The 72,089-nt window shown below is 34.2% G+C and overlaps 1 protein-coding gene across 1 annotated transcript; it reads right to left on the bottom strand.

Annotated features, from left to right (window-relative positions):
- Nucleotides 1–1,219: 1,219 nt before the first annotated feature.
- On the bottom strand, nt 1,220–60,080 carry LOC120628435. Its single transcript, XM_039896807.1, has 25 exons — nt 59,983–60,080; nt 50,419–50,560; nt 49,884–50,081; nt 41,364–41,471; nt 40,739–40,879; nt 36,543–36,695; nt 34,194–34,324; nt 14,378–14,531; nt 12,778–12,939; nt 12,368–12,467; nt 11,575–11,713; nt 9,475–9,653; nt 9,099–9,178; nt 8,863–9,009; nt 8,632–8,739; nt 6,626–8,531; nt 6,427–6,526; nt 6,091–6,325; nt 5,585–5,982; nt 4,720–4,910; nt 4,463–4,598; nt 4,155–4,282; nt 3,932–4,062; nt 3,224–3,397; nt 1,220–2,855 (listed from the first exon to the last, which is right to left on the bottom strand). The coding sequence occupies exons 2-25, from the start codon at nt 50,536–50,538 to the stop codon at nt 2,709–2,711; spliced, it is 5,466 nt and encodes a 1,821-aa protein (XP_039752741.1). The 5' UTR covers nt 50,539–50,560; nt 59,983–60,080; the 3' UTR covers nt 1,220–2,708.
- Between the last annotated feature and the right edge of the window lie 12,009 nt (nt 60,081–72,089).

Here is a 72,089-nt window from a genome sequence, read left to right on the forward strand (position 1 = left end):
TAATTTTTCGAATGTTTAGGTAATACTGTAGCTTTGAGTAATAATTCACTATGTAAACCTACTAGCGGTTAACAACTTCTTTAGTGTCCGAGCAATTTTTTTCTATATAGGTACTTAAACTTTATCTGCTATTTTGCACAAAAGGCTGAAGCATGATGTTAAATGCATGATGTGAAAGCCTTTAAAATAGTAAGAGGTGCGGGCAGGCAATTCGACTCGGCGGATGGGCATAATTTACTGTGTAGAATACATTTTTATGGGAAAAAATGACTATACGTTTCAGAAGTAGCTGGCAACCGCTAGGAATATAATTAAAAAATGTTTTTATTCGATGTTCTTAGTAAAGATTCACTAAGAAATCGATCGTTATGTTTACAAATCAATTTATTATAAGTTACGTGTACTTATAATGACAACACGTCTTATGAATTGAACTCCACTGGACCACAAAGTTTAGTGCCAGTAATCACTGTTGCGACGTCATTGTCATCTCTAGTATCAGTACATTATTACTCAAAGATGTGATGGCACTCTTTTCATTAGCTAAAACAAAGAATAATTTGTTAAAAAGGCACCTACTTATACTATAAATAACAAAATCAGTACCTACTTTAAGGTCATTTGGACAATTGAAGGGAACAAGGCCAGAATGATGTATATCCAATCTTGGGGCTTTTAAAATTATGTTAGTGAAATGCAGCTATAATTCAGCAACTGAAGTAATACGTTCATGACATCCATAATTAATCAGTCTTTTAAAACAATAATAAACGTAATCACAGATTTACCCTTGTAACAGCGCAATACCAGTTAAAAATATATTGTTTTCTCGTTAACAAAATAATGTGTTTACTAGTATGAAAGAAGAGTAAACTACGATTCTGAATATAACTACGATTCTACATAGTTATAGTTAGTACAAGTACATAGACTGTTATTCAAGTAGGCTGCCTAACAGGGCAACTAATGAGTGCGGTGGAGGGAGTGCGTCTGGCGGCCGGCTGGGCTCTGCTTGCGCGCCAATACTCCCAATGAGTATACAAAAAGGATAGCGCACTATATACTCATACAACATAGCAATCATAAAACAAGAGTTTTGATATGTTATAATAGTCAATAAAAGAAAAAAAAATTAGACCAATATTAAATAAGCCTGGTACCCTTCAATTGTTATTACAAAATTGAATATTAAACCTTGTTCTGCTATTTTATAGGTATATTTTGTAATACCTACGGGTAATAACTAGATAATAATATTATCAATAAATAAATTCTGATTTAGGTATTTTCTCACTGGCCCACTTTAACACTAAAATTATTGGTGAACTAATTCGAGCTAGTTTGCATTTTTTACAATATTTATTTTTGAAAGGTTTCATTGTTTGTTAGGAGTAATTGTGTCTTAGGCGCTGTCTACTAATCTATATAAACACTTAATGCTTCGCTTTTTACGATAAAAAAAGTGTAATATTTTATCCAGCCTGATAATAGCTCAACCTCATATATAGTGCGTTGAGTTGCATTGCATCGACACTGCTTCGTTTTCGTGCTTTGCGTTTTGGCTACAATAGGTTCTGACTACGCAAAACAACGCACTAATAAGGCATTTATGGTCAGCGGGTTGCGGTGGCGCGGCGTCCCGTATATATTTTGACGAATTGGAGGGCATACAGCGAGCAGGCCACGCTACCAGGCGCCTTTATGACAATATGGTCCTAGAAGGGCAGACGCAACAAACAAACAAATGCGCCGCTTACTTGTTTTCTAAATGCCATCCCCTGATATCTGCCGCAGCTCTCACGAAGCTTTGCCACTGGTGCCAATCCTGTTGTACACAAATCTCTAAAGTGAATTAAATTGACAGAACAACAAGTAGTGCCATCATTTTCATTATGTCATTTTATATCATTTTCAATCTGTGGATTACAGCACTATTTTAAGAACTGTCAATTTATCGAGATGTATAGCTACAACAGAATAATTGGCATCATTGGAACTTAATTTTTCCAAAACTTTGTTGATCTACGGTCACAAACCGAAAACTACATTAAGCTACAAAATTACTCATTTATAGGCTAGCGCTCGAGCTCTTTATACACAGAACAACACAATTTTATAATATTCTGCTATGGGAATTCATAATTAAAGTGGGCTGGTCTCACACTTATTATGTTCCGGGGGTCTATCTCTAAAATTAAAAATAGCTAACTTAATAGTTCAGCAAGTACCTACTAAAGACAAGTAATTTGTGCAGTTCAAATGTTTCGATGAAACCCTTTTTATTCAGATAACTTACATACTATCAACACAATAAATAAATTATTAAATAAGTTAGATGTACTTACAACAATACTGAGATATTACATGGAGAAATAAATTACTATAAAATGTGTATCGTTCACAATGACAATAATTATAACTAATTGACCTCTAACATCAAATCGGTCCAGCGACCTTTCAAGATCGTCTTCGATTATTGACCCACCAGACAGTTTCTGTTGTTTATCCAATCCATTCCTCGGACCGGTAACAACTACGTTTTCATTTAAATCAACTTTTCGGCTACCACTACTACTAACTTTTGGACCAGGATTATTATTTTCTACGTTTACAGTTTCATGATTATGTAATATGTTTTTTTTACAATGCTGGGGTTTGGCATCTTTTTTTGTTATTTCAGTTCTTAGTGGGTCTTGTTGTTTACCGGATCAGAGCTTTTTATGAGATTCACTACTTGAACTCTTAAGAGAGCCGTATCGTCTGTTTCCAGGGACGGTCGAAGGAGTGTCGCGATCCAAACTCGCCGCTCTCAATATGAGACCTCTTGAAGGCAGTAAAGATGGCCCAGGTGTTGTCTATAATTAAAAATACATAATGATAACAAATGAAGTTTCTGTAGTGCGAATTCACAACAGCTTTTGAGCATGAATATTGCTCATCATGTTTTGAAATTTTTATTGTATTTCAAATTATGAGTTTTATAAATAAGCAGACAGATATTAAAATCTATCTGTGTGGTGAAGACAAATCAGAACATAGCAATGGGTATTAATGCTTACGATCGCAATATAACTGTTGCCAAATTACGTAGTTTAAGATGAAACATAATGAATGCTTAAATTATTTTATGTATAGTTTTGACAAGTTCGTGTCCATAAAACCAATCAAAACTTCTAAAAGCTCGGAAAACCAAAGAAGGGTTAGAAGAGAGGTAAAAATATACCTGTTCTCCGACGGATCCGACACGATACTGTCGTCGGCCAGTGTCCGCAAAGGCAGTCTCCAACGAACGGTGCGATGTGTCGCTCGTCTGTGATAGCAGTTGTGTAGTAGAACTTGAATCCTCCATGTTGGAGAGGTCATCTGGGCTGTCTTCACGCTGTGGGGTATCGGATTCCTGAACACCAAGTATTTTAAATTTGGAATTGGGAACTACCTTTTTTGAATTCCTTTTTGAATGGTTTTTATGAGGCATAGTACCGAAATGATAAATCGCTTGGCGGTACGTCTTTGTCGTCTTTGTAACCAAGGTGATATGCTACTTATCAAACCCGTGAAGGAATCTACTAAGTTGCAGTGCAATTGATGAATAGTAGATTTTGGTACATATGTATGTAGTAGTATTTATATGAAATCGAATTTAATCATTAACATCAGAAGCAGCCTAAAACGTTAATTGATGATCGCTTTATTAGAGCGCGGCACCGCACACATTTTCTCACCTTCCTAACACCAGTGCTATCATTTTAAGGTCATCTGTCCAGCAGGCTGGAGGTCGTTAAACATTACGCTTAGCGATTTGCGGTCACCAGAACGCGTCTGCCTCATCGGCCATAAGTTCTACGTCAGACATGAACCCACTTTCTGCTGATTCAACTTGCTAATCGTGTGAATTTGTCGTACCTACAATTTTATTTAAAGAAATTTATACCTCTTCTAAGTCTCTTAAAGTTGAAGGATAATGATGTCGTCTGCCGTCATCTCTTTCCTTTTCCCGTTCCCTCTTTTCTAATTCATCGGCCAGCATCATTACTTCCCAATCACTTCCACTGCCAGCAAACACTAAAAATTTGATTTGTCAATTTGTAAAATCAATTTTCGATACATAGTAAAGATAACATATCATATCAATTTTAATGAAAGGGTTTACATACCTCTAATAGGTGATTCATTTCCATGACTAGAGAAACCACGGCCTCGTTTAGAGTTACTGTCTACAAATTCTTCGAATACCGGCGTGCGCGGTACTGACTCGGAATCACTACTTGATGATGTTGACGTACTAGAAAAATTTATATTATTATAAGTGGCTAGATATAAAAAAAAATTAAACAGGAAAAAAGATTTTAAATGCAATAGTTTGAACGTATCATAAGATTGACCGTAAAAGGTTAATTATTATTAGTCAGAAAAATGGGCTACGTACGAAAATGAAGGAAAATGATCATAACTATTGTAATACCTTTCACTCCAACTAAGGTCGCTGCCCATATCCAGCACCACATCATTGCAATTTGTGTTCTTTGATGTAGCACCACGGTTATAGCCGAAGAAAGAACCTAGACTAAATTTGCGTTGTTGCCTATGTGATCTTTGTTCTGTAAGTAAAAAAATACGGTAAAACCTGATTGACACACAATATAAAAGGTCCAAAACATGATATTCATGTATAACAACAATAAAACATATATATATTTCATGGACATATTTATCACTCACTTATATCTTTTCTTCCCGTTTGATGCATTCCTGTGTCCACGGAAAGGGTTTTTTTTATTTTGCTCTTAGTGTTATCGAGATGCGTGCCGAAGAATTGAAAGGGATGTATTCCTCGTCTGCTAGTTCGGAGACTAGATTGTTCTGGACTAAGTAGCGAACGGTCTTCGGAAGTGGTATGCGGTGATAATGGCCTGCAATAGCAATATTTAAATGTTTATATGCTTATAAATGATACTTTTTTGAGCCTCCCTTTTGTCCCCCCTTTTGTTTGTTTTGTTTGTTTGCATGCGGGAGATCGAACTCTGTCCCCCCGACAGAGTTCGATCTCCCGCATGCATCTATTAACATTTTGGAGATACGTGCCTTTTTATTTTAAGCAAAAAATACACTTGAAGGGATAACGTCGTAAGGAAACTTGGCTGCCAAAGAGCTCTCCATAATGTAGAGAAGACGTTTGGCCTGCGTGGTAGTCAAGAGCCTAGCACATGTCTCTCATCTCTCAATGACATGAAATGTTTAAAAGAGAAGTTATTTCAATATTTAAATAGACATTCTTTTATACTATTGATGAATTTTGAATGACATTTGGTTGTAATTATTAATTTATTTGTATTCTTTGACATGTGCCCATATAAACTTAATTGTAATTTATTATTTTGTTAATTGTATTGTGTTATTATAAACATTGTAATTGCCAATATCTTAATTGTACCTAGTAGTAACAAATTAAAATTTTAAACACTACCCTGAAAACAATTTGCATGCCAAATTTGGCGTGGTACAGTTAAGATCTGCATATATTTTTTTCCTGTAACACCTATTTACCTGTATCAGCAAATAAATAATGTAAAATTTATAACGTCACCTTGTCAAATCTTGCAACTCTAATGTTTCTTGGTTACTTTGATCATCCCATGATTTTCTTTGTTTCAATTTTTCAGCTCGTTTTCTCGAATAAGTACCAGCTTTCCCATCTAAATTTAAATCTAAACGTTTCGATTTGCTTACAGTCCAGTCGTCTTTACTAGAAGTTTTACTTGCTCTATTCGATAAAGAATCTGCTAAACTTTGTAGTTCTGAATAAGAGAGCTTTGTTAATTCTATTCCTTCAGTAATTTCTGTAAGTGTTTCTTCCGTTAACTCTTCGTTAGTTACAGTGTCTTCGGGCGATTTTAGCGAAATTTCTTGTTCTAACAATTTAGGGTCTTCATCAGTTACTTCTGGTGGTGAGGTCGTAAACACTGTATCTAAAGAGTCACCTCTCTAAAACATAGTAAGAATTATATTATTTATGTATATTGAAACGATCATGACTGTTGTGGATTTAGCTAAATAAAAGATACTTAAATTCTACAGAACTAAGATTATTACCATAAATCCTTCATCGATGACAGATATATTATCGTCACTTCCAGAACTAGTATTTTTCGATTGCTGTTGGTTTAGTGTATTACTATTACTTTTATTTAATTCTGGCATATCCGAAAACGCTGTTTCTCTCGTCGACGGTACTGATAGACCAAGTCTTTCTAGTTCTTGTATACGATTTTGAAGCTGACTTATTATTTCATCACGTTTGCGAACTTCGTTTTCTAAACTGTTGAATCTTCGGAGAATAAAATAAATTAGTTACTATTAGTATTATTTTTTTATCTTATATTCAATTGAATAAGAACAGTAATATTATTATGGTAAATTGCAGTATACCTTTCCTGAAACTTTCCTTGAACTTCGTGTAAATGCCCTTGTATTACTTGTTTGATTCCAAGAAGCACTTCACCGAAGTATTCTTGTTCTTCAATAGAACCTGGAAAAAAGAGAAAGATTAATTAAATATATTTATGTCTATTATGACATAAATATAATAAACTAATGTTCATTTTGTTAAAATAATACGAAAATTTACCTCTTAATAATTTTCTTTGATTAGCTACTGCTGATATTATCGTTATTTTGGATTTTTCAGAAGGTACTCGAATATCCTCCGGCCGGAGTGATTTATAATCATATGGCGGTTCAACATTATCTTGCGGTTTGTTATCGATTCCTACATTAGATTCAAAATTTTGTGTATTTGAAACAGATTTTACATTACAATTATTAATTTGATTTTGAGGAGGTAAAGGAGTTTCTTTAGTATCTGATATAGTTATTTCTGGAGGAGATGATTGGGTTAAAGAAGAGGCTAAAGGTGTAGTAACAGTGAATACTTCGTCTGTGTCATCTAAAGGTATACTGGTAGGAGGCGAAGGTAAGGTATGACGGTGAAATGTTACACTTTTTGAAAATTTGGAGTGTCTTGCTGCATACCCTTCCAAGGTTGGTGCACGAATTAATTTTCTTAATTCATTGCTTTTTTCGGGACTCTCCGTGGGAGTGACATCTTCAGATAATTTCTTTAAAATAGACTTGAGTGTGCGTCTTTCAAGTGTTTCATTTGATTCATGCATTTCTACTGTATCGGAAGATTTTCGTTTGAATTTTCGTTTGTCCATTGTACTACCTTCGGAATGACTTCTTGTAAGCGTATCGGATAGTAAATCTTCTGAAGATCCCGTGCAGTCTAGACTTGAACTTCTGATTTTAATCACTTTTTCAAGTTCTGCCAATTTCTGTCTTTCGTTTAATATTTTAAGTTTTTTAACGAATGGTAGACCACCATACTCTGGAGACAGATCATCTATGGATCGGTATTTTTTGTCTTTTGATAGTAAACCACTGCCTACTGTGGAAGGTATTCGATCGTTTGACCTAGTAACACAAGTTTGACCTTTCTTTGGCGACATAGTTAGCAAATCCAAAGATTTCTGTTGGACTGGTTCTAACCCAGTCGATTGGGAAATCAGCGAACTGTCTTTCTTGTCTGTGTCACTTTGAATAACAGTATTATTGTTGTCTATTTTAACAAGTTCTGCTGTATTTATTTTAGGCACACAAATATTTGATTCCAAACATCCAACGACAGGCCTTTCAACTGTATTCTCTTTTTCACTTTTATCCTCAAAACTAGATTTACTATAACTTTTTGATTCCCCAAGTATTGCAGCTTTTTTAAGTTTATTCCATGGTTTTTTATTTTTTGTTTCCTCTTGGGATTCTTTTCCCTGTACCGGATTTATTTCAACAGAAGCTTTCTCACAAATTAATGTTTTACATTTCTCTGTGGAAGATGTTTCAGTTTCTTTTGGCGAAGTCCCACTTTGCAATATTTTTAATTTGTCTCGAAAAGTCGATCCCATAGACTTAGCAGGTGATTTGATTTTACTTACGACAGAGTGGGGTATAGATATTGTATTTACTTCAGTTTTTGGCGTTGGTTCTACGAAAGCAGCTGGTTTTTCGCTGATGTCTTTGTTGAGAGGCTGGCATACCGCCGTACCATCACTTTGAACTTGTAGAATTTTATCTTTAAAACTAACTTTCGGTTTAGATGTTCCATCACTTGATCCCGATGAGTTTTTCCTAGACATTTTTGTCGTTGGGCTTTGAAGTTTACCAGGTGAACTAGATTCTGACCCTTTTCTTAAAGGACTTAAATTTTTTACAGTAGGACTCAGAGGGCTTTTTATTGAGCTAGGACTGATTGTTTCGGAGCTGGATGGTTGATTACTAGTAGTAGGTGTTAATTGATTTTTTTCTCTTTCATCTTTTGCTTTAAGCAACAGTAATCTTTGCAATAAAGGAAGCCCTGCACCAATTACCTCTGGTTCTACATCAGGTGCAGAACTTGTTGAGGGAATAGGATGCAACGCTGGAGGTGATATTATTGATGATGTCGAATTTCTTTGTTTCGCTACCTTTTCTTCGCGATCCTGAAATATTAAGTTAAGTTTGTGTTAGTTAATATGTCAGTTAGTTAGCATGCTAAATTATGTTTTTATCTAATCATGAATATTTATATTATGTATGCACCTGTTTCTCTTTAAGTAACTTAAGACGAGATAGTAATGGTAGTCCAGCGCCTATTGGAGAAATTATTTTTTCACCATCTTTGCTTCCTGAAGTTGTTTCACCATTATCCTAAATTGAAATAACAAAAAGTAAAGTACAGTAATTTTATAAGCTACCGTACTGAAAAAATTAATCGACAATCAAGATACGATGGCCTACTCAACTAAACCAGAATATATTGGTAAAACTTACATCTTGATTCTGGTGTTGCGAGTCATCACTTTCAACCCTCGGCATGCGTCGTAATTTGGGTTCACTGCTCGCCAACGACTGAAGCTCTAATGATTCGCCCGATCGTCGCCCCACCCGGGATCTACTGCGTATTGCATTGCGAATTCCCTGTTCAAAGATAAAAATAGCTTAAGAAATAGTAAGAATTCGAAATAATCAGACAATATGCTATAACTTATAAGGCTAAAAAGACTAGCCTTGACGTCAGTTCTAAGCTTGTGGACTATTCGTTTAGAAGTGCTGTCTTCCCCTCCAGCTTTATCAGGGCTTACTTCACCTAAAACAAAAAAAAGACAGATAACAAGAAGGCATCCATACGAAATTTAGTGGGAGCTATTTCTCTGTGCATTTTATTTGCAAATTATCCCATAATCTGTATAAGTAAGATTTTAGCGCCATATCACATTTAAGATAGGTCGAATATCAATAGCTATATCACAAACGGGTAAAACTTATGTATATGGCTGTATACGTCACAAATACTACAGCCACATCATAAACCCAGTATACAAGCTTTTTAATAGTTTATGAGCATATATATTTATATATCTTTGGTGCAAATGAATTTCTTACCTGTCGTCTTACTTTTGACTTTCTGCCTTGACATATTTTTCGCCTCTTGCAAACGTTTTCTGCCTAAGGTTTGCAGTATATCTTGGGCTTCAGGATAGTCCTTCATAGCAGCTAAGACATCTTCTCTCGAAAGTGAAAAGAGTTCGGAGTAACCAACTGATCTGACATCTGCTGTGCGTCTGAAGAGATGAATAAAATGGTTATTCGAACACCGTTGGTTTCCAAAAACATCACCGTTGGGGCCTTTTAACTTTTGTAGAAAATAAATAGTCAAAAAGATTAAAAAATATCTTCAAATATTTTAGAGTTGGTCTTATTTAAAATTAATAACTCTTTCTGTCAACTTACAGTTTTATAATAAGAATTTTTATGTACTAAAATAACTTAATAAAATACGTCTTCGAAACCACCGCAGCGATTGTTTCAGATACTGGCAGTATTGTTCCTTTGAACGGTCAAACCAATTCTTTGGCCAAGGTAACTGCCAGCTCTAGGAACAAAAGTAGACTCGTTATCTCTGTTTGACAGTTCTTTAAGCTGGATCCCCCTTTCCCCGCTACCCTGAAGTCTCACTCAAAAAGGCACAAAGATGATACTTTTATCAAGGTTTTCATATATGTGCCTATTGACCTGCTCGGCACTTGTACAAGCCGTACCCACCATTGATGAGGTCGCCTGAATGTTGATGCTATAGGTTATTAATTATAGTATAAACATGGTTTTAATATGGTAAAATATATCAAGTCTCGCGGAAAACCAGAGTACAATCTATCTCCATTCTAAATTTGAGTTAAAGTCAGTAGTTTTTGCGTGAAAGAGTATCAAACATCCATATATCTATAAATACGTATATCCTAACAAACTTTCCCGCTAATAATATCAACACGTATGTGATCGTATCGATTCATAGCCGTGATTTTTACTCACGTAATCTTCTACAGCTATTTAGGGTTTCACCGAAAACCGAATAACACATAAACATTAAAGATGGGATATCAATAACCATAAAATCTTTATGCGTAAAATAAAATACTCCAAAATTTTTATGTTGACATTCATAAAAAGGTTTACAGTCGTAATTTAAGCACCTGTTAAATGCATCGAAATGATGAGCTTAGATTTAAAATTTTATAACATTTAAAAAGGCGGAGGATCTCAGTAGATTACCTATTGATTTTTATATTGTGTGTTTTCCGAACGTCGAATATTCTGAGGCTACTACGATCGAGTAGGTAATTCTTTTTCATTTGGCACAGGAAGCTTACCATTGAAATTTCTGTAACTTTGGTTGATGAGTTATTGCCAGTTATGCTTCAAGGTATAATTTTCTTAAATGTTTTGAGCCTGCTTTATAATTTTAGCATTGCGAAACAGTGCAAATATACTTATAAAGAACTTTGTTAGTTTGATTGGTTCTCCTTATTGATTATATATTGATATTTTTGATGATTTTTAAAATATACATTTGATTGTTTAGCTAAAAGACAAGTAAAAGAAAAATAGACTATTCAAGCAAGTTCGTTAATAAGTTTTATGTGGCATTTGAAGTTCCGAACACTGAACATCATAAAGTAAAAACCTTTATAGGTTCACTTTATTGTCTATCTTTCCGTCCGTCCCTTAGTCCATGTGTCTCGGCTCGGCTGTGGCCTTTGTACTCGGTAATGGCTTTAGGTACTGAGTTCAACTTTATACTAAATACTAAAGTCTTATTGGTGTAAAAAAATCACGTTTCTAGTTTAACGAAATGAATAGATTTTTAAACTGCCTTTCAGAGCGTGTATAGAATTTTTAGTAAAAACTGAAAGGGTACTTTTTAATGACGTTTACAATCTTGAAATTTGGCACCAATTTCGGTTTTTTGGCACAAGTGAAGACAAATCCAGAATTTAATGATTCCAATCTCCGTGTTGTGTTATTGCCATAATGTATTAATCATCAAGTATCACAATTATTATCAAAGGGTTTCATATGCATATACCTATTGTAAAAAGCATATCTAATAAATCCATGCACCTTTCTGACGTTTTAATTGTACCATCACTAAGAGTTAATAGTATTGAATGCCTTTGAAATATTTCAGTTTAGAATACAACTTACTTGTTCAAGCCATCAAGGTTTAATATGCCGATTTCGCCAAAAAAATCACCCGCTTTCATCGTAGTCAAAACTCGGCCGGTCTCTGATATAACTTCTAAAATACCATCCGCTATTATAAACATCTCGCGAGCAACTTCACCTAAAATGATAAATTAACACTGATTACTTTTAAGTGGACATATGGGTAAAATTGCGTTAACGCCGACCAACGCTGCGTTTACCCACCACTTTACGCACAACGTAGCGTTGGTCGGCCTCCATTAAGGTGGAAAGATGACGTCTAACGACTTGCTAAGAGCCGCTGGTAAGAAGCAGCTCAGGGCCCTGGATTTTTAAGCTCCGTACGAAATATCATGATATGTTTGGACAGCATTGGACATGATGATGATGGATTTACAATAGTTCTTAATTTACCTATCTATAACGAGTAAGATGTTACATTTAATTTTAAGAAGTATTTTACACAAACATCAGGTTTTATAAAAATAAATTCACTGATTGAATGATAATCATCATTCTTAGTCTATTATAAATTTTGCAACTCATTGGCTCCCTCTCCCAAACTAACTAGAGCTTATTATGCCCCGACTTAAGACAACTAAGCGTCCAACCTGCGTCCCGGACGGCTTTTAAGTTAAGTTTGCATCCAACCACGTAATAGTGTTTTATTAGTTTGAGAGGCTAAATACAAATTTTCTCTTTCGTATGTTTGTTACCATAAAGTAGCGATGTTCTTGGACCTTTATGAAAAAGCTACACTAAATGTGATAATAAAAACATAGTCTAATGTTACCTTTTCTGCATATTGAATCTCCTGGCGTGAAAATGTACGCCTTCATTTTCAGAACTAGATCGTGAAGAAACTCGGGTTGACATTCTTGGAAAATTGTAACCTGAAACAAAAGATTTTGCGTAATTATTACATTGAGTAATAAAGTTAATATGGGTGCGGTCAAATCAGCCACCGAAATTCAAGCAACAACAGCGTTATTCTATCAAATTCATGAAACGTGGGCGCTCGCTAGGCAGCTACAGCTAAGGCAATTAAAAAACTGTATATATTCGTTACTAAATATAAAATCCTACCTAAGAAACGAAACAAAAAATTCCTTTTTTAATTATTGGTAACAACACTGTTAGAACGTTTTTTCGAATATAATTTTAGTACCTCACATTACAACACGGTAAAATTAGGCAGCATACCTTTTTCAATACACTCAGATTCACATGCAGAGCAAGTTCAGTCTTGAGTTTGTCAGGTAATAGGCCGAGGGCTGTGTTGATGTCACCGCCGCCTTGTATCCTCCCCCGAGACCAAGAGTAATCGTACCATCGAAGTACACGTCGTTTCATGCCTCCTGGGACCTGTATACATTTTGTATTAGTGCATTAGCTATGATATATCTTTGAATTTGTGTGTTAATGTTATGCTATTACATAATTTTATTACATGTACATGTGATCATCACGTCCATTACGGTGTAATTGCTTAGTAGAGGTCGTTTTGTGTACTGAATTTACATTAGAAAACAGAATGTGTCTCTTTCTGTTTTCTTCCCACAACAGGGCTACATAAAGTGTATTCTAATCAAACTAATAAACAAAAAATATCATCATAAATCGTGTTCTCTGAAAAGTGACAGTACACTGTGAAACCTTGTTGCCGATGTTACATTACAGAGTAGTAATAGGGACAGTTTCTATTTGAAATATTAATTATTTCACCAACTATCGCGTTAAAAACAAAGTCGTATAACACAAGTTGTTGGTTTTAATATAAACGGTTGGTTTTAATATTTGCTACGAACGAGCTTTCTGGTATTATTTACTTAACCCTGTTTATTCGTTTATTATCCATTGATTATACTGATGAAATACTGATTCAGGAGAATACTTAAGTCCTACTTATGCATAAGCTTTAAATATAGTGTTGAAACACATTTATTCAATTGAGGTTACTTTAAATTTATTAAAGGACAAGATTACTTGGAAATAGCCTGATCAACATTGAGCCACTTTTGAGAGATTATTACAATTATTAGCAACTGGTAAGTTTCTTGCCAGGTTCATCTCGACAGAATTTGCCGAAGGTAGAGTAGTAACATAATCCAGGACTTTATTGAAGATATCAGATTTCTTATTAAGAATGTTACGAAATAATCGTAATTGCCTCTATTTGTTGTTCAGGCCATAATATAATTTATTACTCCTATCATATTGAAAACTATTTGTTGTTATATTCCAATTCATTTCATCTATGTGTCTTCGACAAAGAGTATTTCATTCAAGTACACGAATTACTCAAATATTTTGATTTCTGTTTAGACCGAATGCCTTCAAACAGTCAGGTCAAGTGTAACCACTCTTGCTTGTGAAGTGAAAAATACGGAAAGTAGGTACTCAACGCTTGAACAAAGAATTTTCGTCTGTAGCTGCGGGTCAAATGTATTATTTAAATCGACTTGCATTCAGTAGTTGTAAAGAGAAAGCTTTACAGGTTGTATTTGAAGGATGTATATTTTCAAATTCCATTCCAGTACCCTGAGACATCTGTGAGTAAGAGCTCAACCCACTGCCAATGCCACTTTGCATGTGGTTGATCTATGTTTAACTAACTCTCATTTATTATTTGGTAATGCCGATATAGAGAAAGCATTTTATAATTATTAATAAATACAGACCACAAGAGTATCTAAAATTGGTACTGTATGTGTCATAAGTGTTACTTATTAGATGCTAAAAAAGTTAAAAATTTTTTTTTTTTTTAAATTAAAAAATTTATGTACTTTAATTATTCACTTACTTTATGATGTCTCATATATGTCTTCGCACCATCTAACAGACGTTCAAACTCGAGTCTGTTTGCATTCCTATTCGTGATAACGTTGCCTACTTGTCCCACGATGGTAGCAAAGATGAAAACCCCAATCAAGTAACTAACGATCGTGAATATGTATCTGTAAAAGGATTATAAAATGAACAAAAAATTCAACTCTACGTATTTTTGATCTAAACAACATTGACACTTATAACTAACAACAATAATTTAAACATATACTGGATACAAGAACTCAATAAAACTAAGAATATAAAATTAAAAATTACTTATTAAAAAAAAACAAAAAACGAAAAGTGCAAAGTTTTCGAACAGTTGCAGCATAAAAATGTCAAAAAGTAAAGGAAAAAAGCGTCAAATTTTACCAAATGGCGGTTTCAAACAATGAAGGCTGTTCGAAAACTTTCAAATAGTCCCCGTAAACTATCAATCGATGAAAAAAAAACGCAAAAAGGAACAAATAATTAAAAAAACAATTTAATGACAAAGGAAAAGTTTTATTCACATCAATTGTTGTTACCCGAAGTTTTGTCGCTGCGAAGCGAACAGCCCCCAAATTTTCGCCGCCGCCATTTCAAGTTTACCTACTATTCGTCAAAATGGCTGTTTTCCTCCAAAAACTTTACACAGACAATAGCTGCATATAGCAGCAGTGCTTGTGTTGTTTGAAACTAAGTTTGAATCATACAACAGTTTCATGAACATTACAAATGAATCATACCACTTTAATTTGGCTTAGTTTGTGGATATTTTTCCGTTTAGTTTACGATTAGAGCAGTGAATCGATAATGTAATTTATCTTCATACATTTATCTGAGATTTTGGAAACATTACAACTTAGTGTGCGGATAATATAACAGTTGGTATTATAATTTAGCAAGCTCAATATTACTCGAAGGTGCAAAAAGAGTAATTATGTGTTTAATTTTTAAGCATCAACTTACCTTCAATCAGCCTTTGTGACAATTGGTTTTGGTTGTTATATTATCTTATATATAATGCACAAAAGAAAATTGATATCGTTTACCAGCGAGATGTTATTACGTCTAGAGCCCGCACTATCCCTAAAAGACCGTTCGAACTAACGGACGCCCACGGACAGTAATCAAATTGAAGTGCTGAATGTTGGCGTGTATCTTAAAGCTTGAGATAATGCGGGCTATCATTTTATCAAATGAGTAACTCTGATGGTTATGCGCTCTTGTAGTCATTAGTTAGGCCATTTGCACGCACCTGATATATGCGGTAGTAAAATCTCAAAGGATGATCCCACGATTTTCCTACTTAGTATTATAATAAATGGACAACACAAGCACCGTTTTTAGATTTTTGGAAGAACTTTTAACAGTCATTCCGACGAGTTAAGAGCAAATAATCACAAACCTACTTTTAGATTAAACCGATCGCAATTGGTCAGATAATGCTATGGATATAAACGGTTAATTTTGGAAAGAGCTTTTATTTCGATCTCGTTAGGATTTTACTCTTACAAAGCCCTATATGGATTTGCTAACAGATTTCATACTCCTACAACAAATTATGATATTTAATTGTAAATAAATTAGGTATAATAATACTTACCGAACTCGTTTCGTTTATAAAATCAGTATGGGCATAATTTTATTATTAAATAAGTACAAAAGAAGTAATTATGAGGACCTGTCGGTATAAAGGACAGCCATGTCATTTGTCGTGAGGACACACGGGCTAATGTAATGCCAAGGCGCAGCAATAGAAGTTTTAACCGGCTAAGTTTGTTGTGGGCTTCTTCTTAGACCAGGACGCGTTTGGAACCCTCGTAGCTTTAGTCTCAAGTTTACGAATATGATTATCGCCATCATTATCATGTAATGTACGCATCAAGTGCCAACTATGGGCCTACTTGAATAAAGATATTTTTGACTTTGACTTTGACTTTTCACATACTCTTTCAATGCGTACAATTAATTGAGAAACACACGAACGGAAAAGGTGTATCTACGCATATTTAAATAAAAGACGAGATCATCGGTACTCGTTCGTCTTTATTGCAAATACTTGCACTATCTAGTACACGTGACCCCGATATCGTATTGACTTTCCCAGAAATACCTACGAGATGCCGGCTCCGTTAACAGTAATATACCTTTAGGTAAATATGAGCTATCTGCGTCTCCCCTTCTCTGAGGTGTCATGTAATGCCTTCCAATGATGTAGATTGCACCAAACATGAGGTTTGCGTAGCTTTCATTGAAGTTAAAAAAAAATATTGTGTAGGTACCTACATAATTCCACTAATGTTTATGAGACCACAGAACTAAGAACACACAGAAACCGTGTACACGACTAATATTGAAGCATCAAAAGCCACTCAACTTTAGTAGTTTTTCTCTAACAGGCGGTTAGTTTCTTCATTCCATTTAGCTGTTAACAGTAATTAAGTTACCTCTTATGTTCTAAACCTTTACTAAAATTTGGAAAATGAGAAAAATATTGTGAGCTAGCAACATTCCGAGGGTGAGTAGGAGTAAGACGTGCGCGGGGCGTTTTAACTGTTTTTGTGTACTGTTTAACTGTTACTGTGTATGCACTTCATGCATTAATGGCTGAATGAGGGTTCTGTCTGTTCTTTATTCTATGAATCAGATTTTTAATGTCCAAAATTTAGCACTTGCAGACATCTTATTAAGGAAGGGTTAAGCTTGGACTTCTTCTCGGGGCTTCGACATGTAAATACGATGATTGCTTTAAAAATAATCATTATCAAATGTTCGTTATAATAACCGGGGCTTAGCATCATTATATACATTTATGTATTATTGATATTAATTCTATAGTTATATATTTTTTTCTATATTATATTGTAAGTTTATTATATGTATATATAGGTATATATGCAAATATATATGTTTATTTATATGCACCACCTACTTCTCTTCTTGAGCTGCGTTTAACGCCTTAAGTTGCCTGGAAGAGATCGCTATGTAGCGATAAGGCCGCCAAATTGTATCCTTTTTGATACATTTTTATTTATAATTTCACTATATGTTTTTGTGGTGTACAATAAAAGTGTATTCATTCATTCATTCATTCATTCATCATCTTCACGAGGCTCGCGGACGCCAATAAACGCCAGTAAACGCCAATTTACGAACTCCAGGATGGTAATGATGATAGTGTTTGCTGACCGAAAACAAACTTGCAAACAATTTTTGTCACAACTGTTTGGACAATGGGCACCAAATACGAGGAAGATTTCACATTTTTTGGAATCTTTGTTAAAATTATTCAGAGGCTTATTTAGGTTAATGTTTTATTAGGATTTTATCAAATTTGTGTTAAAGCGATTAAAATAATGGAGCCTAAGGAGCTTATCGTTACTCTTCGTGAATAAACGGTTACTAAAGCGTCACTTTCATAAAAGCTTCAATTTAATATGCTTTTAAAAGGATTCCCTTATAAGAAAAGCGAATTTTTAGTACATTATTTCTACAAGATTTCGCTTTTATCTAGTTGATGATCGGCATGTCAGACGACGGATTTTTGCGAACCCAGTTTACGCCTGGATTTCCAAGGATTAATAAGAAAAGAGCTCAATCAGAAATTAGAGTTAAGAAATGGGAAATTGTTGGCCATACGCCTAGAAGAACATATTTCATTGGCTTATTATTTATATTACTACACGTGCTAATAATTTTTAAAATTTGGATTTGGATCAGCGTGGAGGGTCTTAGTTCTAAATAAACTCCTTTACGCTTATATGCTAATGAACATGATGCCCTCGCTTGTATTATTTTGACTATATAACTTGCCCTAAACTTTTTGACGGCTGATTGGCGCAGTGAGCAGCGACCCTGTTTTCTTAGTCCAAGGCCGTGGGTTCAAATCCCACAACTGGAAAATGTTTGTGTGATGAACAATGTTTTTCAGTGTCTGGGTGTTTATATGTATATTATAAGTATTTATTTATATTATTCATAACGAAATTCATCAGACATCTTAGTACTCATAACACAAGCTACGCTTACTTTGGGGCTAGATGGCGATGTGTTTATTATCGTCGTATTTATTTATTTCATTATTAGATCAACCGTAGTGATCTGAATACCGAGTCTATGGTTGAATTAGCTAACGCAAAAGACTTAAATGTAAAAGAAACCCCCACGATTATCGTAAAACTTCAGGCATCTATGGTAGTAAGTAGATATTTATAGTGCACTAGCTGTTGCCCGCGACTTCGTCTGCGGTTGATTTTGTTTTTAAATTATTCAGTATCGCTAAGCCTTAAATGAGTATAGTAGTTATATATATGTATAACAAGTGACTGTCAATTAATTATAGACAAATAATTTGCAATAAAATAAAATTGCGACTATAATTAAAGATCTAAGCTATCCTATCTCTTAAGTTGGAGCAGACTGCTCACGGTGTGCCAATTAAATTTAAAATCGGTTAAGTAGTTTAGGAGTCCATCGCGGACAAACATCGTGACAGGAGATTTATATATATTAAGATTACAATGTAATTTATAACAAATAAGCAAATTTTCTTAGTTCTAAAGAACTAAGTAGGTTTTTAAGCGCCAACGCTTTTTATCTCCTGATAAAAGAACTGAATATAAAGTAATGTAGTGTGTTTTTTTATGTAATCATTTTGAAATCAGTTAAACAAAATACGACATTAAATACAACGAAGAAAAAACTATAATGTATAACCTACACGAACTATACTATATATATATATAAATGGGTCAATGTTCGACGCTAGACTTATATTTTTTCCTGACGACGCGAGCACTAGATAAGGGGTCGCGATTAGGTTAATGTTCGAGTATCAGATGCTTTGATGGATCAACTACAAACACGTCTGGGTTCTTTTTTCTGAACAAAATACAAGACATAGAATGCTGCTAATTCTGTTGTACACAAATCTCTTAACTAAAATTATATGCTCATAAGTAGTGCTGTCCTACTTACTACGGTCCTTCTGGACAATATGCTATCCTTTATTTTACGGTTACAATATTTGTTTATTTTTAGTAGAAGAAGAACAAAAAATAAACACAAACAGAAGCAATATACAAAAAGATAACAGATTGCAGGTTGTGCATAATTAAAAAAAAAACGTGTGTGTACTTATGTACACGTGTAAGAAGTGAACTTCGGCGTCACAAGATAAAAATCTTTATAAAAAATTACCTTTCGCCTTATTTTACGTTTGTAGATAAAACGACACTAACAATAGAAAAAATATATTTCATACCTTGAAAGTTTATTATAACGCACTATGTAGTTGAATAAAGTTTATTTAGATATTACAAAAAAAAAATTTCTACATTATTAAAGAAATTGACATAATAAACAAAATTAAATTTGGAACACTAATGGACTCGTTATCGGACAACCAAGATTCGCTCAAAATGAAAATTTGAGTTATTTGTACAATTAAATCACCGGAATGAGCCCGCAGACATTCAAAGTGTACACTGTCAAACCTTATAGCTAACTTCAGGGTGTCGGTTTTTTGTGACTGCGAGCGCGCGCATCGCGCATTTACTCTTATCATTTTCCCTAACGCGCCAAAAGAAGTATATAATAATACTTGAACTGGATTACACAAATAAAATAATACATAATATAATAAATAATAAAAATAGTAAAACCTATTACTTTAATTTAGTTCAGAAACTTCACTTAAATATATATTAGAATTTAACCAATATTCATCAAATGGAGACATTAATTTTGGCCGCACATCCACCGTTAGATAATTTTTGTTTCGTCTAGAAAATATAACTTTCATCTAATTTTCATAAAGCACCAAAAGAAAGATAACTTCATATAAACTGATATTATAAAAGTCTTAATAAGATGGTATTTGGGTACGGCATGAAACAGAACATAACTTAAACTTTTTAAATTAGCTACGGATGGTTGATTTAACATAACAGGCCACTTTAAAAGGAAAGGAATTGAATCGTCCGATCGCTTTATAGCCGTTCGCTTCGAAAGTAAACTTAATATTGGACCGATTTAATTTCCGTTACTAATTAATTGGAAGTGAAAAGATTTTAGAGCGAATAATAAAAAAGAAAAGAGTTTTTTTTTATTTCTAATGGCAGCGTAGATGCTTTATAGGTCAATATCAGAGAAAAAAATTTAAGCCATAGTTAAAATGCAGTTCTAGGAAAGGATCGTTCCAATCTATAGTTTATTACGTTATCTAGCAGGACGCCGTACCGATTTATTATGATCAACCAGTCTCAAACCAGTAATTAGGTTAGTTTCTCACTTCAAAATGTCGTTATCCCTATCCCTACTAATATTATAAATGTCAATGTAAGTTTGTTTGTTACGCTTTCACGCAAAAACCACTAAACCGATCCTCATGAAACTTTGTACACATATTCTTGGCAGTATTAGAAGTAATATAGGATACTTTTTATCCCGACATTAAGCTCAGTTCCTTTGGGAGTGTTTGACGATTTTACACCATAACTCCGACAAAATATAACCGATTTAAATAATTATTTTTGTATTATGGAGTTTATAATATGTATTTAATTTTGCCCAAACTTTGCGTCATCTGATGAATGTGGTTGAAGATAGAGGACAGAACTCCTCAGCGGACAGCAGCAAACCCCTCATTTAAGGCTTAGCGATACTGAATACATAATTGCTGCTACATTTATGAGGAGTTCAGTGATAGGACTAAATAAAAAATATTAGAAATGTTCTTCGTTAACCTTTAGCATATCAACTAACAATGCGATTTCGATTCTTCCTTTATCGATTACTTTTTTTTGTAAGTGATAGAAGGAGCTAAGACTAATGATACAGTTCTTTTAAGATATTGTTACTATGTAAATTGAAAAATTACTTTTTAAAAACTAAACGTTTTTTTTATAAGAATACCAAACTTAAATTTTTTTTAGACGTACAACTTAATTTAATGACACATCAAAAAACAAATACAAACCCAGGCGAAGTCGCGGGCAACAACTAGTATTAAATAGTTTTAACCCACTTCGTTTTCTAATTACAAGTAGGTACGAATAGAAAAACGTTTAACCAACTTTGGTTAATTTTTTATTTCATATAGAATTTCAAAAAGTAGACTTCTAACGGAGTTTGACCAATTTTTACAATGGTGATTCTGTGGACCAATCTTTCCAGCACTAGGTTTATTTGTCTTGGTTGCCATATAATATATTCTTGATAAATTTACATTTAATGATGCAAGAGGTCAACTGGTACCTGGTCAACTATAGGGTCAACCATCTTATACCAATACATTTAAAAAAACTAATGCGTACTTCAAAATTATATTGTATTTTGTGGAACCTTTCTGCTATTGCTAAGAACAGTGGAACTTTAAAGACCCATGTTTATCTGTTGAGAAAACAAGAAAACGCGGGTTTGAGAGGTTAGGCGAGCGACCGAATCGCTATAAATTGCATTCGCCAAGTTCAATCAGAGTTGAAATTAAAATATCAGTTTCTATGTGTAAATAACTAAAAGGTCGTAGAATGCCCAATGGGGATGAGCACCATAAAACGCTATCAAATCAAAACAATAGCGGGCCAGTGGTTTAATCATTATTAATTTTATTGAGGCAAGGCTATAAAATAAAAGTGGATTTCTTATAGCTTTTACCCGGACGATATTTTATAGGTGTTGAGAAAAGCATCTTGGCCGTAACTCACAGTTATAAGACAAGACAATTTTCAGACTCACACCGAGGTTATTTAGCAAGAGACACGCTGAGCTGACCGGGTTTACACCATCACCTGGATTTTGGTACCTATAGGCCGTCGTAAAATAGTAACCTTTTGAAAGTACAAACTTGAAGAAACATAACTGTGAGGTTCGTGTTTTTATTATTCTATTTCCATAGTGGCATTGTTATATATTTTAATTATTGTATCGCATTAATACATGAAATACGATACAATAAATAACCTAGCAGCCGGAATCAAATAAATAAATAACTAAATAAATATACTACGACAATTCACACATCGTCATCTAGGCCCAAAGTAAGCGAAGCTTGCGTTATGGGCACTAAGATGACTGATGATTTTGTTATGAATAATATACATAAATACTTATAATAATAATATTTTTTTACAAATTTTTAATAGTGTTTTTTTTTAAGCATTGTTAAGAATTTAAAAAAGAATTAAAAAGAATAAATGATAGTATAATAATAATAGTAATAAACACCCAGACACTGAAAAACATTCACGTTCATCACACAAACATTTTCCAATGGTGGGAATCGAACTTTGCCTTGCACTCAGATCATCAGATCATCAGCAGGGTCGTTGCCCGCTGCGTCAATCGTCTGTCAAAAATAGATGATGATCTTATAATAGAATATTTACTATTGCCGCTAATTTTCCTTACTAGTTCACAAATCCTAACTTATGGTGGAAAATTCCATAAAAATAGTTTAGATTTTGTAAGATTAGTGAATTCATGTAGATGGATACGGTGGAGTTATTTTTGTAACGATAATTGATGTACGATGTCGTGATGGCCAGTCAGTCGATTGCGGTGGTTAAGTAATTTTTACTCAAATTGGGTACCTGAATTACTAAGTGACTTCGAACGTCTAAATTTTTCATATTGCTTTTCTTCATTACGTCTACTAAGTACTATCACTCATCTACTATTAAAATGAATGCTTAAATACTTATAATAATATGAATGAAGGAGGCTTAAAAAACAAAAACAAACGCGAACGAAGTAGCAGCCAACAGCTAGTCGTTTGTATAATTTTTCACAAATAGTTTTATAATAAAGTATAGTTAGGCTCTCTTTTGCAAGTTAAATAAAACAATATTTTGCATTCACCTCGACGATAATAAAACATAGCCTTTATTCTTTTTTTCTAATAAACCTGTGCGAAGCGGAAACCGCTAGGTTAAAATAAAATACCCCACAAAGAATTTATTTTTAAACGATTCTAGGGTGTGGTTTATATATATATATTTATATACTAGCTGACCCGCGCAACTTCGTCTGCACAGAATCGGTTATAACATTTAAATAAAACCAAGAAACGAATTGCAGCGCTATCTACCAGGTCCAGTTTTATTTCCTAACTATATTATTCGAGGCCGGACGGCCCGCTGCATGTTTCTTGCCTTTTGCGTTTTATACCCGTCGCAACCTCTAAGCTATAGGTTCAATTTGAATAATTTAAAAAGGAATTAGCAGGTATATAATCAAAATTAATATTTATAAAACTATTTATTTGGATAAGGATTAATATCATAATAGGAATGTCAACATCTTACGATTATACCCGTGTTTTTAAAGAAAAGTTATAAAAAAGCAGTTATTGTGACTTAACCATAACAGTTAGACCTATAGCCTCGTTAACTGTTTTGTAGATAATCACGATTACTTTAAATACATTTGAGTACATTATTTTTATGTATCATCAATCATTTTCGCGGCGTACGCCAGTAAAACTCTAAGTCGGTATGACATCTTTAAAAAAACATCGTTATATTTCAGCCAATTTACAGAAAACCATAATAAAATATACACTAAAACCATTCATCCATATTTACATCCATCCATCTATATATCTATCCTCACAAACTTTCGCATTTGTAATATCAGTAGGATGGTACGCATGCATTCGATCGTTGTACCATATGCCTAGCGACTTCCTAGTATCTGTGAAGAGTTATGTCCTTTTTCTCAGACAATATTTTTCAGATTTTCATTAAAATGAGACAATATTTGCTTGTTAGTATACACTTTCAAATAAAAGATTAACATACAGAATTATTAACATCGGTTCAAATTTAACGGAGCTATGAAGTAAAATTGATAAAAATTTTCATCCCGTTTCCCGGAGGAAACATTGTTTATCGGGATAAAAAGTATCCTATATGTTGACCCGGAATACCAGCTACCACTATACCAAATTTTATTTAAATTTGTTTAGTAGTTTTCACGTGATGCCCGGACCGACAGGCAGACAGACAAAAATTAAATAAAAATCAGTTTTGGACTCAGTATCGATTACAAAGCATCCCCCGATCATAATTATCAAAATATATTAAATGTACAGAAATCTTCCAGTTGCAGTTTTATTACAAGTATAGATAAAAGGAAATTATTACATGTCGCAGGAAGTCACGGCAACTGCTTGTAAAATTAATGCAGTAGTGGTAGAAGAACCTATGTTTAGGGTCGCATTATAAAGTCGAAGTCAAAGTCAAAATCAAAAATATCTTTATTCAAGTAGGTCCACAGGTGGCACTTTTGAGGCGTGCATAAGAATTACACGGTAGTTTGATGATGGCGATAACCACATTCGTAAACTTAAAACTAAAGCCACGAGGGTTCCAAACGCGTCCTGGTCTAAGAAGAAGCCCACAACAAACTTAGCCGGGTGTTTTTTTTTTGTTATCACCATCTCACAATGTCATTTTAAATTATTAGAAGAGCAACCTGGTTAGAGCAATAATTTATACCCAAGCTTTTTTATCGATTACGTAGTCCTTTATACTATAATAGGACTTTTCTATAAGCTTACGTTTAATACAAACAAATCATTAAAATCAATTATATTAAATCTTCTTGTAAATTCCTCCTTGATTTTCCTTCAAAACAATAGCCCAATACGACTGCCAAACTGTCTAACTCAAGCAGTCTTAGCGTATACACTAGGCACATAACAAGGTTTCAGTTCAGTTTTGGCGGGCATGCATATCTCAGTGTCTCCTGAGATATGTAGATTTTCTTACAAAGTTTGCTTTCACTGTAAAACGAATAAATTTCAAGAAGCAATTCTTGCATACATTATTTCGCTTATCTTTGAAACATCTCTAATGACTTGAATGAAGTTTTGTATTTAGATAAGATTTTGCTTCTTAAATTTAAATGTATGTTTGTATTGCACCAGCTTCCATGCATTATAACTATTCCCCTTTAGACCTTTGGTTGCCTGAAAGAGATCGCTATGTAGCTATGAAGCCACCATATTGTATCCTAGTTGCTCCACTGCAATTCCAATTCTTAATAAAATTTAACAATAGCTTTTTTTTATGTGCTTTATAATAAAAGTGTTCATTCTTTAGGTACTTTACAAAAAAAAAAATCCCGTGCAATTTATTCATACACGACAGAGGTGTAACTTCTGAAAAGTAGCCTACGAGAGATTGAGGTGAATGTAGAGTATCAGAACCATTAGGCTGAATGTAAGGTTTATTATTTAGTTTCCATGATAATTAAAATACGTAAAAAAATGTATAATGTTTTCTATCTCACTCTGTCCTATACATTTATATGTTTCTTTATCTAGATATTATTCGGTTTCCTAGGTAACTTAAATAGGAAAAAACAGATAAAATAGTATGTTTATTCCTGTCTCATTCTTTGCCGGCTTTATCTTACACATTTTTGTATTTGTGTCTCTTACCAGTCCATTTTTCCGTTGATTCCGGTTTGAGATCACAACGATTCTAAAGAAGTTTCATTAAAAAAAAAAACAATATTTGAATTTTACAAAATCGGTTGGGCCGATCAAAGTACAAGTACGTAACAAACAAATAAATAATCACACTTAATAAGCATTTATAATGTTAGGTATCTGTTTCTAGAGAAATATATCGATTTCTGTATCAAATGCAAATAAAAATAATATATATGCTAAAAAATAAGCAAAGCAAACCTTTGCGCCTAATACTTTGTTTTTACTTAGTTGTAATGTTTTATGGATTGGGTACACAGTCGAAGAAAATGATAATATCACTCTGCGACTGGTTGGCGCTACAGTCCAGACATATTGAATTTTACGAATGATATTATACAAGGTTATTTCGAAAGTAGGTACTAGGGCACCAAGTACAATAAAGCAGTGCTGGATCTAGCGATTGAGACGCAAAAAGAATTTTGCCGCCCTTTACACTAACACCAAAGCAAATCTTAAAATGTTCATATCTTCATCCAACACATGTTTTCTTTCAAGTCATCGTCATCACCATTATCAACCCGTTACCGACCCACTACATGGCACGGGTCTCCTTTTAGAAAGTGAAGGCCTTAGTGCACCACGCTCGCCAAGTGTGTATTGGTAGACTTGGAACTTCTTTAAGAAAGTTATAAAGAAATCTTAGCCATGCAGTTTTCTTTACAATATTTTTCACTACCGTTAAAGCATATATTTGTAATTATTTGTAATTGCTTAAATACAAAACGCACATAACTCTGAAAAGTTAGAGGTGCGTGCTGGTTCGAACTCTGTCCCCCTGAAAGAACGCCGAAGCCCTAACCTAGGCTAAACTAGGCTATCACCGATTTTCCTCTTCTTTCAAGTATTGCGAGCATATTTGCGACCAAGTCCTCTATTTGCATCTTCGAGTATAAATACACGTGAATATACTTCTAGATGCTAGAATTTAAAGCTTTTAGTCAGTTTAGTAGATCCAGAAGATCATTTTCTCAGTTGCTTTATGATCCGCGCATAAAGTATAAAGGGGAAAATCGAACGGTATTCAAGATTAATGGGGTATTTTCTGTATAAAAGGGTTGCGTGTTAGACAGTATTTCGCGATAGGAGATATTTTCCTTTCATATTTTCAAGATAATGCCAGTAGTTCCTGTGTCGTAAGACGGATTATCCCGCGCTTATTACAGATTTACTAGCTAGTAACGGTTGTGTTAAAAAATATCTACGTTACACAAAAATCAAAGGGAATCAAATTCTTCGGACCTTGTGCCATGGTAGGTATATTATGTTGCCTGCGTCTAGATGCGTGTACTATTTTAGCTTAAGTTATGTATGTTAATTTATTCAAAAACTAGATATATAACATAAATAGTTTATGCATTAGCCCCTGCAGTGTATTTTCTCGTGTATTCCTAAGAGCAGAAATAGCTCCTAAGCAATAAAGCCGCCTGAAGTCGTAGTTTATCTAATCTTCTTTTATTTCCTTAACTTGTTAAAGAGAAATAACTTCTCACTCCCATTTCAAACGTCTCAGCAGGAAAAATACAAATTGCGATGTATTCTGGACACAGTACTATTTAAATTACACATTTATAGACCCAAGGAAATAGAATCTAACATTTTATACCTTGCTCTTAGTTTCATAACTTGCTCTGGATTAAATAAATAAAAATAAATAAATAAACATCTCTGAATAAATACGAATACACCGATACTGGTAGAGCCACTAAGGCGCCCTGAGATTACTTAGTTCAACGAATCAAAATGCGGTTTAGAAAGGCTTATCGGGAAACGTCGAAAGGAAAATCTGTGATCAAGTTAAGTCGGGACTTTCCATTCTGATATGATCAATTCAATTTCCCCTGAATACAAATTTTGGCTGAAAATTGAATTTGAATGTTAATTAAACCGTTCTTCAATTTTGGGTACTAAACACTCTTTCTAGTATTCATTTTATTTAGAAGCAATTGAATGACCTTTAATGATTTGTTACGTTGACTATTCAAAAGATAAATCCACCTTATTATTTTCAATTCTTTTAATTATGAGTTTATATAAAACGTAAGCTTACAGAAAAATCCTATTATAATATTAAGGATTACTTAAAAGATAAAAAAGCTTGGGTGTGAATTGCTCTAGCTTCATAGCTGAATATAAATTTACTGTGAGATGGTGATAACAATTAAAAAAAATTACCCGGCTAAGTTTGTTGTGGGCTCTTCTTAGACCAGGGCGCGTACCCCTCGTAGCTTTAGGTTTAAGTTGGCGAACGAAGTTATCACCATCCCCTTACAATTATGTAAACATTTATGTATGAACGCTTCATAAGTGCCTGTGATAGGCCTACATGAATAAAGTAATTTTGAATTTGTATTTGAATATATGACTGTTTCTGCACGCAGTTTATTATACTCAAACAATTATACAAAAACAAAAGCAGCCTGAATAAAGGACATACGAGCGATTTCATTTGCGCTTTTATGATATTTAGAAATAGTTTTCGGTATAAAAAATATTTTATGTATACCAGGATCTCAGTTAGCTTAGTCAGTAGTTCATCATAATTCGTTCGACCATTTTAAAAATAAACTAAAATCCGATTAACGCTTTACATTTATCCCAAAGGAACGTTGCATGCTTTCACCTCATGCTCTGCAACAAACGATATCGCGATTTATATGTTAAGATATAAATCCATACCAGTATTACAAATAATAAAGGTGTGTCTATTTATTTCTACTTTCGTTCGGCTCAACAACTGCACCGATCAATTTGACTAAATTTGGCACAGAGATAGCTGGCATATTAGCAATGGTAAAAATAAACTTTAGAATACATACTAGGTACTAATATTATAAATGCCAAAGTGTGCATATTTGTTTATTTGTTGTATATACGAAAATAGCATTGTTACCTATAGGTACAAGGCTTGTTAGCTAAACAGATATTGATTTTATAGCATAGGAATAGCTTGAATCCTGGAAATGGACATAATATGTTACTTTTTATTTTGTTTTTTGAATCCCGCGCGAACAGCTCGTTCATGTAAACAAATGCAAGTAAGCATTTGTTTACATGAACGAGCTGTTCGCGCAGTCGAAGGCAAGCATCGCTAAACAAGATTATGGTTATTAAATTAAAGCGTAGACATATTAATCATTATCATCAACATCAACCCGTTACCGGCCCACTACAGAGCACGGGTCTCTTCCCACATTGAGAAAGGGTTAAGGCCTAGTCCACCACGCTGGCGCAGTGCGGATTGGTGGACTCCACACACCTTTGGAGTACTCTCAGGCAGGCAGGTTTCCACGCGATGTTTTCCGTCACCGTTGAAGCAAGTGGCATATTAATATTGAATAATAAATGCATGAAATATCAATCATATTCCTCTAGGTACCCGGTACAACACTATAAATTCCTTTCACGTTTACAAATACTTAATTCGACTAGCAATGGACGTAATACTACCACAATGAGGTTTACGATAGTAGACAGAACTCATACTTTATTTATCCCTAAGGTATCCATGGTCTTAAACGAAACCGCACGGTACCAAAACATAACAAGTTGGCAAGTTATGAAATAAAATAACTTACGCCCATATTCGTCTGCTAATTATGCTTGAGATACCAAATAATTACATGGATGATGGATTTAACCAGTGGCGTGCAAGGTTTTTGGGGTAGGCATAAAGCAGGAAATTCCATGAAGGGTAATAAACCTCCTCGCATTCGAGTTATTTCAAAAATTTTGGGTAAGCATTGCTTTTGTGCAGGTATGAAGTGCACGCCACTTGATTCAACAACTATAACATTGTTACTTAATCCATACTAATTTGTTCATTAATAGCTTATAACATTCCACTGTAGGTCTAATAAGCAAAGTCCTCTCGCAACGGAAAGATTTGCCTATAATCGCCACGCTGGTGGGTGTAGTATGTAGTAGTAGTAGTAGTATGTATTAGTATGTAGTAGTGGTATTTGGCAGATGGGTTGGTGATCGCAGTAGACGCTAGTAATAGCACAGAGGATGCTGCTGCAGAATGGCTTTTTATATTCCCATAGTCGCCTCATACGACACCCACGAGGTGGTGACAATTGTATTCCGATCTGCCATCATCATACGCCACTTATACTATAAACTACGTATACCTCCTCTGAGAGTAGTTCTATACTACTCGTATGTTGAAGAACACTTCAATAAAAACAATTATAATTTTTAATTTTAACGACTTAAAATAAAAACAAAATCGTCGGAATTACTTGATACTCTTAAGTAATAGTTGTACAGTACGAGCAGGTATATTACTGTCACGTTTTATATTATTGTCACGCCTTGTGCGGGAAATAAATTTATAGCATTCTATTCTTTATGTATATGGTGCATATAAATAGTTGTCACGCCCTGTTCACTGCACTAGTGTGTTGTATGGCTAGTAATAATAACATCAATTGTTATTTAAATTACCTATTCTTTTATTAAAGCATTAAAATATAGTAATTTCTTTAAATAAAAATTCAAGCTTGAGCTACCCTAGGTCAGCATTTTAGAAATATTAATATTTGCTCGCAATATATTCGCATATCATTCATCATCACGTCAACCAATAGACGTCTACTGGTTGAGGTAGGTTTTTTGGAGGGAGTTCCAAATTCCACGTACTTATTGGGTCGCCGATATCAAACGAGTCGCAAGAAGCCGCTTGGGTCCAGCGGCTTCTTGCGACTCGTTTGATATCATTGGTCCACATTATCTGTAGCGTTTATTTATACTGTGTCAAATATATTGATATTTAAGTAACTTAAAAAAATATTTTTAATACTCTGTAATACTTTTTAGTTGTATGATACAGTTACTTTTAAACTCTTATTCTTAGGCATATCTTTAAGTTATAAAGTACCGTACTATTGCGCTTTATTATATTTCTGTATGAAACCGGATTTAGGTAATAGCTATTATGTTCTAGAACCTGAAGCATTAAAGACAGTTTATTAAAAAAAAATAAGGAGATGGACGAAATCTGAGACAATCCGTATTCATTTCCATCTATTTTGATATATGGCGAGCACTATGAGATATAGGTATAGGTTTATAAGTTTTCACTAAAGAATAAAAAGAATGCAAGAGTACCACCTATCACGCTATACGGAAACTTTTAAATCAGTTATTTCTTGTACTTAACAGTCCTTAAAAGTCCTTAACTCTATTTAAAAATATTATATCTTCTATTTTAATTAAACGCTTAATGTATTGTATAGCTTATTTATATCCATAATTTAATATTATCTAAAACATGATCTGACCAATCGCAAACAGTTTCTAACATACCCCCGGTTGGATCTGAACTGAAGTAGTCGTGACTTGAGTCCCCGACGCGGCAAAAATTTGGGACCTCCGTGAGTGCTAGTAAATATAATACACAGTTATACAGACACGATGGTTAGTAATTATCGTGCATATTCGTTAATAAATAACCGCTTTTTTTACACTTTTCACCGGGTTAACTAGTTTAAAGCATATTATAGTAGTTGCCACGTAAGAGCGCTCACGATCGAACTACGCAACTAAGCATATTTTATGCAATTACACGCAAATAAGTGCAATTTTGTTAGTTACACTTACATCTTCCTTATATTAAATACAATATAATGAAATAAAATGTAAGACACACTTATTTGCTTGTAATAGAGTATGTGACTCTCTTTTATCGATAATGACGTTATTATATATTGCTTATTTAAAATCGTGACAAATTATTATATGGTAATGGTACAAAGTATTGGTGAAATAAATCAATTATAAATTTAAGTTTGAAGTTACAAGCGTTTCATTATTACTCTTTAAATCGAGATAACAAAACAGAACCGTAGCGTGATATGTTTTTCAAAAGGGGCTAGAAAACAGCTCCTAAGAAAACACGATATTCACTTTCAATCAAAAGAATAGGTATTTGACTATAGATAAGATAGAAATAGTTTTAAAGTTTAGTTATTTTTGTATCTAAACTAAAAAGATCAAAAGTTTCTCAACTTTGTTCGACAAGATATTACATACAAGTCTTGAAAGAATTTCAATAGCACGATAGAATATCACTATAGATTACATAAATTATTTCAATCGGAGGTTTTTCGAAGGACCATTTCAAAAAGTCCTTATAAGAGTCTCATTGCACAGCTTTCTCGGTAAACAAAATTCAGCCATTCTCTGAAAAGCTTACAGTTACATATACAATTTATGATATAATTATTTATGAAGACGTTCTTTAGCTGAAATAAATCTCGCTGAGCCGTATTCCGTGTTAGCTTTACGTTGATTAGCATATTCGTTACTCGCCAAAGCTTCGATTTAAATTCGCAATAAAAACTTTATTACAAATTACGAGTAGGTAGTGTACATTTATGCCGAATGTGTACGAAGTTTCGTAATATATTATAAGTTATATGTTTCAGGATATTCCGAAACGAGTAATGACTTTCTGACTTTTTTGTTACTTGGAAATGGGTGTCGACAGCGAAGATTAATTTGAGATATTTTCTTACGAATTGTGAACTGCAGTATTTTATGCTTCTGAATTAACTAACCATATTTTCTTATATTTCCCAGACTTTGAACATTACTTTCAATGGTAAGATCTGTATCGCGTCTAAAAAATTGGAAACTAGTTGTCTAGTCTATTATCTTAAGAAGGCAACCTTTTATACTTAATAGGGTACTTTGATAGAGTCAAACGATATTATTCAATGTAGCGGCAGAAAGCTTTTAACATTAATATATTTTTCAATATATTCGCTCGTAAATGGGCTCTCTGGGTGGCTTTTTAACAGAGTTGTGCGAGGTAGCTATGCTGGGGATGCTAAAAACCGATCCATTAAAAACACATCCATATGGTTATCAATATCAACAAAATAGTGCTTGTACAACACTTTTTCGCAAATGTTGAGTGTCCAACAACGCCGAACTATGTTAGATACTTGCTAGATTTGTATTTGGAGATGTGCTCAAAATTTATGCTCTATTATTTTTACCTCCATTCATTATATATCCATATAAACCTTCCTAGCTCTATCTCGTTCATAATAATTAAGTTTATCGTGGGTTTACTTGGAACCCTCTATGTTTTAGTTTTAGGTTAATGAATATAGTTGAAGATCTTAATAAAAATTATTTATATGAGGATTCTGTGATAGGTCTATCTGAATAGGGGGTTTTTGAAATTAATTTAGTTTATAATTAGCTCCGTTATACTGTTTACCATTGATGGTTATGACAGTATTCCCTCGCATTGCAGTTACCTTGTACAGCTTTTATTGAAAGTCGGTCAAATCACAAATGTTGCTTAATCGCAGTTGTAGGTATTTAAAACTATGATACACAACTTTATACGCAGCCTGCTTCTGTAGTCTCACCTTACATTCGACTATGGCAGACAGCGTTAAACTTTAATAGTACCGCACTGATTACAAAGACTGCGATAATATTTTGCCTTGCAGCTTTCAAATCCCAATACTAGTCTTTTTGTTTTGTAGTTTCCAGCGACTTTTTATTTGAAATCTATTGAAAAATATGCATTGAGATCTGTTAAAAGATGCCCGAGACACTAACGACTAGGTACTTCTGAGATAAAAATATATTAATATAAATAATTCTAGTTTTCATTTAAGCGAACTAAAATTGTTAATAGATTTTACTAATTGCTTACTTAAATAATGGATGCTTTTGTTAGTTCGTTTTCCAGCGTAATAATATTTAAATGTAGAGAGTTTAATGTCTAGACAGTTAAATAATTATTTAAGAGAAAATATTATATAGTGTAAATGTAAAGAAGCTTTTCAGATCCAATTAAAACTTTTTTTAATCTTTAATTTGTGTAAATATACATAGGTTTTAATTATTTTTTTATTCCGTACAAGTTAGCTCTGCTATATCTATACTGATACTAAGCGATAATGCAGTTTTATATGAAACCAAGCAAATTGGAAAGGGAGAGATACCGTTCCAATTTGCTTGGTTTCAGTATCTTCCAGGAACGATAAATCGCTTAGCCTTAAAGTTTAATTGATTAAAGACGACACCACCAAGTTCTAAACAAATGTAGTAGTTATAAATTCTAAAGTTAACCCATCCGGTATTCGGACCCTGGCCTCCCCTTTTATTTGGGCGCACGGATGCATTCTTTAATTCAAAGCGTACACGAATTAAGAGTTAAAAAAATGTACTGCGTAATTTATACATAAAAATCTTTTATATTTTCTCAACTATCTCTTACTGCATACTACAAACATGAATTCGTAAATAAGGTAACGGTAAAATGCGTGCAAATACTTACTCAGCATTTGTTTCTGGCGTGGGTAAATCCCCGATCGTAGTCAGCGTTAATGTTGACCAATAGAGGGATCCTAGATACTTCCTGGTCAGAGTTGCGTAGTCACCCGGCCGATGAGGATATGCCCAGTCACCCTGAATCAACGATGTTATTAACACGAGTATACAACGCGTCATGTAAAAAACCCACTGACAATGGTCTGCGCAGTGGACAGTAATTAGAATAGTAAGTGAATTTCGTACTGAATAAGAAATTAAGATGAGTAAGGTAGATAAGATAAGAAATACTACAACTGGAGGAATAACTGATTCCTCATGGAAATAAGGTAATTTCCGGAGCTTGAAAGTCAGTTTGCATTATATTACCAAAGATTAAGGATAGGCACACAGAGGTCCAACGATGCCGCGTAGACAGAGCATTCGTGCGGTAAGTACAGGGGCGAGGACTTTACTTTGTAGTTAGGGGTCTACACTCTGTTGCGACGCGCGTTGCTGTCTAGACAACGAACTTTCTCTCTTCTTTCTAAATTTATTAAGTTAATTATTATTGAACGCTCAATGTCACACAGTCACGGTTCTTTTAATAGGTGTACTTAATCACAATTTTTATCAGCTCAACTGATGGTCGTTCAATGCTGGTATTTTGCAGGGATTTTCATATTCTATGGGGTTGTGCCGCGTCAGTCCAGCGGCTAAGACTAATTTATGTCTTTTGCTCAACTGGGAGCACTTCTGGTTTGTTTTCCAGTATTTTTTTTTAACTTATCCTATAGCCTCACGCTCGCGCGCTTTTTTTATTTATTTTACTTCATATATATAATAAATCACATTCTAAACGAAATACATAAGTATTCGTTTTGATTATGGGCCATATGACAGAGGAAGGTAGAAACGAACAAGTAATTCAATGTATAACATAACAAGTCACAGCGTCAGGGTTCTTTTTACGCAACGTGACTTATACAGGATGTGTCATAAACAAGGGATAACCTTATATCTGCAAATTGTGGAGTAACGAAATTACGATATCTCAGAGGTAAGCGAGTTTTGAGATATCAATGTTATCAATATTTTCTAGAAAATAATGTTAAAATCAACCTTTAGATATTTTCGTCAACAGTATCGAGTGAGAGTTTGTAATTATTTTTGTTTCAAAACTCACGCAATAATTATTTCAAATATAATTTCTACAAATGTGCCTAAGTTAATCCTTAGGAATTTTCTAAAACACTTTCCTTCCTACAATATAATGAAAGTGTTTCAGAACGCAACTTTCCGTGGCCGTGGCGTGAAGACTTTTGTTTTCGTGCCAATTTCTTGTTTTACGATGCCTTGGCAGGGCAATCCACCTTGTTTGTAGTTAAAATTTTGTTCTGGCTTGTTATGTCTTTAGTTGTCCAACGGTAAGTAGGTTTGTACTGCTATAGGTTAACCATCTAATAAAGCGGCCAAAGGAAAGTAAATTCAGTCAACTGCGATATTTGTGGCACGATAGACGATGTTCAGCTCGTACTGGTGAAATGTAACAGATATCAATTGTAGCGATAAGATGTTTTGTGGAGATGTATCAACAGATTGGAGTTAGGTACTCTTACGAGTCTTTTCTCTGAACTGAAGGTTTCAGGTCACAGAAGGAGGCAAGAGTCTTAATGTATTAGGTTTTTTTATCGTTATCGCCTGGTTCTGTTTATTTTGCAACACCCTTAATTTATTTTTATCAATAGCAATATTATCAGGTAGTGTCTGTTACACTCCTATTATATTAGGTATTATTTGAATTAACTTGAAATATGATATAGCTTGCATATCTGTCTTAAACTCAGTCTCAAAATAAATATATTTTTTTAAATTCCAAAACAAATTTGCAATTGACTGCCAATTCACCTGCTGGTATTAAGTAATGCAGTCTAAGATGGTTAACTGCTAAGCTGTTAGGGCTACGCGACATCGTACCGGAACGCTAAATCGCTTAGCGGTACGACATCGTAGCGAAGCCTCCCACCAGCCAAAAATTAAAGATAATGAAACAAGAATAAAAAATACTTATACACTTTTAATAAAGAGGTCTTTCTATATTTATTTATTCGAACATTCCGATTCCCAATAACTTAAATTTAAGGAATATATTATTAAATATTATTTAAATCAATCACTAGGTATACTAAAGCCGGGGCGGAAATGCTTGAATGTTTGAATAGCGGTCACAGGAGGTATAGGCCAGGATTTTACGGCTAAATTATGTACATGTTTTATTCAAATCTATAACTATTCAAATGTCCAGTCCGCGACTCTTCTCCGCTCCTAGCTTTTATTTCATGCTTTTACACTGTACTTAGCAAAAATGTACACTTACCTGGAATCCTTCAGCTTCTGATAGCAGAAAGTAAAAACAGCCAAACCAATGTGCTAATATAAGCAGTATATGAATGAGGTTGATGACGCGCCAGAAGTTTGGGTAAACCGTCCTGGACTCCACTATATAGTAGCAGCTTACTGCTCTGTAGACCTGTGAACATAACAATAAGTGCTTTTATAATTAAATAAATAAGTAAATAAATCTTTATTTGGAACATAGCTAAGCGAGATCAGTGAGTCAAATTGGGTAAATCTTCACTTTCTCGTTAGTCTGACTATTTATGTCTCAGTTCTTTTTTATTCCTTTACAAAATAGCTTTCACTGCAATTTTACCTGGTGGTAAAGTGATGATAAAGTCTATGATGGTATCGGACATGTCGTTTTGTATGGCAGTTATAATAAAATTATACCCCTAATCGGTTTCTATGAGGTACCAGAACGATAAAACGCTTAGGAGCACGTTTGAGTCTGTAGTCAACCAGCCGATGCACCAGACTAGACAGGAAATGCAGGAATTATAAATTCCTAAATTGCCTATAACGGGAATCTAACCCCAGACCTCCCACATAGATCCATCATAGCGTCGGGGTATGAGATAAATAAGGCCCTTTTATCTCATACATTTAGATTGGCAGAACTTATCTAAAAGAATTCGATTTTACTTCAAACTTTAACTTGATTGCTTATTTATTAAATAAAGCCAAAATACTTATAAAAACTTCAGAGTAAGGCGATATAATTTAGATAAACTATTTCGTTGAACTTAGTTTTATCAGCCCGTTTATTAAGGGTTTCGACAATAGTAAATAATAATTAAACTCTTAAAACGGAGCATACCTTAATATAGTTATAAAGATCGTACCATGTTAATAAGTAAAATTGTTTTCACAGTTTTACTTAGAGTACGTTAGTTATAAAGTATATAAGTTTGCCGTGATAAAATATCCTATCGTATTACATTACAACTTCTTACGTGGGCAAGTCCATAAAAGATGTAATATTACAAAGATTTTATATGGTACTTTAAAAACTTAATCCCATTCTTCATCGCCGAAGTACCTTCCCGATTACTATTCCCGGTTGTCCAAACTTTCAAAACTAGTTGGTAACTAAATAGAGGTATATCATTTCTCTTTTTGTACCTAATCTGATAAGACTTGACTATGTAGGTCAAAATATTGAAACACTTAGGTTTATCGTTAATTTTTTTCTGTGTAAAAAATGTTGTATCAGGACATTATCTTCGTGATGATGACATTTATTTATCAGTTAGGATGTGGTAAGGATTCGTAATTTTTTTATGAAATCGTGTCACATGGTGCTTAACGTGACGTCAGCGCCAAGGGCAAATGGCTGGGCTTAGTGTATGAGCTGGAAAAAATAATACGTAAAAAGGAGAATCCTTTGTCATGCCATTTTTGTGTTGTTACGTAAAAACAAAATTGGTTTGTTTCAATTTGTCTTTTTCCTTAGTTAATTTTCTCAGTTTTTATATCTTTTTAACTTCATTTTATTCTGTAACGACAGAGTAAAATGAAATGTATGCCCTTTGTTTTAAAGAATTAATTCATCTAAACTTAAATTGCGAGTTCTCTTGGCAAAATACAAAACAGGATTATATCATTCGTACTCTAAGATAAGAAACATTACATCGACTTTCCTTTGATGTTACGGTGTTTCGATACTCAAAAACTACTTCATGATTGCGAGAAAATAAACCACAGGTTGCGACAGGTGAGATTGCTGTCTAGGGCTAACTTATAGTGGAATAAAATAAAACTAGTGCTTGACTGCAATCAAATGCAAATGTGGAGTGCGCATGTCTACGAAATGACTTTTCACTGATTTGAAGGAACCCATAATATTAGGTAACGGGGAAGACGGACACCTGCAGAAAAGCTATCTTGATATATGCGGTACGTATTATAAACGAGGAAGTAAAGTTGTATTTACTTTTAAGTTTGATGGATATCAACTACGTAACGCTGCCAGACCCTTTGAATGCCTCGACGGTAGGAAAGTGGAACCAAATCAAATTATTCCTGACACACCTCCACACTTTCCGCTGTATATCTTCGTAGGACACCGACAGACAGGTGACCTTTATTTCACGTATGATATTGATAATATCGAGGTCACAGGAGATTCATCTGGAAGATTATGAATATATAGGATGGTTGCGAAAAGCCGCCGCCTGAATGTAATTGTAATTAATTCATCTGAATATTCATCACATGCTTAAAATATATGGAACAGTGAAGCGGCACTTAGCGCGTTTTACAAGGGCGTGGATATAAAACGTTATCGTTACAGTAAATTTAGGGAGATTCAAAACATGATAGAGTGAGGTTTGATGCACTATCACCATCATCGTTGAAGTTCTTTTTATGCAACATTAAGCTTTATTCGTTCTAAAATTAGCTCTCTACCCATCTTTCACACAGACACCAAAAATCGTCTGAAGATTTTGAATTTACGTCGATAATGACCGGGACTAGTTTCTCTCCGAGGCCTAAGTCCGGTACTAAAATAGACATGGAATGCGTCGGGTTGACATAGAATATATTGTTAGTGCCATAAAATAATTATCGCTCCCGTTATTCATGTTTTGTCTATACCGATAGACAAGAGAATGGGTAGACATAATTTTGTCATGGTGCGCATGCTAGCCTGACAGAAAAATAATGGGTCTCGGGCGATTAATAAAAAATTTCGGCAACAGCTAATCGTCTGATACATTTATAGTTATGAAGCTGTAATACCTAACCTCATCAAGTGATTCAGAAATTGGGATTTGGAAAAGATTATGTAGATATATGTTTATTTTATTATAGTAATATAGTAATATTTTAAATTCAAAATTAATTTATTTCAAATAGGCCTAATATAAGCACTTTTGAAACGTCAAGTCTGTCTGTGTGCATTGACTCTACCACCTATAGATCACTGTTCGCTGTCCACTTGTATGCACCGAAACCAGCCCGCGTGCGCAACTAACGTTGCCGGCCCTCGCATTTACTACGTTCTTTGTAAAAAAATAAATGTCCTAGTTAACCAGCAATCAGTTTAATTTCATTAAATAATCCATAATACAGTCCACAATCTGTATATACGCAACATTTTGGTCCTTCGAGCCGGATTTGAACCAGCGACCTATGGTTCTACAGTCCACACAATCTATCTAATATATGTCTATTGTTAACACAATATTTACAATCACCTCGTATGACACCCATGTGAAGGAGATGGGTGGTGACAGCTGTATTCAATTTTTTTTTATTTCACTACTTGTTGGCCCTTGACTGCAATCTCACCTGGTAATGCTGCAGTCTAAGATGGTAGCGGGCTCACCTGTAAGGGAGTATGGTAGCCCATACCCCAATCAATTTCTACAAGCACCGGAATACTGAATCGGTTAGCGTCACCTCTTTTTTGGTGGGGTGGTAACTACGGCCAAAGCCTCCCACTAGATCAGACCAGAGAAAATTCAGAAATTATTAATTTTCAAGCCACTGAGGATCGAAACCGGGACCTCCTACATAATTTCACAGCGCTCACCGTGGCGCCAGGTAGGTCGTCACGATCGTCTAATCTGCCGTTACCAACATACCTCTATAAAATTCAATATAGCTGATTAGGTCCGTATTTTCAGAGGTCGGTCCCGGTTATTATCAACGACTTAAGGACTTAAGAATTTAGGTATCCTAAAAATAGTATTTTTAAAAAAAGAATTAAAATATATTCTACGACAATATACATACCGACATCTAGCCCCAAAGTAAGCATACCTTTTGTTATGGGAACTAACATGACTGACGAATATTTTTTGTTAATCAATAATACATATAAGTACTGTTAATATACACATAACACACCCACTGAAAAGCACTCATGTTCACCACACAAGCATTTTACAGTTGTGGGAATCGAACCCACGGCCTTCGACTTAGAAAGCAGGGTCGCTGCCCACTGCGCCAATCGGCTGTCAAACCATTTACCTTTATTTTTAAAATATTTGTAAAAACCAAAGAGAGTTAAATCTTACTGAGGATAACAAACAGATTAATAGTTTTTATTTTTAAATTTTAACTAAGTAATGAAGTTTTTATATTCAACGATGTAAAATTTTATACGATATCGAGTCTTGACTATAAACTCGCGAAGTAAAATTTTAAGTAGTATATTTGACTTACCTTAAGAAATCTTGGAAAGCGTATAATAGGGTTGGTTCCAATCTTCAACTGTATGAGGTCTAATGGTGTTAAGGCTGCGATATCCAGCAGAAAGGGTCGTGATGCCAGGTAATGTTTTGCAAGCTTTTTTGAATCGTAAACCTAATTATGAACATAAAAAGTTACTTCAATTGACGTAGAACTGATGAAAATCTTGTAGTAAAAAAGCTTTTGTTGTATATACAAATTTATAGTGATAACAAGTTATTGGCATCGAAGTTTTTTTTAATCCGAGATATTATTATGAAAATTAAGATGCTATACTCCGCGAAATGCATTAAAATTAAAATCTGTATGGTGCAATATATATAATTTCTTGAATGTTTTACACAACACCAAACAGATCCCAGGCAATGTACTTTCTACGCACGTTTCGCTCTGACACCGGAGCATCCTCAGGAGATTTTGACATTAAAATAACAACCGGGTGTAATTGCACCTGTATGGTGCAACAAATATAGCAAATTAAGTTTAATTTTCATAATATATCATGGAATTCCGCAAAATGACGCCTGCTTCTATCCAATATCTAGATATTATTTATTTTCTGTAACACAGCTTGACTCTTGTATGCACTACATCGTACCATAAGCCCCTGTTCTAAATATCCAGTCCGAAGCTGCACTACCAGGTCAAGGGCAAACACCACGTCTCCAATACCATCGCAAGTCAACCAGAAGTAGTGGCACATGATCTGCGAAGAGAAAAACCTTATCTTAGAAAATAGTGTCCACCCAGTATTTTTTATTTGCATGAAATTAGGTTAAAATGTCCGGTTATAATTATCCGATTTTCCGAAAAAATACTAGTGTAAACAGTTAATGTATTCTCTTATTACGTGGACATACCTGCGGGATAGCAATAGTATGCCTGGTAACCAAGAAGCGGCCGTATCGTATCATGTTCAAGTTACGCCGGCGCAGCAAAGTCCGGAGGCTAGCTTTGAATCAAGATGCGTTACCTTTTTTACCTCGCTTCCTATGGGAATCGATTGTAAGACCTAGGCTAGGGAGCTCGTGCTACAAATCGGCCGAGCATAGTTACTAAGTTTAGATTTAATATTACAGTAGTTTTTAATGTGATTCTTAGACTAATAAATGTATATTAGTCTTAACATCTTTTTATTCTGCACCCTGCTGCGACCCTAAAGATAAGTCTCTTCAAAATATTTGTATTGCCACAACTGGCGTTAACTTTTTTGAATTGAAAGTGTTTATGATAAACATTCACATACATGCAATTAGTTATTGTGAAAACATTGACATTTATTCGACCAAGCGAAGTAAGGTATGGGTTCACTGGGTGTTTATACATATAACAAATTTTAATTTCAACTGATTATTTATCAAAACAGAAATATAAAGTAACAAATTCATTACTTATACGTCTGCATTTCTTATGAACACGCAGAGTTCAACATTAGCCGATTAGGCGTTCTTCAAACAGAATTAATTAAATGAAAAGATATGATATTTCTTAAGGCACGTTTCTTGGAAAGGTTTATGTATTTATTTATTTATCATCAAAAGCCTATAACAATCTGTTGCTGGATCAAAGGCCATTTTTTGTTCTCGTGGGGAAATCCTCATGGACACCGCACCACGCGAGGTGGAGGCACGGTGATTATGTCGGACTCGTACCGACTGAAACCCCACGGTGTTCCTACCAGTCGCCTGGTACGGGAACGCTTTCGCACACGTCCGCGACCCAGCTGAGCCGCCATTGCAGCTGAGTCGCGGTTGCTCTACTCTGGAAAGTACTAAAATGTCACAACACAAGGTGCCTTCCAACCCGAGGACTTATCTCCAACGGGTGACGGATTCCCCGCATTCATCGACCAAAGGCCTGTCCCAACGGAAGGGTTTGCTTATAATTACTACGCTGAGCAGACGGGTTGGCGATCGGCCGTAGATGGTATTAGTAGCACAGAGAATGGCACTGCCCTTTCTCCGTTATATACTTGTTTATAATATAAGAGTATTAGCTAGTGTGTACTTAAGCAGCTTATAGTTTAAGGTGTACTAGCAATCATATTATATTTAATACTATGCTAATACTAGTATGTATTAAATATGTTGCAATCGCCTTTACGCATCAGCGCGCGGTAATTACACTGATGATGTATACGTATGTATGGCAGCCAAAAAATGCTTGCTCTTATTCTGCACGTAAAGTATTATACATAATGTCTGGAAGCCCAGGCCTCACAGCCCTTTTTGTTTTTCTTTGTTCAATTGCAAGTTAGCTCCCGATTGCAATGTCGTCGACTGCAAGTGATGATGCAGTCTATGATGTTAGGAAGCTAACCTGTTAGGGAGTATGGTAGTTTTTTTGAATATCCTGTTAATTTATATAATCGGTTTCTAAGCGATATCGTACCGAAACGCTAAATCGCATAGCGGCACGCTTTTGTTGGTACGGTGGTAACTAGCCACAACCAAAGCGTCACACCAGATTTAACCAGAGAAAATTGAGGAATCGAACCCGGAAGCTCCAACTTAAAACCACAGCGCTCAAGGCTCTACCAGCGAGGTCTGCAAAGGTCCTTTATGCTTGCTATGTCTACGAACACTACGAAATTTAATGAAAATGAAATAAAACGAAGTAATAACAATAAGTTTCTTCAGTAGACTGCATTTAAGAATGCCTCTTTTAATTTTATATCCAATAAATTCTATTCTTCAGACTAACGTGTTAGTATCTATCGATATTTTCGGTTGAATCTTTAAACGTGATATCACAAGAAAACGGCAAGCTATGGTTTTTGTGATGAACGAATGCCTTTGATAATGTCGGGGCCGGAAACCTGTTATCGATAAAAAATAGGTAGAAAGAAAATGTTGCGATCCCTCGTAAGATAAAGGCACCTTTTTTACGCGGGCAAAAAGAGCGAAGCGGCACTACTCTTATTTATTCCTGCTACATTTCTGTACATATTTTTTATAACCTATTTTTTATGTCGACATAATTTTTTTCAACTATTTTTGAAAATGTTAAGGAATAAAAAGGGATAATACCGAATTTGGTCTATACAGTCTGTTTGTACGTTAAAAGTATAAGAGATCCAAATTGTAGATGCATCTTAGTTAATGAAAAAAAGCAACGAGTAGTTAGCACCTCTAGAGATATTAACTAGATATGTGTGGCAAATAACGACGCAACTAAAAAGTAGCAGATCTGTATTAAGGAAACTATTTAACTATCTCGTTTATAGCATTACCGTAATGGCTATAACAAACACTTTTTTTTTTTTTTTTTAAGGAGTAGTTTACTCCCCCTTTTATATTACACACGTTTATTATCTATATATATATATATATAAAATAAACTTGTGTTAGTTACACCATTTATAACTCAAGAACGGCAAGACCAATTTTTGATGATATTTGAGTTTTGGATAACTCTTAGACCGGAATAGGATAATAAGTATTAAAATATAACATTCATCAAAAAAAACAACTGATCCGCGGTACGAAGTTCGCCGGGACAGCCAGTTTTTGATATTATTTCCATCCGTGCCGCACGACTTTATCTGTAGGGTTATAACACCCACCGGACCAGATCAGACATAATTCAGAAATAACGAATTCCCTTATTTCTCCTGCCGGGAATCGAACCCGGGAACTCCTAATTAAAACCACAGCGCTTACAGCTATGCCAGGGCGGTAATCAGAACATGACACTATTTTCCTACTGACTTTGCTACGCAATGTAACCGAAAGTACTTATTTACGATGCTTATAAAATTACCCTTTTTTTTTTTTTTGAAAAGCTCAGACTCTATTTAAAACATCTCACTGCATTCTAGTGTAAGGAATACACGAGAATACACAAACATCCTTTTGACCCCCGAATAAAAGTTACTCAATTGGATACACGAGCAAAGTGGTAAATTCAATTACTAAATACTGCGTAGCGCCGCTACAATTGTGTTTACGCTACGAAGGTCTACGTTTTTCGTAACCAACTACATAAAGTGGACATTTTATTTCCTTTCTCGTTAGAACCAGAACGTTTTATGGATGAAACGTTTAGCCTAGTTTTTATATTAGGTATAATTCGCTACTATGTTTAATATTGGTACTTAACTCAAATACATCCTCATGAAATAACATCCCTTTTATCTTTGTATCTTTGTATTTTTACGCATTGAGTTTAAATAGGTAAATGTTAAATGATTATTTTTAAATACGTATGTAAAGAAAAATCATATAATAAACTTATATTGCTACTTATGAAATAGTTTTAAATACGTCTGTTGACATGAATAATATACAGCTCCTTTGATTATATTTTATATTGAAATTGTTATAATAATACTGACTAACTGACTCAAAATATAACATAAACTATACAAGACATGTTCGCGTGGAACAGTGAGAATAATGCTGGATCCGTTTTCGTGCTGATGAGCACAATAAAAGAGCAAGCCTTTCTATTAACCTATTCCTTTATTAACCTATTATAGTCCACTAACTTATATCAGTAGATTATATGATAAAAGTTAACTTTTCATCGTAGATAGACTACGATGAAAAGTTAACTTTTATCATATAATCTAAAGACAGATGTTGTGACGTCAACTTGTACACTTCTCCCGGTATCATCATCAAAGTAGACAAGAGTGTTAAGTCCTTCCCACGCATGAAAGTACGCATGTGTTGCGAGATTAGAGGTTTTAATTCCGAATTTATGATGAAATTAGTGCCATGTGAACTAATGTATCAGAAAAATATTTGTTTTTACTTTTAGAATTCACTTTTATACATTATAGTGTATAGTTTCAGTTATACTTTTATCTAAAGGAAAACTTAATGAGAAAAAACGCAATTTTCGTTTGGCTTTAATCATTAATTATAACAGTTTCTTTGTTAATTAAACAATTTGTTTTGTGCAATTATAGCTCTGGGCGTTAGTAGTTATAATTTAAGTTTAATTGTTATATTCTTAGCGTTCATTTACGAAGGAGAATATAGAACAATTACATTGCTGTTCGTGAAATACGAACTTCGCCTCATTATTTTTAACCATTTATGCGTAATATAAGCTCAAAGGTGTTTAACATATAAAAAGAGTAGGTACGTAACAGTTTTTTTTCTTTGTGGTTTTATACTAATTCGAAGGATTTCCAGTCATATAATAAATTCAAATATTAGTTTCCACAGATATTCACTTTAAATGTTGTTTTTAAGAAAAAAACAGTTATACTAAATTCTTAAATTTCAAAACTCAACTTTTATGACTCCCCTCCTACTTTCAACCTCCACTTATTACCACTTATTGAAGTTGTTATTTCACTAGCTACAAAACTTCCATTTATTCTATCTAATCACCCAATTGAACTCCATTTGTTTCTCGAGGGACCACTTAAGCTTTTACATTCCTACTTAGATGATTGTCTTAAAAGATAATTTCGAGCGACACAGACCTTCGTTTAGATATTCGAAACATTGTGAAGACAATGACTTTCTAGAATCTAAGATAAATTGGAATAAAAGTACGCAAACGGTCGTAAACGCTAATTTAAGCTAAATTTTATAATGTTTAAGTCTGGTTAGTTACGACCTCATTGTTTATTAAAGTGACATTGTAACTACTCATGTATTATGTATTATATATCTTACGAGTGGGAAACAATTTCATTGTTATACAATTCAGGCTCATGGAAATAAAAAGAATATTATAGAATGACATGTCGATGCTTTTTTAATTAACTTTGAGCGCTTTTGAGTTTATTAAGATGGGCGTTTCATTAACGTTACAGAATTATTTTATGAAGTAAAACTTCAAAAAATAATAAAGCGCGACTAACGTAACGCTTATAGTAACGCTTACGTCAGCCGTCTGTGTAGTTTCCGCCATTTAAAAATAATAATTTGCATTGGTCGTTAGTATATGTCCAATACTCCCCGCTTTTTGACTTATCCGCCAGCTAGTGGCAACAATCATAATCAATTAGGATTATTTATTTCCAATATCTTCAAACGGATCAATTGTGAATAGCAAAGTGAATAAAAATTATTTTTACTTCACTTTATTACTTCGCTTACCATAGATGTGGTGTTGGACTGAATTATGTATGTTGGTTAATATTAGCAGGGTAATATGGATGCAGTACACATACTGCATCCCTATTACCTTGCTAATATTTTAAATGCGAAAGGGCCTCATCTAAGAATGAGAAGGGCTTGGTGCGTAGTTCAAGATGCAACAAGTACAGGTTGGCAGTCTTCATATGCCTTTGAGATCATCATTGGGAACTCTGCATGCAGCTGCTTCACGATGTTATCCTTTACCGTTAAAGCCAGTGATGTTTAAATTCTTAAATTACTCGTAAATGACATTTATAATATAATTATAGTGTAAAGACTACTTCTATTTTATTATTATAATTTAAAATATATATAATCCCTACTAATATTATAAATGTGAATGTAAGTTTGTTTGTTACGCTTTCACACCAAAACTACTAAACCGATCATCATGTAACTTTGTTAACATATTTCTGAAGGTATTAAAATTAATATAGGATGCTTTTTATCCCGAAATTAAGCTCAGTTCTTTTGGGAGTGGGGTAGTTGACGTGTTGAGGGTGTTTGACGATTTTACACCATTACGCCGTCAAATGATAACCGATTTAAATAATTACTTTTGAACTTTAGAGGTTATAATGTCTGTTTAATTTTTCCTAAATTTTGTGTAGATCTGATGAATGTAATTGGAGATAGAGGGCACAACTCCTCAGCGGACGGCAGCCAACCCGTCATTTAAGGCTTAGCTATCCTAAATACATAAAGTGCGTAGAATTACACTTAAATCGAATGCCACATGTCTTTCGAAAAACAAAAACAAAAGCAGACGAAGTCGCGGGCAACAGCTAGTATTATAATAATAGTAAGCATAAACAACGTTTTTATATTACATTGCACTATGTATGCGGGACTTAGCTATTATAAAACCATCGAGCAGCCATCAACGGTGCGGTTTCGCAATCTGTGGTTATCGAGTCGCATGAAGCCAAACTTATAGTGAATAGACTATACCGTTTACGGCAGTATATTACCCTACATACAGCAATAGTAGTGTACAGAACTCCAGCAACGCGATTTCACTATAATATATTTCTTTTGGTATGTCTAATAGACAATTAACCTAATTTGGCATAATCTGCGACAAATGTGAACGGTGTGAATGTTTATTTTATTACGAGTACATTCATATACTACTGACGCTACCTACGATCAGGATCACTACAAGATCTTGACTTTGCAACAAACCATTATAGTATAATTGTACACGTAATTCATTAAAATATAGTATTTTGAGTTTCAAAATTACATCGTGTATAGTTATTTTAACAGACGTGCAATATGCCCTCTTGCAGACGCTGTGTTGTTTTATAGTGCTTCCTTAGTAACGAACTTTTTATTAGCTATAGCAGCCAGATCCTAGAACTATTATTTGCAGCAATCCTGTTGGGAAATGCTTTCTATTTCAGAGTTCATTGACATAGCCAATGTTGACTATACTAAAGACTTGTAGTCTAGGGACCTCACAAATTGACGTGGAATTAAAAGCTGTGCTAGCCTAGTGGTTAGGACTTCGGCTTCACGTTCGGGGGCAGAGTTCGAATCCCAGCACGTCTAATTTTCTAAGTTATGTGGTATGCTTAAACAATCAAAATATCACTTGCTTCAACGGTGAACGCAATCATCGTGAGGAAACCTGCATACCTGAGTGCTTCAAAATGCTCTCAACAACAATGCGCATGTGGAGTTCAACAATCCACACTGGGCCAGCGTGTCGGACTACGGTCTAAAACCCTCTCCATTGTGGGAGGAGATGCGTGCTCTGTAGTGGATATGTTGATTGATGATTGATGATGAAGAACGTCAAAATCGTCAAATCTTAGTTGAAGTTTGACCAAAAACCAAATAAATAGGCTGATGATATAACACGTTAATTACTAATAGGCTTGATATAAAAATAAGCACAAACTTAGGAGGGAGGAAAATACGAATATTAGGGTTTTCATATTATAGTTTTTGGGAACAAACAAAGTCCTCGATCAACCTAGAAAAAACCATTAACTTATTGATCCATGTTGTAAATTTACACAAGATTTTTTTTTAACGATGAATAATCGTATAATCTTGTATTATACTGACCGATTTAGAACGACCAATTATAAAACATAGATTTTATAATTGGTCGGTCTTTAGAATTTTATTTCAACTACAAGATACGAAAAGTTACTGCCTTTGAAAGAAATCATTTTGTATTTCAGTGCAATAAATCCCTCAATAAAAGAATAGTAGTATTTTCAGCTACTTTGCTACTTTTACTAAGAAAAAAAAGGAATTGTGTTCTGTTTGAAAGGCTATTTTCATCAATGGGTACGCCTATATTAATTTAAAAAAAAATGGCAGAGTAGGTATTCATTAAAATATTTGCACAACAAGGCCTTATGCCGAAAGTATAAGAAAAATAACTCGAAGGAGAAACGTATCTTTTGAAAGAATGTGTTAATAATACTGTGCTCTGTGAAATTACAGATGGTAAGCAAAAAAAAAAAAAAAGTGAAAGGAATAGGCGATGTAATTAATATTTCAGGAAGGGCAAACTTATTTAATGAGACTTTGGAACCCTGGGAATTGCCAAGTGTAGAGTCTTAGAGTTCGCTTTGAAGAAGTGAAACCTTTCTGTTCATTTTTATTTCTTCTTAAGAGGTAGTAAAGTATAAATGATAACACGTGCAAGGAAAGTGAAAATATTCCCTATTTATAAATTGTTATTGTACTATATTCAAAATACGACCTTGCTCATTTTCCGGGAAGCTTTTGAAGCTCCACTTTATATAAATCCGTAAAATAAATTATAATAAAGCACCTCTAAATAAAAATATGAATGAATAATTTAATCATGAAGTGATTATTAGGCTAACAAAAAAGTGTTGCCGATTCTGATGTATCTTAAGTTAATTTAAATAGAGATGTTTAAAAATAATGCTGTATTGTTCATAAAGAATTGTTAATTTTATACCAGTAAATTTAGTTTGATTATTAAGTTACATAAATAAAAATTTCTTAAAATCTCATGTTCTTACCTGTAATTCGGGGAAGCTTTGCCTCACGATGAGGGTCCATAGGTTGTACAGTACGCAAATGGTGATCAGCCACAGCCAATAGAAGTAAAAATTTTCATCTGGGTTGACAACGGTCCGTGGCACTCTTACTTTCCGCCGCCTCTTACGGTTGCTTGCTCTTTGCTCCCCAGTTGCTCCTTCTGAACCGGTATCTTCTACCTAAGAAAAATATTATGATATCTTAAATTTTGATTGTTATTTTAAATATGTGTTGCTGAGATCAAGAAATAAAGAACTGGGAATCCTAGCTAGATTTTGTCCAAGTAAAGGAAACAGGAAAACTTCTTTAATGATTTGACCAACATGATAAACATTATGCTAATTATTATCCTTTATTTTTTGATGGACGTAATTACAGTACGAGGCGAAGAAAATAAAGCCATATCTATAACGTATTTTTAAAGTAATTATTTAAAGACGTTAGATGTTATTAGTTTACTATAACTACCAAATAGCAATGATTGCCTTGGTTTTAGAATAGTATATTGGCTCTCACAGTTTCCTGAGTTTCTGGAATTTGTCGCGTCGAAAACCGCTTTAGGAAGGAATCTTCTCTCTTCAATGGTGGTTTCTTTTGGATCGCTGAACTCAGCTGCACCGTTGTCCTTAGCTTCATCCATCTTTGGTTCGACTTTGTTCTGAAGAAGTTACCGCAACAAAATTAATCAAAACGTAACTCACGTTAAAGAAAATGTAAACTTTTTTAATGTTATCTTAACTTGAGTACCTTATAAATAAATTTAAGGACTTTACTCATTGTTTGGAAAAGGGTTCGTAGGAAAAGTTACAATATAAATTAAGTATTAACTTTTTGAAGAAGCGAAATAAAACTCTTTATTCATCAATGTCTGCATAGACAGTGAAATCTGTGAAAGTAATAGATGAATAAAGTTTGTTATTCAGGAATTTCATATCCGTTTGGTTGATATATTGCATGCACAAAACTCAATCCTCTTTTGGGATATTTCTTTGTTTGGTGAAATATTCAAGAAATCCAAATATATAATAGCCAAACTGCTACTGCCTACAAATGGAAGGTTTCTTAAAATTGTAAATTTCATTTCTAAATGTGAAAAGTTAGGATCAGGTTTTGGGCGTGCTTCACCAAACAGTTGAAGTAGTTCGAAATGAACTACTTTTATTTGCGGTTGCGTTAATGGCTTTTATAAATTACGTGATGTTTTTTGTTAATTTTACGTGCACAAATAATAAACAAATAATCTACCTTTATTAACATGCGGCATTGCAATATTAAAACAAAATCTCAGTCCACGCACAAAAGTATTAGTCTGTACAGTGAAATAATTGAGCTCCTATGAAACGAGAGATCTAAAACTAAAAACTAAATTTAATCTAACATCTGGATTTCTAGGACTTATAAATCTATGAAATATATATTAAACGATCAGGATGCATGAAATTATAACAGACATTAAATTAGACTGAGGTAATTTCCCAAGAGAGAGCGTGAGTAGAGAAAGTAGAATTATTCATAGTAAAACTAGTATAGACACAATAAGAACACAATAACCAGTCATAAAGTACCATTCTTGAAATCCTAAACACAGAGAAATAGCACATTAGTTGGAAATTATAAACAAACACTCAATAAATACAGTATAACAATTGACAACGATGGGGCGTTACCGTTGTCTTCGATCTCATCGAACCTCTTAATTTTCCTGAGTGCCTGGTAGTATGCCATAACAGCTTGGACGTGTCTCCATTTATGGCCTCGTTTGTCTGTGTCAGATGCTGGTCTCTCTGTGTCCTGCATGGACTTGTGAGAGCTTGACGAGCTCGATGCAATGATCGGTCGCCTATAAAGGGATGTTTGTGTTACACGTGGTCAGTTGTGTGGTGTCGTGAGCAGTGGTTGCTTTGTTGTTATGAGCTTCACACCACCGTATGTCGAGGAAATTTATAATAAAATTTACTATTAATAATCGTTATCTTTAAAGCAAACCTTGATTTAGCGTTCAGTTTTGGACTGATAGAATAATTCGGATCGGAATATCTTAGTTCAATGCGAATAAATAACGCGAAATTCCACTCGACAAAATGGATGCGAAGCTCAACCTTTTAACTTAGTATTGATGTAAGACGCCACGAAAATAAAAATAAACATGCATGATATACAAAATGTCAGCCTGGACAATACAGACCGACGATGGCGGACCGTCAATTACTTATGAATTGAAAGACCGACTGCTGGCACGCGGTCGGTATGTATTGACTATTACGAGTACTAATAACCCTTTAATACTATAATATTGTGTCTATCGTGATACGCTGTAGCATAGTGGTATACACATGAGCTGTGCAGGTCGTGTACTAATCAAAATAAATAACTATGCATAATGCACATTGACTCTTGTGAGCACCAATTACGTAACTTGTTAACCGAGAAAAATTGGTACAGTTTTCAAATTGAAATAGCGAAATTGATTATTATACTGATACTTTGAAGTTTGGAGATTGTATGCTACTTGAGAGCTATACCAATTAATTTTAATCGCATACGTAATCGACGTTTACGTGCTTCTCTATCGATAAGCATTTTTTAAAGCAATTGATGCCTTTTCTTTGGGCACTTACATATCTTCAGGGGCCTCATTAGTAGAGAATGGTGACAACTTGTTCAACAACCTATATCGAGAAAACGTTCTGTTTAATTTGTGCTTTATATACAGATGCTAATTGTATAATGCCTAATGATGATGTTTAATGGATGTTTTCGATATGGTATTTTAAAGAGGGTTTTTTTACAATGGACTTCTTAAAGATGTGTATATTTTATATAGTATAACTTGATTAAAGACAAATATCTATCTATTAATATTTATTTTATCATATTACTCAATAACAATTATTACTATATTATTGAGTAATAAATAATGAAATCTAGTCTATAATGTCTTTCTTCTTTCTGAATTTTGGATGTTATGTATATAGTTTTTCGATAGAAAAGTTGTCATTGCAAATCTTATGCAGGTTTAATTCTAGTTCCAACTGGTCCACTCCATAGTTAAGCCCCTATTATGTAGGATATGAATAGATTGTGTGAATAATGAAAGTAAAAATGTCACGGTTAGGGCGTGCGACGATGCTGAGGGCTAGTGACAGCGCAAATCAATCGATTGATATGGCCCTACGTTCATATAATTCGGTATACCGTCCGGATACGCACTGCAGATTCGACCTTTTCCTTCGCTTTTGCTGTATATTTCGACGAGTACTATCGCTCCAGGTATAAATAGCACCCGACAAGAATAGTTTTCTAAGAGCTGCAGTTATTAAGATGTCTCTCTCTTTAGGATAAAAGAGGTCTGTGTCTTATTGCACAGCAATAAATTCTGTTATTCAGCTGTTTGGCCGAAAGCGATTTGCAATGCTGACATAGCGGGGGGGGACGTCGACTCAGCGAAAATCCCTGATAAATAGGAGACTGCTAATGACAGGCGTAGGGAGAGGGTACATAATTGTGATGAAAGACTTTAAAATAATGCATATTCTAAATGAAATGTGCTTTTTATTCAAATAGGTTTTCATCTATCTACCATTAGTATAAAAACACGATATAGACATAGATAGCTTTATCTATATTTTATCTATATTCTATACATCACACGTATATAGAATTCAATTGCCTCGCAAACACTTTACAATGGCTCTATCGTTAATTTTTGTTTTGTTAGCATCAATACTGGTATTAAGGGAAAAGGATTAAGAAAACCCCGAAAAAGCCGAAATTGATTATTTATTAGATAGACGAAATTCACTAGATAGATGATTACGAAAAGATACATTGAAATAAATTTTAGGCATCTATAAGTAGTATGAATTACAAACTGAATTAAAAAGTTTACTTTACTTATTTTATTTGCACAGTTTTGAGGGCAATTAAATAAGTTTGAATTATAATTTAAATGATTTCAGTCTTAGGATTGTTATTAATGTGTTTATATTTGATTTCATGTGTATTTAAAAAAAAAGGTATATTTTGGGTTTAATATTGTGCTTAATATATTTAATCTTTTAAATGGGTTATTTTTAAATCGATACGTATCCAGAACTATATTAAAAATCATGTTATATTTGAATTAATTTATCATCACGGGTTCTAACGATGATTAATCACGAGGCTTCATCGCAAATATCCCTTGGGTCAATGTCAACGGTTGCCCTTAATACTAGAATAAACTTAATCGATAGACCGTATCGGCTACTTCTATAAGTGTGTCAAAGCGAAAATTACGAGTTTCACATCCCACTTAAATTATTTTGATCTGTATCAAAAATACATCTTCAGCACTATCAGACATACTGCATTATCAGAATATAAAACGGGATGGAAACCCGTAAAAACCTAACCGAAAGTCTACCAACAAAAATTCATTTCGTCAACAGCCTGTAACAGTCCACTAGTGGACCAAGGGCCTCTCCCAAGGGTTTACCCATAATCACGCTGGGTAGGTGATAGCAGTAGACGGAAGTATTGCACAGCGGACGCTGATGCCCGTTCTCCGTTATATTCCCTTAGTCGGAAGACCGGGGGTGTTAAGTGTTGACAAGCGTATTCTGATCCGCCGTCACCACACGGCAAACAAAAAAGATTGCTTTAATACTTTTCGTAAAGTGTCGTTTTAACACTAACTTTAGCAGAGTTGAAGTACGCATGCAGTAGATTATTGTAAGTGTATTGCGAAATAAGTACCTTTATTGAAATAAGTGGTCAAAAGTAATTATTGTGACATTAAAATAACTATTAGAGTTTCTCCCTCGACCTTAATTACCAATTTAACACGCATCTACGGTAAATAACTATCAAATTCACACACACATTCCTGATCCAATTTTGCTAAAAGCTTATTTGATTTTATTGTTCAAAGTCAGCACAGTCCGAAAATATTGTCTGCCTTGCTTTATATTAGTATTGAACAAAGATATCGCCACTGTTCGTAAATCATATTTATCAAAAAAAACAATGTTATTATATCAGAGTAGTTTTTATACATTTACACTATATTCCTAGGTTTTTCGGGAACAGAAAATAATATTTTACTTAGGTACTACAGCCAACTAAAGTTTAGCTAATTATGTATACGAATTTGGGGTAAAATATGATGTAGAACATGAAACGTTGGGGATTGGCAAATTATACAGATTTGCAAATTATAATCTACATGAAATTCTACTGAAACAAAACGCCGAGTTTTAACGATAGATAAGTTAAAACTCGATAAATCTTCTATCTCGTAATAACTTAATGCATCAATTTAGAAATGATACTTAAACTCCATTAATCGTTCTGGCAAGGAACACAATGAAGTTCTTAAATCAGGCAGACATTGAATATTGGCAAAGCGACATTTATATATAATTTATGTACATATTAACAAGCGCTTGCACCGCATGATGGAGGAGATATTTAATTCCATCCTTCAAGAAGATTATGTCAGAAAGTGTGAAAAACAACATTCCATATTATTGTTATAACATTGATAATATGGGAAAAAACAATGTTCGTGACATTGGGTTTTGATTGGTTACAGAGAAACAACAGATAACTAATCTAACCTATAAATACCTGTTCCCTGACTAAGTGAGAGAGAGAGAGAGAGAGAGAGAGAAAGTGAATGTTATGTACACTCGAAATGCTTTAAAAATTAACAGCGTTAGCTATGCAAGTTTATTCTTCTACCTACTAGTTTACAAACTAGCAACTCAATTAAGGCTGTTAGTCAGATCAGTGAGCCGGAAGACTTTCCTTTGAATATAAAAGTTTTTTTTTTGTCATATTTCGTGGTCTAACTATGCTATCAACATCAGCTTCCTACTAATGCTTCTGGGCACAGGCCTCCCTCTTCTGGGAGTGAGCGTTTGAAAGCACAGACCTACCACCCAGACCACTCTTACAATACCTTTTCCTGTAATGCGCGGGTTGGCGGGCTTTAAAGATTATTACCACAATATTTCAGTGATTGGAGACGGGACCGTTGGTTTGCCGTACACTTGGCACCAGAGGTAGATAACACCAAGTTCCTAACTCCGAGCTGGTACTTGGCCAAAAATACAATAGGTAACAAATTTTTGACACAGCAGTTGAACCGAGGACCTTATTCTCCGTAGCCAATCATCATCATCATCATCATCATTATATCAACCCATTACCGGCCCACTACAGGGTACGGGTCTCCTCCCACAATAAGATGGGTTTAAGGTCGTAGTCTTATTCGTATACGTATACTTGAGTAAGCGTTACTTACCAGTACATTCACAAATTTTGCGCTGTAATAACTGATCAATTCATTACATTATAACTGAAATATAAAATCTAATTGCAAGTGCTCGCAGGAATGAGCCAAATATCAATTTGGGCTTTTGTAATAAAGCAATAAACTTATTGCAAGTTAAACATCGTTTATAGAGGCCTACAATTTAAGGTACCGCTCCCATTAATTAAATGAGCACCTCCATTATCCTTTTGATGTCTTCCAAAATTCATTTGCATAGTGGTTGCTTTAACTTAGACAAATCACGGTGTTTTTGTAGTTGCGTATTAAATTTTACCGTTACTCTGATTAAAATCTTTATACATCCACTCTGCTCATAAATTTAAAAGTTTCTAATGAAATAAACTTTTCTGTAATAAAAGCTCTCTTAAATCTTTAAAGTACTGTCTAAGATGTGTAAAGATTAGTGGCCCAAAATTTTCTCCTTACATTTTAGTAGATATTTGACGATTATTTGTTTATGTTATTGATGACGCAAGATGAAGATGAAAGCGCCCGAGAGTGGACAGTTCTGTTAGTTGTCCAATCTTGTACACATGTAACAATGAATATAAAATCAATATATAAACTTAAATCACGCGTACCCTTCTGTGATAATTTAAGAGAAATAGGAACGCTTACTTTTGCTGCACGATATATTTATATTAATACAGTATTTGTAAGACAAGATATTAATGGAGATACGAGAAAGTGGCTAAATGAGTGTCATCTGCATATCGTCTGCGAAAGGTTCAAAAGTCATTTGTGGGATTGTGTACATGCTTTTATGATATGTTTCCTAATTTTTGACCTACAAATGCATAATTTAAATAATATGTTAAAAAACGTTGATTACAGCTGAGTTACTATACAATTGATGAATTTCTCAATGACACGGCTTGGAAGCATCCGGCTCCACTTTCATTTCATAAAAGACAGAAGAATGAATGTAAAAATATAAATTGTTGACGTTTGAGAAGAGCAAATGCTGATTTTCTTGCCAGCTTCTTCTCGGTAGAATCTGCCTTCCGAGTCCCTACAAATAGACAGACTTTAGAATTTTGAAAGTTTAAAATATTGAATTTTTAAATTCACATATTAATCACTTCTAGTGAAACTATATTATAAATATGTAGATTTGGAGATAATTACTCCCTGACATCTTATTTACAAAGCATAGTTTTTCTGGCTTCTATACAATTAAATAATTTGTATATGTATGACGCCATTCTCTCGTAGAGCGAAAGTGTTATGTAAGGGGTTATTTATTAACTAGAAATATATGTTTCAATATTTAGCGACTAAACTAATAGATAAGCACCTCCTCTTATGTTTGTTATTACATCCAAGTGGTTTATTTTTTCTTATCCCTTTTACATACTAAGATAATGTACGAGCATATACATGTTTTATACCTATTAATCAATGCTAGAGAAAGCATTTCTCTGTTTTACGGTTTTCAATTTCGTATTCAGCATTGAAAACCTAAAAAAACGTAAAGAGCATTCAAAGCCAGAATGGATCCGAAGAATGCGTTTTTATCCCACGCGAGTCGCGAATATTGCTTTGACTTTGCATTGTTAACTTTAATTGCAATTTAAATGCAGTTCTCAGTTGACATAATTTTTGTTTGATTTGATTGATTTGTTTTTGTACTTTGAGCTCAACGTAGGCAAATTAATGAAAATACACACCTGGAAATTAATTAATAATTTAATAATGAACTAGCCGTTTCTCGCGACTTTGTCCACGTTGAAATATTAATTTGCCCTGAAATGAGAAGAAAACCCGAGACCGCCTACCTCCAGCAGAACCATTCCATGATTTATTAGCTATCAGGTCACAATAAGACAGAAATATATACTCTCAAGTTTATATTATTATCTACATCTAATTTATAAAAGCAAATATATGAAAAATACTGTTGAAAACACCCAAATAAAGGATCTTAGTAGTGTGCACCTAAGTGTGACATAAGCGAATTCCCGCGACTTCGTCAGCGTAGACTTCCTGATTTCCCGTGAACTACGGTCTTGTTGCAGCCTATGCCCTTCTCCAGAAAGATAGCTACCGAAAAATTTCTTTAAGATAGCTCAATAGTGTATACGGTAGCTACAAACAGTAAGGCACAATTTGGAATTTATAGTTATATTATTATATTGCGGGTTATTGCTCCCGTCCTAATTTTACCATTTGAAGAGGGTCAAAATCAAGTCCATAGGAGTCAATTACAAACATACAAATGGTTCCAAAAGGTAAAAGTAAAAGTTATCTTATTGGGAGAGAATTCAAGGCATAAACTATGAAGAGTCTTGAAACTAATAACGACAATATATTGTTGTTATAAAAAATCAGTTGTCGTAGTAACCACTGTACGACCTACACTGACATATATTTTCAAGTGCGGACATTCTTATATTATAAAAGCGAAAGTGAAGGATAACATTTTTTATCGCAGCAAAACAAATGGTTTTCACGAATGTGTGATTTGTAAACAACCGTCATAAACGCGGGCAAAGAACGCGGGCAATAGCCAGTTCCCTATAAAATGGTCTGGGACCATTTGTTTGGTCCTCCAGTCAACGACACGATGTTGTAGAAAGTACCTTATTTTGATTAAGTTAGCGTTATTTTTTTATCTGTGTAATGATTAATTGGTTTATAGCATTAGTTAGATAAGTAGGTTCTTGTACGTAGCGAGTATTAAAGAGTAAATAAATACACAAATGTATTCACATAAAGGCTCGAAGTTTGTTAATCCAATAAGATTCGGAGATTTGATAAAAAAAATCAAACAGCAAGGATAGAGATAGACGTCGGTGACTTTAAGAGAGTGAACTAGTTTAATTCGAATCCTGTTTTAGGATGCCTATGACATCACCTAATGTGCACCAATACCTACACAATGCATTGCAGAGTGGTCAAATTCCTAAAATTAACAAGCAGAAGATTAGAAGCGCATCCTGGATCCATAATATATGAAGAAGACGATCGGCCAAGTGCATTTTCACTATTTGTAACTATCATTTAATTTTTAAGGGAAAGGGTACAGACTGTCATTACATCTAAGGCTAATCTTATCTAACCGAAGAATTTCGCAATTTCCGCTCTCTTAAATGCAAAACTGTCGTCGGAATATTCATTTATCTTAACATGCAAAATATATCTTCTCAGAATAGCAGGAATACCTTTAAATAATCTTTTGCAGTATTTCGTTTTGCATTTTTTCATTTTATAACCACTTAGATCTAGTTCAGTAGCAGTCTTATCAAAAAATAGAATTTTATGAAAATTAAGCTTAATTTGCTATACTCCGTAAAAAGCAGGATAATATTTGATATGGTGAAATTTAAACTTTCTTCAATCTTTTTAATGCACACCAAACAGATCTTCGGCAATATACCCTCTACGCACGTTTACAATGAACAATCGTTAAGTTTATTCATTGTAAAGTCAACCGCCCTGCGCCGCCCCGGTGTCGGAGCGAAACGTGCGAGCATAAAATTGAAGAAATTATAAATTACACCATACAGATTCTCCTGCTTTTCGCGGAGTATAGAAAATTGTTATAGATAATAAATACATGGAATTACGCAAAGTAACGCCTGCTTTTATCCAATATTTAATAATATTTTGTAAGATGTGTCTAATTTTATTAATTATAATTATCTAAGATCAGAAGTTTCAATAATTTAATATCAATATAAGATTCGTTTAAAGTTAAATGATATCAATTTGTGCATCTTCATAACTATGTGGAATCAGTTTTATTTACTTGAGTTTACCTTTGTCCAGGGCTTTTAGATTCATTACTGGCGTTGTTGCTGGAGTCATCGTCTTCTTCCCTGGATGTTGCTGCTGACAAACCTCTTGAAGAACCTGCGTTAGGGTCACTGCCATCGTTGTCATCTCCTTCTGGTGTTCTAGTTGTGCCTTCTTCAGCCTGAAACAAAACATAATATTTATGGTGAGTATTCATTACACTAATAACTGAACTAGTAATATTGAAAGTCTATATGTCTAGTCTATGGAGACAATAATCATATATGTAATTAAACAGTAAAATATTTGACTTATTGATCAAACATGAGACGTAGAAGTTCTAAAATAATTTAATTGATTATTAAAGAAGTTCTACAACTGCCATAACGTTAATTTCAACCCGTGTCAGAGTCAATTTGCAAACTGCTTCCGTAGAATGGGTTGTTTTCTCATGTTTACTAAAGGCATTGGGCATTGAAATTATGGAACGTCCACCAGTTGTATTACTTGGGTCATCTTAAATTTGTGTAAGATTTGGACAGTATAATAGACAAAAGACTCACGAGAAGTAAGTTAAATTTTAGTTTATGTCTGTAGAATATTTTCAACTATTCTATACATAAGGTTTAAGATCGATTATATTCCTTAAGGAAAGGTCGTTCTCGAAGGTTCGAATTATATCGTTTGGACTAGAAAAACATGCGCTTAGTTGGAGTAAAGGTATTCTTTATATTAAGCACTGCTTATTATAACCCAAGTATTTTCAAATATATTGATTTATTCTTAACCAAAATAACAATATAATATATACAGATAAATTACACTTCATAACCGACGTTGGCGTTAGATTGCTTACCTGATGTATTCTTATAAGAGGAATTCGTTCGTCCATATTACAAGAAAACATTACTATAGTTAACGGTCTGAATTCTTGCTCGTTGAATGTATAATTTTTCACACTTTACAGGACTTTACGTATTATGAACTAATGGTATTAATGTCGACTTAAGAAAGTAAAGGTGATGTTAGATGTAATTTGAAGGGTTGTATACCGAGAATACAGTGTCGTAGACACATTTCTTTAAATAACTAATAGCTTGCCAATTTATTGGAGCGTGCAGATCTAGCTGCATAATTTAATAAAAATTCAGTGAATCGTCAGTTTAGAATTATTTTCTTAATATTTATATCAGGCTGACACTACTCAAATGTTGATTAGAGAAACAAAGTGTCGTAAATAGGAAAAAAGAACAAAAAAATCCGTTGCAATACTGGGTCTACGAGAGATTGAGATGCATATGGAGTATCTCGAATAAGTATGGGGATAAATGTAAGGGTTATTATGTCTTGCCATGCTCAAAAAATATTTTATATATTAATGTAACATAGTATATGACATTTATACAGTAACAAAAACAAAATATGTGTTATCATCATTCTCTCGCCGACTTTATAAATATGTGTTTGTTTCTTTATCGCGAAGCATTTTCTTTTCATCGAGTTTTAAATCAAGTTTCTTAAGAAGTTTAATTTCAAAAAAAGATAATAAGGTAAGTAGACTTTGCGTTATGTAAAAGATTTAACGTGCAAGTTCTTTCTGGTACTCGCAAAACTAATTTGTACATAGAACTTTTATTATGGCGATATAATTACTACGTCACCGTTTCCTACCAGTTGCCTTTTGCGATCTGTCTTATTAGCAATGTTACAATGGAAATGGTTTTATACTTAATGCTCCCGAAATTTTATAATAATTTTTTAAAGATAATGATAAAGATAAAGACAGACAAATAATGATAAAAACAAAAGTAGACTGCAAATTAGTTGGACAAAGGTAGGCTATGCGACATAACAGTTATTTTTTTAAGCGCCCTTACAAACAAACAACTTTAAGGTTGGCCGATAGTTGGGGTCTTCTTTTGAAGTGAGTAGTAGAAGTAAATCGTTGGGCAAAACATGTAACTAAATTTTCGGAAGAGCAAACGTGTTTAATTTGCGTAGTAGAGGAAAAAAAAGCATGATATTTATTTTAATCTTTCTATATTCTCTCTTCGAGCGGAGCTTTGCATCATTATTTATGTATATACCGTACTCGTGGTAAACAATTACGAATGTTCCCAACCTGACAGGATTAACGTTGGAAAAGGTTTCATATTAGGTTAATTCTATGCTGATTTTTGTACGGAGAATTTTGACCGAATGCGGAAAACGAGCTCTTCGAGTTAACTTGGATGTATTAGAACTTTGTCTATCTGTACTCAACACAATAACAAGTATTTCATTACAAGTATGTCTTCATTAACCGACTTAAAAAAAGAAGTAGGTTCACAATTGAACAATATTTTTATTTATAATTATATCAAACATATGGCCCAAATGGATATAGGAAAACCGTTGCCTATAAAGAGAGCCACACAATGCAGGGCATGCAAAGAGCTACAGGCGTAGGTTACTACTAGCTGGGTCGCGAATGTGTGCGAAAGCGTTCCCGTGGCCAAACTACCTGACTGTTTGGAACACAGTGGGGTTTTAGTCGGTACAAGACCGACATAACCACCGTGCTTCTCCGTGGTGCGATGGTATCCATTAGGATTTTCCCACGAAAAGAAAAGGTGCTAACCTTCATGTGGCTGTAATTATATTTGTGATGTAATCAGGTGCGACACGCATACGGTTTCTCAGGTTATTTTTCAACCGTCTTATTTATCTTTTTCATTATTATTAAGGTGGTCTTGGGCTTAAACCGCGAGTACAAATGTCATGTTTGAGTTCTGCTCTAACAATCATAACATGAGTTTAAAATTTTTTTTCGTTGGAGACGTTGGGATTTTATATTTTTTTCCAAAATGCTAATTTCAATGGCATCCTTTCTCATAAGTGTAAGGGATTTAGAGTGCAGGCAATTTTCTAGCTCCATTGGTACCTTCTGAAAATCTCTAGCAATATTTAAACCAATCCGGGAATACAATCCAGAATCTGTTGATCCTTAGCCGAGCAATTTTATGGTAAATGGATTTAAACTTCTTTCCACTTAGGTAATATGATTTTACATCATAAGGGATAAAATTGAAAGTGCCAATTTTTATGTGAATTCAATAAATATCAGAGATAAGTAGCATACCAGATGCGGAAGTAAGCTAAAAGCCGGAGAAATATCGATAGTTATCAGGTTTTCCGCACGGACGGTGTCGCGGGTATGAGCTAAGTTTCAATATAACTGTCACAATCGCAATATATTGCAATATTTTCCTTGTCTCTACCGAGACGGGAAGCTCTCGGGAATTCCACACAAGCCAATTCGATATCTCGTTTGAAGTTAAATGGCCAATGTTCTGATGTGATGACAGGTTTTGAAACATGTTGGCTAGCGCGTTCTCTTGAAACGCAGGCCAATATCAATCGGATTTTATTTGTGTATATTATTGTAACCTAACTATCGAGAAAGATGAATCGATGAATGCGTATCATGTAAGGTGCCGATTTCTATAGCGAATTCGTGACTGCGGGATTATTCTAGACAAAACTTCGAAACAGCATGGGCTGGCGATGCGATGCGGCGGGGTCATTGTGTAAAATGCCGGATGAAAGAAAGAGTTTGCTTATCGGAATAACTTTAGAACTTCTTCAATAGAGATAGTCGAACTTTCTAAACACGTTCCTGAGAAGCAGGTAAAAAAGATTTTTATATTTTATGTATTTAAAGACTATAAGTTTTCGCAATTTTCAAAATGGCGCTTCAATTAAGTATACCTATAATATACCTACTATCGCAGCGGTACATTATGCCATCATTGAATTTTATCAATGCTACAAACTCGCGTGAATTGTGTCTCTGTTATTTATACTTATAATAAAACTGTAACTGGAAGATTTCTGTACATTTAATATATTTTGAAAATTTGGCTGGGGGATACTTTATAATCTTTGATTTTCATTTAATTTTTGTCTGTCAGTCTGTCTGTCCGGGCATCACATGAAAACTAATGAACGGATTTAAATAAAATTTTGTATAGTGGTAGCTGATATGCCGGGTCAACATAAAGGATACTTTTTATCCCGATAAACAATAAGTTTCCTCCGGGATATGAGATGAAATTTTTTATCAATTTTACTTCATATCTCTGTTATTGCACCGATTTTAATCATTCTTTTTTTATTTGGCAGTGTGTACTACTAAGCATGTATTGTCTAATTTTAATGAAGATCTGATGAATATTGTTAGAGATCAAGGACATAATTCTTCACAGAGCAAGTCACAAGGCATATGGGACAACGATCGAATCAACGATCGGATGGATGTTTGTTACGCTTTAACGCCACAACGAATGAACCGATTTGGCTAAAATTTGGCAAAGGTACCTACAATATAGTCTGGCAAAGCTCATAGGCTTCGTTTTATCCCGGAAAAGCAAACAGCTTCTACAGGATAGCATCGCTATTTTTTCCCCATCTGTGTTTTAAAATCCGCGCAACGGAGTTTTAGATTGACGTGGTTTTTTTGTATAGGCATAATTGACGTGTTTTTTTTAAGTTGACTTATTCGCGGACGAAGTCGCGCGGGTCCGCTAGTCTCAGTATAAAATACTAGACATGCAATGTGGTTACCATTAAATAGTTGCGAAATCGATTCGTAATCTCGCGAATTGCGTTTTGATGCAATCCCTTAGACTTAACAATCCATTCGACGTTTCATAACGAACCTATTGTTTGACGTACGCTCTTGAAATGCGCAACTAGCATACATTTCTGCGTCGAATGTTCCTGAAACAACGAACTGAAAGTAATGCTATTTATGTTCACGTGACACATTCATAGACTTTTAATGAAATAACGAATGTCCGATACGAGACAAAACTCTTCACTATTCATAAAGCTCAGTTTTTTTTAAAGCTATTTACTGTATTGTTTTAGTCCGCTACAAGTTTGCCCTTGAATAAAATCTCACCTCGTGGTAAGTGGCGATGCAGTCTAAGTTGGGCTAACCTATTAGGGAGTATGACATTTACATTATTACCCCTAATCGTACTGGAACGCTAAATCGCTTAGCGGCACGGCCGAAGTCTAAAACCAGACCAGTCCTTTAAATTAAGAAATAATATATTTTTAATTTACATATACAAAACTACTTGGAAAGTTCTGCATCATTTATTAATCACTACAAAGGTATCACTAATACTTGACTTGGAGAAATGATTATTATTTCTTAATGTTTTTTTTTTTAATTTTTTGTCTAAAAGTAACCTAAAGAATAATCAAATGTAGACAAATTCAAATATTTCTTTATTCAAATACTATATTATATACACATAGATGACACTTTTGATGCGTACATTACATGTAAAATATGACATACAAGTGAGTTGATGGCGCTAACTAAATTCGTCAACTTAAAGCTAACGCTACGAGGGTTACGGTTATGATTGTTTCTTTTTTTTGGTATTACCATCTCACATTGTCATTTAAAACTATTAGGGAAGCAACCTGGTTAGAGAAATAATTTACAGTCAGTCAGAAAAGCTGACACATTGGAACATTTGGCTAAACATTTTGATATAAATAAGTGTAAAAGTTATCACACGTTTATGCGTAAGCGTATTATATACGAGTTAATACTATTAATAATTATTATATTATCCACCAACCCGCACTTGGCCAGCGTGGTAGACTACGGCCTAACCTTCTCATTCTGAGTGGATACCCTTACACTGTTGTGGGCCGGTAATGGGTTGGTATTGATAACAAAGTCGTCCGTGTACGTTCTCAAATAATTGATAAATGAGCGCTTCTGCAGAACACTATGCCGTGTATTCCGCATATAACGACGTAATATTATTTGCAGACGTAATTTTAGTTAAAAAGTTCCTAATAATCAAAATATATTTAAACGCATACGCATACTGTTTTACCTGATGGGATATGCTTATATTAAAGGGAGATCAAATTGAAACTCTTTGATATTCTTATATCTTTGGGAATCCAAAGCTTTATTTAATGCTCAAAAGATTTGGTACGCATTTGTGCTTTAAGCCGTTCAGGTATGTAATACTTTATGCCTATTTATACGACGCGAAGGTTCAGGATAGATTTTGTCTTGGCCCTATCTTATGAAAGATTTATTTTCTTTTAGCACTTTAGATTTATTTTTTCGCGGTATAATTTCAGTTGGTGACATTTATTTTTGTTTGTAGAACGTAGGTACAGATTGGGATCGTCTGAGGCAATAAAGGATTGTTATGAAAATTAAGCTTAATTTGCTATACTCTGCGAACAGTAGGAGAATCTGTATGGCGCAATTTAATAATTTCTTCAATCCGTATAGTCAACACCAAACAGATCCTCGGCAATGTACCTCTCTACGCACGTTTCGCTCCGAAACCGGAGCATCCTCAGGAGATGTTGACTTTACAATTCCCATTCTTATTTTTAATAATTTCTAATTGTTCACTCAAACCAAGTCTCAACCCTTTGTCGCAAGTATGTAACATTTCGTATGAATGATTACTGGTTACGTTATGTCCACTTTCTAAAAGATGTTTTGCAAAATTAGATTTTTCAGCATGGTAGTGATTGAAGGCTGCCATATGCTCTTTGTAACTCGTTTCAAATGTACGTCCGGTCTGACCTACGTAGCGTAGATTTTATAAGGATTGTTAACAATTATTTCACAAAAAGATTAAGTCATTTCAGTATAGAATTAAATGCAGTACATTGTTTCAATTACCAAGTGTTCTGTTCTGTGTACTTCTTACACGCAGTTCACTATTTTTTACTTTTTTTTAACAGTCATCCTTTATTAGTTTACGATACAAGAGAAAATGTTCTTTTTCTCGAATAATGGACCAACTTGATACTGAGAAAGTGCAAAAAGTGGAAAATAAATCTCTTGTTTCAAAGTACCTACTCAAACAACGTCAATACATTTTAGGAGAAACGTGTTTTGAAACTAGGGCTGTGTTTTAAGGCCGTTAATGCATTTCCAGTTTACCTACGCTCTGTACTCGACCACAGAATTGTCATTGGTTTAGCTATCTTAGTTTTATTTTTTGTCTGTTCGTTTTCTCATCTATATCTTATTTGCCCATCGGCCAGACCAGACCAGAGATAATACCGAAATTATTAATTCCCATATTGCCACTTCTTGGGATCGGACACGGGTCCTGTTACTTATATTCGTTTTTACTCGTATATATATATATAATCTGAATCTCGGAAACTGCTCCAACGATTTTCATGAAATTTAGTATGCACGGGGTTTCGGGGGCAATAAATCGATCTAGCTAGGTTGAATTTTTGAAAGCTGAAACATTGTGAATTCAGTTGTTTAGCAATACTGTAAACTAAACGTAATCATCAACATCAAAACTTCTTTCGATAGTGTTGCAGTCAGTCATTTAAAAAGGAACAGTAAGTAATACCATCGTGTTAGTTTGAAAAAAATGGCAGTAACATACATGAATTCATAGATAAAATGTGTATTATTAAAGTACCTGATTATTTAAAGAACCGGAATATTCGAGGCAAGGATATAGGAATCCTCAAACGGTACATTCAACCCTTGAAATTTCGCCATCAATTCCTGTCAATTACATTTAGACATCTTAAGCTCACTTGGATACGACGTTCATGCAATATACATCATTAAGACGTTAACTTAAAGATCAAAGTTGACTGCTTAGTGGCATTTGACTCGATCTAATATCGACCGCGTCAATCCGTGATAAATTTAGAATTCGTTCAGAAACGGTCTGAGAGCAGTATAATAAAGTTATGTATGTTTGTATATATTGCACTATTTGATAAGTAAAATATATTTAAAAAATTAAAGGAAGAAAATCCATTTACTGGTTCTGCAACAGCTTAAAACTAGTAAGTAACTCGGTTACAACATAACTTTTTGAAGACCTAGCGTAAGCGTCGTCGTCTGCCCTGGCCCTTTTCTCCTTATTTAGAGATCACTAAAGGAATATTTATTAGGATCAAGTAACCCACGTAGTAGTCAAAGTTTCTTTTGGAGTGCCCGTTGCGTCGGTAGTCGTTAGCTGTTGCAATGTAAAACCGAGCTGTTTATCTGTAAACACGTGACTATAGTTACGTAAATTTAGATAAACAGGGCGGTTTTACATTGTAGTAAACTTTTGAAGTAATATATTAACTTCAAAAGTGTACCTTTATGCCAATGTTAGGGAAAACATAGACTATACTAAGACCACTTCCGCATGCAAAATTATATCTTAGTTTTCATCTGTATAACTATATTAACGTCATTGTTGCGCGAAAAAAACTTTGATCTACTTTTATTAACATTATATACACGTATTCAGATATAATAATATTAAAAAGTACCTAAGACAGGACTTATATATCCCTTATCTCCAAATCGACCATACCGATCATCATACAATCTTCTAACGTTCATTCATATACTCATCCCTATGTTTGTGAGATTCTTTCTTAGCGGATGTCTATGACCTACAAACCTACTTTCCAAGTTTCTAGTTTGTAGGCTTAATAGTTCCTGAGATTTTATACTAACTCAGTCGGTAAAGATATCGTAACAATTGTTGTATATAAGGTAAACTTTCTCCGAGATCGGTTAGTTAAAAACTTCAGTGCAAAATTAAATTAAATTAAGGTTGACGCTCTGTTTTATAACTAAAATCCTTGTCTTTTGACGCCAAATTATTTAAAACTGTAATTTGAGAATAAACTGCTTTAACCGACGGTAAACCCACAGTGCTTCTTTAGTAGAAGTGTGAGTTTTTACCCGACTGCAAAAAAGGAACGCTGTTTTTCGAGTGTATTTTTGTATCTATGTATGTATGTATATTTCATGGGCACACCCTAGAGCCTAAGCCTTTCTTAACCTTTACTTAATCCTAAGGTAAAAAAAAGATAAAAAAAAGAAAAAGATAAAGATAGGTTTCTGTTTTGATGGTTGCTGGGAGAGATCGCTACTAAGCAATAAATAAGGCTAGCTGTGTTTGTATACTTCTTTTAATACCCTTACTTTGTAATGGTGTACAAATAAAGAGTTAAAATAGAAATTTACTGCATAAGAGACCAAAAGGTTGTCAAGAGGAATATACATCAAACGATCCCTCACCTTTCGTTCAGTACTTTAATATAGCCTTTTTGACAAAATTGTGCCCTATTATGATAAAAACATATTAATTCATGAGTATTCAAGAGATGGCGCTGAGTTATTTGTTGGACGAATTAGTGAAAATACAGTTCCCAGGACTATACCTAATCATTAGAACAGCGTGGAGGGTGTAAATCTCACAACCATTTGGCAGGTTTTAGCCTAACTAGAGAAAGTGAAGCATTTAGATAAAGAGTAGGTAGACAACAATTCTCATGCAAAATATTAAAATCTTTTCAAAATTTGTAGTAAGTATGCCTTAATCTAATATTAATTGCTTTAGTAATTAAAATGTAGTTCCAAACTTTCGCTATATGACTTGCAAGTTTGCAACATGAGTAAGTAATTTGCAAATCGAAAAGGGGGCGCCTTTTCAGGTAGAAAAGCGTTGACAGGCGAATTTTTTCTTAGACTTTAATAACAAACCTTTGAGAACTGTATCGAGAACTCTCAGGCATGCCGGTTCCTCACGATGTTTTCCTTAACCGTTGAAGCAAGTTATATTTTATTTTTTTATTTACGCACATAACTTAAAACAGCTACAGGTATGTGCTGGGATTCGAACCCGGCTCCACGAAACTGAACTCAAGCTCCTACCTACTGGGCTAACACCGCTTTATTATATAATTAACATACATGCTAGATATGAGCACTTATTACTCGGAATAAGTGCTGCGATTTATATCCTAGTCGCTTCATTATATTTATTTTTAGAATTAAAAAATATAGAAAAGTGTATACGAACAAAGTATTAATTTACCTATGAACTCTGTGCTTCGCTTGAAGACAATGTAGGCATGTGTTTTCGATTTATAAGTGTTATACAAACAGTAAGCTCTTAAGCATCGGCGAACGTTGAAATATCTGCAGCAGACGGGCATAAATATAAATAGGGTAGGCTCAGAATCCCGTTTTAAATCCGACCCACTTTTGCCAACAGCAGAGCAACTTCCTAAAGCAGTCAGATTGCGAAAGGTCGCTGAAAATCACTGATTCAAGTTCAATTCAAGCAATAGTGCGAATATTTTTCTTCTTGGATCGAATGATAAATTAAACAAGTGATAAAACACCTTCTATATTTTAACTGATGGATGGAATAGTCATTATTAGTTAGGATTTCTATTCTCCACGGCAGATCAGAATACAGTTATACCCCTTCTCTTTCCGCGGATGGGCGGCGTTCTCTGTCCTACTACAAACATCTACTGCAATCATCAATCCACCAAACGTGGTGATTATGGGCAAACCCTTCCTTTGGGAGAGCTCTTTTATCCAGCGGTGGACTGTTATAGGCTATTGATTAATTGATTGACGGTCCTATATGTCATTTAACTACCAAGTGGGGGTCTACCGTCGCTACGCTTTGCTACGGGTTTACAATGTGTGTCTTGGGCTAAAAACGACCATTGCCAGTGTAGCTTTCTAATTCGTTGAACTATGTCGTAAAGCTTGGTTAATTTACGAGTACGAAACTCCTCATAATTGATTTTATCATGTCTAAATACGCCTCGCCATCGCAGCTTATAAATATTATCATTCTGTTTTCTAAATAAATTGCAAGTAAGTTAGTTTGATTAAATATAATATGGACTCTTGCAGCGTGTACTTACGAGTCTACAAATCACGGTTGAGAGTGCTCATCTCGCATTCGCGGGATGAATATTTCGGTATTGGAGTGTTTTGAACGTGGAGTCTAAATTGGCAGCACTCGTAGGTAACTGGTTCACTTTAAACTTTGATTTTTAAAATACATTTACAGACACAGTACAGTTTGAAGAGTTTCGTGATTAAGTTTGTGAGAGTTGGTAGTACTTTTTTTAACAGTTATATGATACAAGTTGGAATACATATTCTTAATAAAATATAGATTTCCTGAACATTCTAATTTCTTTTATAAAAGAACAGGGATTTTGTGTTGTGCGTCATGACGGTTCTATCTTGGCGTGATATCAAGACCTCACTTAGCTCGGATAATACATTTTTATAGTTGGTAAAAAATATCATATTCCTTTATTAAAGAAACTTTCTAGTAGAACCGTTTTCCTATATTTAAGAAACGGAGTTAGTTCATAAACAAAAAGTAATAGATACTAGGTATATCACACCCTGCCAGCTGAGTCAAAAATCTCATCAGAACATTTCATTCCTTATCTGTTATTCAAGAGACATTTTGTGAAAATCTTCCAATTCCTAAAAGTATATTTTATTATTTGCAATGGCACAAGAGTTATAAAATCGCTTTTATGTTGGTAATGTTACGAGTCATATTTCCGTGTCCCGATTTCGTTATAGCAGTACCTTTATTGCCTTTATGCCGAGAATAAGTAATAAGTATATTCATTTGTAACTGTTAGGTATATTTGTCGTATACGTCTTCAGAATGAAAATATGATACTTTGACATTTTGTTAAATTAGGCGTAATAATATAAATAAATATACTCAACAGCGCAAATGCGTATACAACTCGTAATAATTGAAACTTGAAATGGAAGAAGAAGAAGAAGAAGAAATCAAAATTATTAGTTTGAAGTCTGTATGCATCTATGTTTGTATGCGCTTATGTTAGCAACAGTATACAGAGCCAGTTTATTGGGCAAGTTTATATTTAATAGCTTCTATAAATTCATGCTTATATTAATTGATTAAAAGGGGTGAAACGAAGACGTGGTGCCGATATATAAATAAGGTTAAGATAGTCATTAAAGATTATAGTTTTGTTTTCCTTGTGCCAATCTAGCAAGCTTTTATTATTAGTGTCACCTGTCCCGCTGTTTTTCTGTCTATAATCGAAACTTGCGTGTTAAACGTTGTCCACCCCGAGGATGTGAGAGCAAGCTTTCAGCCTTCGTTATTATCATAACCGTGAGATAATATCGGTAAAGCTCCAACGCAAAATTTAACAGCGTGTTGCATCTTAGTTAGCTTTATATATGTCTCTTTATATATGTCTCTTTATATATGTCTCTTTATATATGTCTCTTTAGCTT

The sequence above is a fragment of the Pararge aegeria genome, chromosome 12, assembly GCF_905163445.1.
Source record: "Pararge aegeria chromosome 12, ilParAegt1.1, whole genome shotgun sequence".
Lineage (NCBI taxonomy): Eukaryota > Metazoa > Arthropoda > Insecta > Lepidoptera > Nymphalidae > Pararge > Pararge aegeria.

Coding starts and splice junctions, on each gene's coding strand:
- LOC120628435 (XM_039896807.1), bottom strand. CDS start 50,538: ATGAAGCTAAGGACAACGGTGCAGCTGAGTTCAGCGATCCAAAAGAAA. Junction 40,880..41,363: donor ATTTAGAACAGGGGCTTATG/GTACGATGTAGT, acceptor GTTCATAATTAG/GTTTACGATTCAAAAAAGCT. Junction 3,398..3,931: donor CTTTAAGAGACTTAGAAGAG/GTATAAATTTCT, acceptor CTTGGTGTTCAG/GAATCCGATACCCCACAGCG.